The sequence below is a fragment of the Olea europaea genome, chromosome 11 (assembly GCF_002742605.1).
Source record: "Olea europaea var. sylvestris chromosome 11, O_europaea_v1, whole genome shotgun sequence".
NCBI lineage: Eukaryota > Viridiplantae > Streptophyta > Magnoliopsida > Lamiales > Oleaceae > Olea > Olea europaea.
In genome coordinates, this window is record NC_036247.1 from 16313020 (window position 1) to 16374363 (window position 61344).

At 33.1% G+C, this 61344-nt stretch overlaps 1 protein-coding gene and 1 pseudogene across 1 annotated transcript; both read right to left on the reverse strand.

The window, feature by feature from the left end:
- Nucleotides 1–33358: 33358 nt before the first annotated feature.
- On the reverse strand, nt 33359–49304 carry LOC111404524 (G-type lectin S-receptor-like serine/threonine-protein kinase LECRK1). Its single transcript, XM_023033317.1, has 4 exons — nt 49286–49304; nt 48107–49240; nt 33842–33897; nt 33359–33637 (listed from the first exon to the last, which is right to left on the reverse strand). Exons 1-4 carry the CDS (start codon nt 49302–49304, stop codon nt 33359–33361), a joined length of 1488 nt encoding a protein of 495 aa, XP_022889085.1.
- An 8147-nt stretch (nt 49305–57451) lies between these two features.
- On the reverse strand, nt 57452–59953 carry LOC111403593 (annotated as a pseudogene).
- Between the last annotated feature and the right edge of the window lie 1391 nt (nt 59954–61344).

A 61344-nucleotide genomic window follows, 5' to 3' on the forward strand; every position in this document is an offset into this window, starting at 1 on the left:
TGTGTAAGAGATGAATATAAAACGAATTATTAAAAAATAAACATTACAATTTTTCGGTGGTTGTTTTGACGCGTGTTAACGTTATTTTGAATACCGAATTATCTGTGTTTGAAGTGTTGCCTTTTTCACCTTTTTCAGGAACGTCTGAGTCATATTTCACTTTTAACCCAGAATCGTCAAATATGGTCATGTTAAATGTAGAATTTTTGGTATACTCGAATACCAGATCATAATCATCCTGTAAATTGTGATGGTCGAAAAATTGCTCCTATCCATCAGTTAAATATATTTTCCCAAAAACTCTTTCCAATCTAATGGTCACAATTATACCATCGTATACAATTACGCTTACTGTGTTGCCAAATTCATTTCTCCAGTCATTTGCAAAAGATCTAGGAATCATCTATATATATATGTAAGAAAAATATAAGTACAATATTAGTAGAACATTTATTAAAATATAAAAGAAGAAATTATTTTATGACAAACCAGACTGATGCCGTGATTTAGCGAATTAGTAATGATTATGTAAAAACGACGTGGAATGTCCATTTTGATACACTGTAATAAAACAATTTTCACAAGAATAATTTTTTTTATTTCTTTAATATCAATGAGCGAGTAAGTTTTTTAATGGAAGTTACAGTTAAACATTGTATAATTTTTTATAAAACATTGTAGCAAAAAGAATAACAAAATGTGTACAAATAGGTAAAAGTCAGTCAATCCTCGAACAAGTTCTAACTTAAAACTACAAAATTAAGTTTTGAGAGAGTAAATAGATAAACACCTGTTTGAGAGAAGCACCGGCAAGTCTCGAGTAAGATATGCAAATTTTGAAGGCGAAAAATGATTATAAGTAAATATTGAAAACACGGGAAACTACCTATAGGCAATTTATTACTGAAGCAGGTTCACGGATTGCAAAAATAGACAAATTATGACTAAAAATAACTGATCTCACTTTTCCTAAAAACAAATATTAGAGAAAAAGGAAATTATTGAAGCACATGACCACCTACTTGATATAATGTTTTTCTATAAATTATTTTGTTGTATATAAAAAAAGTTATGTCGTGAAGTGTAATTAATTTGTGACAAGTTCATTTTCTTCTACAAACCGTATAGAACTTTTTTTCTTATCTAAGAAACAATAAAATTGAAACAATGAATATGTATTATTGTATATTTATTGATAAGGAGTTGTATTTAAATCTTCATCCATCCACACACATGTCGATTCCAAGGAGAGTTGAAAGGTCAAAAGGAGAGAACTAATCAAAGGAGAAAAAACTCTCCGTGATTCTCTCCTTTCATAGAGTCTCCGTGAGACTCCATCTCATGAAGAGATCTCTCTGATGGAAGGAGATTTTTTCCTTATTTATTTATTTATTTCGTTCATATTATAGATAAATTTTTTTCTCTTTATGATTGAACTGAGTTTTTTCAATTTTAGTTAGATATTATTTATGTATTCTTTATTTAATTTTTGTAACAGTGTTTCGCTTTTCTTTTATATTTTTTGAAAATTGTTTTTAATTTTCCTTTAGAGTGGTTGGGAACAAGAACGATGTCGTGTTGTCTTCAATCATTTCACCATTTTCATAAGCAATCGTCTCTTCTACTGCAATATTTTTCTATTTTCACACACTACTTCACTTCGTCCAATCCAATATTAAATAAAGAAAAGAATCTAAAGGATTTAATGAATTAAAGAGTAAAGAAAAGAACTGCAGGGAAAAATAGAAAAAATATTATTATACAATTTTTAAATTAAATTGAAATAATTAAAATTAAAAACAAATATTTTTAATTGAAATTGAACAAATTATAGAACGAAAATAATTTTAAATCGAACAAAAAAATTTATAATATAAAAAAAAAGGAAATTTTAAAAATATTTTAAAAAATATATAATAAAAAAAATAACATAAAGTTACAAAAGTTCCCATTTTAGTAATTTTTCTATCTTTATCATTTCCCATTTTACCTAATAACTTCGGTCGAAGGATTGTGTCTTTGTCCATCTCTCTGTTTTCAATGTCCATGCTTGTAGTTGTACTTGCTTTGTTTCATAATTATTGATGAGCAAATAATATTGGACACCTATATTTGTACATCTCTACATTCTTGAATCTATATTTAACTGAGGGATTACAACTCCAAGCAAGTCAAAAATCACATAGAGAGTCTCTAAATAATCATTACACAGTCATGTTTGTGATAGAAATGTTTAGAGTTAATTTAAGAATACACATGCTCACTCAAGAAGGCTGCAATTGTCCACACAAGCACACAATTCTCAACTTATAATTCTGTCAAAATGACAAATTACAGAAGAGAATTTTAGGTATGATTTCTTGTCCAAATATGATTTCTTCTTCATTTTATGATTTTTTTACTTTTACTTACATAATTTTCACATAAATATTTGGTAATCTTGAAATATTAACAAGTTATACATAGCTACCAAAATTACATGACACTCGAATAAAGTACATTCTGAGCAGCCATTGAAATACTCCATTGCAATCAGGGGCATAACAATAATCCATTACAATCTAGAAGACGGACCTGGATGAAGAAAATATTCATTATGACAAATATCAACTGCAATTTTCTCTCTATATATAGTCATCCTGTCTGATGAAATCGATTCTATCGAATGCCCCAAAACAAAGCATTTTATATATCTAAACACGAAAACTGTACAGTTTGGGCTGTAAAAGAAATATTTTGTGTTATAGTAAATTAGTATTAACGAATAATTATATATTATAGTAAATAAAAAACTGTTTAAATGCTCATCCATTGTTTGCATAGAGTAGGTAAGGTATGATCTCTTGCTTCATTTGTTTATTTCTAAGTTTGATTATATCTTCTCTTGCGAAGAAAGCTAGGGCTAACAATAATGAATTGACCACAGTAAGCGTTGATTAGCATGTGCCTTCACTTGATTGGGTATATGATTCTGATGGCTATAGTCGTATATCTGAAATTTTCACTCAGAAATATTGACCAAAAAAGATGCCAATTATTGCCCGGATATGGGCATGGAATTAATAAATACTTGCACCCTACCCATGGACGACTACCTATAGGCAATTTTCCATTCACATATTGTTGTAAGATAGTGCCATCTGGTTGACATCTGGTAGTTCCCATTTGTGAGTCAATTTGCCACATCATCAGACGAGCACACTTCATTTCAAATTTAAAGTCCATGATTGCATATTCTTTAGACACGACGGTGCAACCATCATTAATGAGTTGCCTCAACACCTTCAACTCCTGCTCAATATTCTGGTGGAATAAATAGATATAAATTAAATATGTTAAGTATAAAAAGAAGTTGATTGTAATGGCTAAACTTTACTCACTGCAACATTTATATCTTTTGCTGAATCAAATAAAGTTCTCAGCATATCTCTTCTAAAGACGTTCCCAGTGCCATTGTCCCAATATGAATTGCATAACATAATTTAAGTTAGTGTTGAATAAATCGAAAGAAAATTTTAGTATTTAAACTAATAATGAAGAATTCTCTTTGTTACCTCAATTCATTCTTCAATATCCAATATTTAATTGTTATGTACTTTTCCATGGAGTAGTCTTCCAAAGGATAACCTGTAGACGACGAAGATTGTATTTGTTTTCCCTTCTTTTCCCTCTCTCATCTCAACGTTTCAGAACTTTTGACTTGTTGAGATGTTGATGCATCCTTTGATTGATCATCGGGAATTGGACCTCTACCTGTAGGAACATCTTGTTGCATACAACTTATAATGGCTTCCATGTTTGATTCCTAGTCAGATAATTTTTTCAGCATATTCTTATTTTATTCATCAACATAATATCGCGTGGAACCTAAACTGGTATCCACATATGATTGCATGCTCTAGTAATGATCTTTTTACCATTTTTTGTTGTTGTTGGAATAATTGTTTGTTGTTCTCAATATGTGTATTGAAGAAACTTGATAATGAATTATCCATGCACGAATGCATACCAGATTGCATGTGATCTTCCTGCAATTTTTGGTGTTGTTCGAACAGCTATCTTTGGTTGTCATAAATTTCTGTTCTCAAGTTACCACATATATTGGACACATCTTTTATTATATGTTTCCTCAGGATACCCAGTAGTTCTACCATTCGATCTTTAGTTACATAATTGGAGGTACTAGATCCAGAATTAGGCCCGACTACAGGTGAAGTTCTTGAGGTACTGGGAATGGTCGTCTCTTGCACATATATGTTATCCCTCTCTTGCTCCTAAATGTTATCTAGGATTTGTTGTTCCATATTATCTGATTCTCTATTGACAATGTCATCTAATACACTAGGTTGATTGTCAACTGCTAGTGAAAGATTTATATACCATGATGTTTCCAATTCTTCTTTTGTAGGGTGTAACACTACAATTACCTGAATTTGTAATTTTAATAAAATATCAGAATCATTTGGTTATATCTTGTTTTTAAGTAATTAAACATAAATGTAATTATACATTCATAAAAAAAATGATACCTCTCAAGTAGCCAAAAAATGCTTAACTATTTTTTTTAGTTAGTATTTTATTGGGCCTCCACTTATACATTTGTAGACTCTGCGGTGTTTTGTATCGACGACCTCCAATTTTTGGAAATGCTTCATATATCCAATACTGAAACACAATTACCATTCATAATTATTATTATTTTTTACAAATAAATTAAGTTAATAAAAGAATAAGAAAAAAAATACCTGAAATCTGAGTGGATACCCTTGTAATGCATACTTATAATATAATTGTTCATTTTGTTGTACTCTTCATGCTCTTTCCAATTATGATTCTTGCAGTGAATTTAACAAAATAAAATATGCTTTCCGGCCCCATGGATACGCAAGAAATTCTTCAAGGTGCTCGACCATGTCAAGAATTGGTTTCAAAACACATCCACCAGCATAACTAATCCCAACTTAAATTTATCTTCCTCGTCTTGACATAGATGGAAAACTTCAAAAATCATTCTCATGCTAATTCTTTGACTACCATTGAAGTAATGATTTCTAAGACAATTTTATTATAATCAATCTCCATGGCTGGTTCATGACAAGGTAATCCAGTGATAAGAGCCGTATTACAAATTCATGTACCAATCTATTACTAAATTGTTCTTCTTCTCCTCTTTAAACAACTCTATAAATAAATCCATAAAAATTAGGACACATCATAAAACATTGTTGATTTACATCTATAAATTCTATAAAATCTTTAAGGTATTCACGATTTGGATATTGAGTGATAGTAGCAGAAAATCATTGATTTAGAGAGAGTATATGTTCTAAAGACATTTGCATAATAATTCAAAAAATAATATTTGAATCTAACAATTCTAAACAAACAGAAGAACTTATATTTGTAAAAATTTGAAATAGACAAATAGATCTGAAGATGCACAATCTGTTGTCTCCGCACATGGAGATCTAAAGGTCTCCGTGGTCTCCTCCTAGATTTCTCAAGTAAATGCCTACCTTTTTCGGCTATGAGCAGTGATTGCTTTTACTTTTCTGGACTTGGCTCTTGACTTTAGGATAGAAAATGAATTGTGTAGATAAGGAATGAATTATATGTGTGGTAGTAAAAGACCTTCTAGATAAATAATTTAAATTTTCTTTTACTTCTTTTACTATCTTCTATACACGTACATATTTATATATTTACATATTATTTAAATTTACTGAATTAATTTATAGCATGTATTTTTATTTTCTACAAGTAATTACAAAATATAAATTTTTTTCCGATGTAATTTATATCGGATACTCTTAATCCAAACAATTCAAAGCCATTTATGTGCTATAACTTCCCCATATCTATCTGATCATGCTAGTGATTAAAGTATGGGTGCACTAAGATTTTACAGTGTAGATACATCTTTGTTCTACTTTCTTACGAACTTTGATGAATTTGATACGTGTTTTACTAACTCAATTATTCCATTGACACCATTCACGTACTAAATATTAACCATTTCATGTAGTCCCCATATCTTATGCATGTTCCAAACTTTCACGTTTATTACTTTTATATAATATAATAATAAGAACTAAGGAAATACTCCTCAATTCCATTAAAGCCATCTTGTACTATGAGTAAAAGTTCAAAGTAATCTCTATATCTTATCTTGGTGATTAGACAATAAGGTATGACTATTAATAAGATTTTACAATGTAAATAATTTTATTAGTTTTGATCATTTAAAAACATATTCAATTTGTATAGAGTCTTTCTTTTTTTAGTTTGGTCCAATCAATGCCATCTATGCCATCTTTTTTTTTTTATAACTGACACATTAATACATTAATACTTTAACCTCATCCTTCCAACATCACGTCCCCAAAAATTAAAATATTTATTAAACCACTATGTCGCAATTTGATATTTTATAAATAGACTAACATAAAGCTTCAACTTCACATCTGCAAAAAGAAAGAGATTATTATTACTATTTATAGCTTCCATACTATAAGAAATTCTAACTTGTATTCACACTACCTTCTTCTTCTTCCATATCAACAACTTTTTTACATTCATAGCTATACTTATCTACACTCTAACATATCCTCCATGCCATTTACAGATAAAAAAAATGGCTGCACCTCATAAATTTTTTCCACATATTTCAGCTTCAGAAACTAATTGGTCAGAAAAAGTTATCGTCACAGGAAAACAATCCCCAAAAACTACTTGAAATTCCAATATCCATTACCAAAATCTTACTCTCATGGATTTAGAGGTATATATATACTTCTCGTTCTAATAATTTTCTACCTATCACTATACCTGCGTGCTTTCTAAATATTTTCATCTTTTTTCTAATGTTCAACAGGGAAACAAAGTCACAGCAACAATGTATGATGCCAATATTACTGCACTAAACGATCTGTTCAAACTTTAAAATATATGTTATCTCAAATACAATAGTTAAAGATTTCAAAAGTAAATTCTGGAGTTCTCCTGGACAAAAAAAATTTGGAATATAACAAGAAGAACGAAGGTTAAAGAATTGAATGAGGACAACTTGAATCTCCTGCTCTCAAACTATGAACTTACTCCATTTGATCAACTGGAGAGGCATATGGACAAGAATACGGACATAAGTAAGATTTCTAACACATTAAATTTAAACCAATTATTTCATATAATGTTTCATAGTTTATTTTTTATGTTCAAATTTATTACATGAAAAATACATAAAAAAAAATAATAAATAAATTTACGTGACCTTCATTTAGGTGTGATGGGTGTCGCTATGGCTATTTGACGAAAACGACTTATTTAGACTAACTTGATACACAAGCCTATCTACAAGATGTTGTCTTGATAGACAAACAGTTCAAAATGTGATGCTAACATTATGGGACAGCTTTGTCGAATGAAAATGTACTACAATAATTGAAAACCCTGCAAATAGACCCGTTATATGGGCTAAAAATCTCAAGGTTTCTTTGTTCAACGGTAAATTCATTTTACAAATACAATTTCATTTATAGTGCTATTATTTTTTTCTTCAAAAAATTTTTATAAGTTATTACTAATTTGTTTTCTGCAGGCATCACACTTTCAACCAAAGTAAATAGCAGTTTTTTCCTTAATGTCCAACTACTGGCCGTTGCAGAGTACAAAGAATAGTACTACAACATACCCAATACACATATTGCTTTTACAGCTTCCATTTAAAAAAAAAACAAGAGTTATATTTTAAACTAAATATGCCATTATTTCTTGCAGGGTGGAAGCTTACAAAGAAACACTTTACAAGCTGACTGAAAATAAACCTTTTGTTGCTAACAACCCACCAAAATTTTCTCCTCCAACTGAGAATGAATTGATACCAATTCAGGATTTACTAAGAGTCTACCTAATGGTAATTCTAAACTAATGAACTGAATATAATTAGCATAAATACATTTTCTCTATATTTTATATTACACATTATAGTAACATCACGCATTTTCCCTCGTATTATCTCCCTATCTAATTACATAAGACATCTCTTTTAATAGAAAAAAATCTACTGGGTGAATGCAAACTGGAAAATAGTATCAAGAAGCTAGAAATTTTGGTGTATGTCCTGCAGCAACTGCAAGAAGACGTCCAACGCAAACTTTGGAGAAATTTATAAATGTCGCTTCTACAAATATAAACGTGCAAAAGCTATCCCAAGGTAATTTCTTCCATTAAACATAAGTTCGAAGCTTTAATAATAATTACTTCATGAACAAGATACATAATGCATGGTTGAAAAAAAAACATTTATAGGGTAAATGCTTTCGTGCAACTTGAAGACAAATCTGGTTCATTAGATGCAACCGTCATAGGAGATTTAGCAGAGGTGTTATTGGAAAGTAATGCCAATACCATAATGGACCATCTTGAAAAGGTAAAACGTCAGTTCCAACATCATTCAATAATGCTTTCTTTCTTTACAACAAATATGCTACTATATTGAAAATATATTTCGTCTACCACAGGAACGAAATACAGAACTCAATGACGTCGTGAAATTGGAAAGTGATACAGAGCTGCTCTTTTGCCTAAAGGCGACAAAAAGCACCTCAACCCACCTGAGTACTGCTTTGAAATCATATTTATATTCAACTCCTCCACACCAACTAAAATAAATTCCTCAATTATCACAAATGATGCAAACAGGCCAACTAAAATGAAAGAAAGTTTAGACAACAAAGATGCAAAAGGCAAAAACAAGGTGTATGGCCAAGCCAATGAAATTTCCATAGCCACTAAAGAAATCACTCCATGACATGCAAAAAGGTCTCTCTTCTAACCATCAAATGTACCTACTAAAGTAGAGTCAAAACCCAAAAAAAAAGACTCACACAAGCTACAAAATTGATGATCGAACCACTATCCTCCCTTAAAAGAAAAACATGAGTGAACAACATCTATATTACTTTTGTGACAATAGGCAATCATGCAATGTTTTATTTCGTAGTTCTGAAAAAAGTAACATGATTTGTCTATTTCTATGTACATGAACCTAATCGTATGCCTTCGAGTAAAAGACTAGGGTTAAAAGACTACCGAATAGCAATAAATTACTATTGACATTAATTGGTTGTTGTAAATATTTTAGTTTCCTTTCTATCCTTCCCAATGCAAACACAATGAACTATTTCTTAAATCTTACTTATATAATTGTATGAAACTTTGATCATTTAAAAATAATCTCAGATAACATTCTTCATCCACATCATAATTATCTTAACAACATTATCATCTATTAAACACATATTTCAAGTCATTACTATATTGAATCATTCCATTTCAAAATTAATATAACAAATATCTTACCTCAAATGATTATTTTTATAACTGATTGATTCGTTTTTTCTTTAAACACTAAACTCATATCAACATTAGAAACGCTAATATCATGTTCAAAATAATCAATGCATGAGTGACAGACTAGTACATAAATAATGTATTAGATTGGGATAGATTTGGTTAAACCGCCCAACCTTTTAATTTGTTTGTTTTCCATTTTTTTTTTTTTGCTTGACAATGTTGACTTTTTTTTTTATAACTAAATTAAGGTATTACAAAACTTACCCCCTTAAAAGAATTTCATCCTCGAAATTCAATTGACTAAGTGCGAAAAAGTCGTGAATACTGAGAACTCATCTGCTCTTCACTATTCCATGTCGTTTTTCTACAACATGATTCCTCCAAAATTTAACCAAAGGAATAGTCTTACTATGCAAGACATGTTCCTTCCTATCCAATATATGAACTAGTTCTTCCTCATAGGTAAGATTTTCTTTCAGTTCTACTGATTGTGATTCCAAAACATGAGACAGATTTGGAATATACTTACGAAGCATGGAAATATGGAATATGTCGTGAATTCTGGACAATTTCATTGGCAAAGCCAATCGATAAGCAACTGGAGTGATACGTTCAACAATCTAATATGGGTCAATATACCTCGAACTTAATTAACCCTGTTTACCAAATCTGATAACACCTTTCCATGGCGATAATCGTAGAAAAACTCTATCTCCAACATCAAATTCAAGGTTTCATCTGCATCTATTTGCATAGTTCTTCTGTCTATCTTGGGCTATCTTTAATTTTTCTTTAATTATCCTTACTTTCTCGGCAGTAATCTAAATATATTCAAGACCCAATAATTTCTTTTGCCCACTTCATCCCAACATACTGGAGTTTTGCATTTCCTACCATACAATGTTACAAAAAAAAGCCATTTCTATACTCGAATGATAACTGTTATTATAAGCAAACTCCATCAAAAGAAGATGAGTATCCCAGTTTGCTTTAAACTGTAGTACACAAACTCGTAACATGTCTTCCAAAGTCTGAATAGTTCTTTTTGATTGACCATCTATCTATGATGAAAAGCTGTATAGAAATGAAGTTTAGTGCCCATAACTTTCTGCAAACTGGGCCAAAATTTAGAAGTGAAACAGGAATCTCCATCTAAAACAATAGATACTAGTGCCCCACACAAACTGATTATCTCATCATCATATATTTTTGCAAATTTATCTAGAGAGAGAAAGTGACTTTGATAGGCAAAAATATGGCAGTCTTCATCAATGTGTCTACAATGATCCATATGCTGTCATGTCTACTCTGAGTACGCGAAAGGCTAAATAAGAAATCCATAGTGATGTGCTCCCATTTGCACTTAGAAATAGGCAACATTTGTAACAATTCTGCTTTTTCTGATGATATGGTTTCACTTGTTGTAAGTGAGGCATCTGGATACAAACTCAATTGTTACTCTCTTCATTCCATGCCACCAATATTGTACTTTGAGTGTACAGTACATTTTAGTACTACTTGGATGCATTGCCTAAGCTGAACTATGTGTCTCTTATAGAATTTCTCTCTTCAATTTTGAATCGCTTCCCATAACTAAAGTTCCATCATCTCGAATGGTATAATCTGCATGTTTTCCTTTACTAACTTCTTCTTTCAATTTGCTCAACACTAGATCTTGAGTTTGAGCTTCTCTAACTGTGTTAATCAAAGTAGGTCTCACTTGAAAGTTGGCAAACAATGCTCCTACATTGGTAACTGACAATTGGGAATGTGAAGCTCTGAACTCACCAAACAAAGAAGAACACACTGCATTAGTCTAGGTTATGGGACACAATATCTTCCTATTGAGAGCATCAACAACTACATTAGCCTTCCCTAGATGATAATCAATCTTGTAGTCGTAATCTTTTATCAACTCTAACCATCTTCTTTGCCTCAGGTTCAACTTTTTCTAATTGAAAATATAGTTTAAGCTTTTATGATCTGTATATATCTGACATCTATCGCTATATAAATAATGTCTCCAGATATTCAAGGCTAGGACAACCACGACTAGTTCTAAGACATGTGTAGGATAACTTAACTCATGTTTCTTCAGTTATCTGGAAGCATACGCTATAACTTCACCATTTTGCATCAAAATATAACCAAGACCCTGACGTGAGGTATCACTATATATCATAAACTCTCCACCGGGAGATGGAAGGATAAGAACTGGAGCTGACGCTAATCGATTCTTCAATTCGAGAATACTTTTTTCACAATCTTCATTCCAAACAAATTTAGCGTTCTTTCTAGTCAAACTGGTTAAACAAAGCGCAATTTTAGAAAATCCCTCTACAAAACGATGGTTATAACCAGCTAAGCTAAGAAAGCTTCGTATTTCTATTACATAAGTAGGCCTTTCCCATTACATCACTACCTCAATTTTCTCGAGGTCAACATAAATTCCCTGTGTTGATATGACATGTCCCAAGAATACAACTCTATCAAACCAAAATTCACATTTATTGAATTTAGCGTACAACTTCTTATCACATAGAGTTTGTGATGCAAACCCCGTAGCAACGTTGACTACGAAACCCACAATGAGATTGATGAACCCAGAAAAGTCAAATTAATTCAAAAGTTTAGGATTAATCCAAAAGAAAGTCGAACCAAAAAAATCCAACAAGAACGACGCTTGAAAGACCCCTTGATCACACAATCCAAGAATTAAATCCGGTTGTTTGAACGCCACAAGTTAACATTTGATAAGTTCGAAGTTGTTCAATGAAAAATGATGAAGAGAAGACAATACGCCTCACATTTAATTCAATATCAAAATGTCAAAAGTTTTCAACAATTGAATGAAAACTCCTACTTATACAAAACCTAAAAACTAGGTAAAAATCGTGCAAAAGTCGATCTAGAATAATTAGGAATGGAAAAGAATCAAAATCTTACAAAATATGGAAAAAATACCAAAAATAGGAAATTCGCCAAAAAAATGGCCTATGCGACTGCGAAGTGTATTTCCATGCGGTCGCATGGTTCAACTAAAAATCTCATCTTGAGTTTCGGTATGCCTCCATGAGATCGCAAGCCTCATAAGCCTATGTGGTCGCATAGGCTTATCATTTTCCTCCGTCTTTGGCCTTCGATATTAAATTGATCTAAGTTGATTCGTCCTTTGACCCGAACATGAAAGTTGATCCATTTTGAGTCCTGAACATGGTTCCATCAATGGTTTCTTGAACGAGCAGTCCCATCACTTATTTCACTTGCTTTGCCCTTGATCGCGTCATTGGTCCGCCATCGACTATCAACTGATCTCATCTCGCACTCGCCTTCGTCGGGCTCGACTCCTGGATCATATCATCCCCTTCCTCTTCAAAAGGATTCGTCCTCGAATCTGAACCTGCATCAAACAGAGAGAGATCAGATACATTAAAAGTAGCCAAAACATTGTACTCATCTGGAAGGTCCAACTTGTAAGCATTGTCGTTTATCTTTTCAATAACTTGAAATGGACCATCGCCCCTCGGTTGCAACTTGGACTTCCTTTGCTCCGGAAACAACTCCTTCCTAAGGTGCACCCAAACCCAATCTCCTGGCTCGAATGTCACGCGCTTCCTACCTTTGTTTGCCTGTGACGCAACCAACTTACTTTTGTTTTCAATTTGCGCTTTTACCTTTTCATGGAGTGACTTAACCAATTCTACCTTCTTTTTGCCATCTAAATTACCACGTTCATTCATAGGTAAAGGAATTAAATCTAAAAGAGTTAGTGGAAAACCATATACAATTTCAAATGGAGAATATGACGTAGTAGAGTGAACAGCTCGATTGTATGCAAATTCAACAAATGGTAGACACTCCTTCCAACTCTTCAAATTTTTATTGATTACTGTGTAACAATTGTGTCATAGTCCTATTCACTACCTCGATTTTCCCATCCATTTGTGGGTGATAAGTTGTGGAAAATAGTAACTTAGTGCCTAACTTACCCCACAAAACTCTCCAAAAGTGACTCAAAAATTTGATATTCCGATCCGACACTATGCTTCTAGGAACCCCATGTAAACGCACAATCTCTTTAAAGAATAAGTCAGCAATGTTCGTGGCATCGTCAGTTTTGTAACATGGTATAAAATGTGCCATTTTGCTGAACCTATCTACAACTAAAAAATAGAATCCCGACCTCTCTTAGTCCTAGGTAAACCCAAAACAAAGTCCATCGAGATATCAACCCAAGGCTCACTAGGTGTAGGTAAAGGAGTGTACAAACCTTGAGGTAAAACTTTAGACTTAACCCTTTTACAACCTATGCATCGACTGCAAATTTGCTTGAGATCACTTTTCATCTTAGGCCAGTAAAAATGCTCCTTCAATACATCTAAAGTCTTTTGAACCCCAAAATGTCCCATCAATACACCACTATGTGCCTCCCTTACTAACAACTCTCGAATAGAAAAATTAGGAATACATAACCTATTTTCCTCAAATAAATACCCCTCATGCCTAAAGAACCTATCAACCTCCCCCTTAATGCATGATAAATAAATATCCAAAAAATCAACATCTTTTTCATACAATTCTTTAATATGTTCAAACCCAAATAACTTAGAATCAAGAGTAGTTAGCAATACATACCTTCGCGACAACGCCTTCGCCACCACATTTGCCTTACCTTGCTTATATCAAATGACGTATGGAAACGTCTCAATGAATTCCATCCACCTCGCATGCCTCTTGCTCAACTTACCTTGTCCCCGTAAGAGCTTAATGACTCATGATCGGTGTGTATTACGAACTCCTTCGACCATAAATAATGTTGCCAAGTCTCCAAAGCTCGAACAAGTGCATAAAGTTCTTTATCATATGTAGGATAATTTAAAGCAGCTCCACTCTATTTCTCGCTGAAATATGCAATAGGCCTCCGATCCTACATTAAAACTACTCCAATCCCTATTCCTGATGCATCACACTCAATCTCGAATGTTTTGTTAAAATTAGGTAATGCCAAAATAGGTGCTTCACACAATCTACCTTTAATAGTATTAAATGCAAGTTCCTGTTCATCATCCCAATGAAAACCTACACTCTTTTTAACTACTTCCGTGAGTGGTGCGGTGATGGAACTAAAATCTTTCACAAAATACCTATAAAAACTAGCCAATCCATGAAAACTCCTAACTTCCGTTATGCTTTTAGGTGTCGGCCAATCTCTAATAGCGTTTATCTTTTCATCGTCTACTTCTACCCCATTAGCACTAACCACAAATCCAAGAAATATGACTCTATCCATACAAAATGTGCATTTCTTAGTATTAGCATAGAGTTGTTCTTTCCTTAAAACAATTAACACACATTTTAAATGTTCCAAATGCTCTCCTAGGTTTTTGCTATAGATTAAGATGTCGTCAAAATAAACTACAACAAAATTTCCTATAATGGCACATAAAACATGATTCATTAAGCACATAAAAGTACTAGATGCATTTGCGAGTCCAAATGGCATAACCAGCCATTCATATAAACCATATTTAGTTTTAAAAGTCGTTTTCCATTCGTCACCCTCCTGCATACGAATTTGATGATACCCACTTTTTAAATCAATTTTAGAAAATATGCAAGCACCATGTAATTCATCAAGCATGTCATCTAACCTAGGTATAGGGTGACGATCCTTTACCGTTATGTTGTTGATAGCCCTACAACTCACGCACATTTGTCATGTTCCATCCTTTTTTGGGACAAACAAAACTGGTACCGCACAAGGACTCATGCTTTCCCTCACGTATCCTTTGCTCATCAACTCCTCCACTTGTTTTTGAAGCTCCTTAGTTTCCTCGGGATTGCTTCGATAAGCTGGCCGATTTGGAATGATAGCTCCGGGTATGAAGTCAATTTGATGTTCAATGCCTCGAATAGGTGGCAATCCACTTGGTGCATCCTCCGAAAATACATCGTCGAATTCCCATAACAAAGACTTAGCCAAACTAGGGAGGAGTAGGTTAGTTTCCTCAAAATTGAGGAGTGATTCCTTATAAACGAACAAGATCATCTCTTTTCTCTCAACTATCGCCCTCCTCAAATCACTCTTTTTTGCAAAGAAATTCGCTCGTATTTTCTCTCTTCTCTCGGGGTACTCTTTTTCTTTTCTTTCTTGTGATTGCTCTCTCTTTTTCTCTCTAATGGCTATCTCAACATTTTCTCTCTTTTTCTCCAACTCACTATTTGCTCTCATTTTTTTCTAACTCTTTTGCTTTCCTCTCTTCCTCACTTCTCAATTTTAATTGGTCCTCATAGACTTGCGCCGATGTTAATGGTACAAGAGTAATGGTCCTTCCATCCTTAATGAAACTATATCAATTTTGTACCCATCATACATAGCCTTCCTATCGTATTGTCATGGTCTCCCCAATAAAATATGTCCCCCTTGCATTGGTACCACATCACACACTAACTCGTCCTTATAACTCCCAATTGACAAATTAAGTAACACCCTTCAATTCACCCTCACCTTGCCACTCTCATTCAACCATTGCAATTTATAAGGCCTCGGGTGTCTCAACAATGTTAAACCCAATTTTTCTACAAGAGATACGCTAGCTACATTAATGCAACTACCACCATCAATTATAACACTACATCCCGTATTGTTGATGTGGCATCGAGTGTGGAAAATGTTCTCCCGTTGCAACTCCAAGTCATCCGCTTTAACGTGAGTAGTGAGAGCTCGCCTGTGACTAGTAGATCCCCAACTGGCCCTTCAACTTTTTCTTCTTCACTAACATCCTCCAACGCCGGCATGTCATCAAACTCGCAATCACTATCGTTCACAATCTCTCCATTATCCCGCAACACCATCACCCATCGAGAAGCAATATGCCCCGTTCCCAAACACCTAAAACATTTGATGTCCCAGTTACGCGACGATTGTGCCTCCGATTTTGATATTGGTTTGCTAGCATTTTCATCCTTGCCCTTTTGCCAATCATTTTTACCTCTAGGTGCAGCCCCATTTTTGTTGTAGTCATCCCACTTCGATTTCCATGTTGGATTAGGAGTCGAAGTACCTAACAGTTGCCTAGACGTTCCCTTCCTCTTCAATTATCTCTCGACCTTCATTGCCACATGTAACATGTCCTTGATTTCCACATAGTGTTGTAACTCTACAACGTTTGCAATATCCCGATTTAACCCATTCAAGAACCGTGCCATGGTAGCTTCCCGATCTTCCTCCACATTAGCCCGAATCATAAGAATTTCCATCTCCTTGTGATAATCCTCTACGCTTTTCGATCCTTGGTACAAACCTTGCAATTTTTGATAGATTTCCCTATAATAGTGACTCGGAACAAACCTCCTACTCATCAACACCTTCAATTCATCTCAAGTGTTAATTGGTCTTTCCTGATCCCTACGTCGTGATGTAAGTACTTGATCCCATCAAGATATCGCGTAATCCATAAATTCAAGCACCATCAATTTTACCTTTTTCTCCTCCGAATAATTATAGCAATCAAAAATCATCTCAACCTTCCTTTCTCACTCTAAATATGCTTCCGGATCGCTTCTCCCCTTAAATTGTGGAATAGTCATTTTAATACTCCCCAAATTTCCATCTACTTCATCTTCCAAGTTATTTCTATCCTGTCTTTCCATCCTATCGCCCCTATGCCTCTCTTGACTCATATCAAAGTCATATTCATCAAAATCATCCTCATCACTACGATACTCATCTCTCCTTCTTCTCCTAGATTCACGCATACTCGGCCTCCTAGCATTAGACATCTCCAGTTGTCCCCGGCTAAGATTAGCAATTGTAGTACCTATTTACGCCATCCATTCCCCTTGCCTATCCACCTTCTCCCTAACATCACCAAGTACCCTTTCAAACCTCCTTATTATGTCCTCCGATGCATTGTTGTCATTACCGTTTCGGCTTGAATTAGAACCTTCTCTTTCCGACATCATATCACACAATTTTTTTTATGCCTCACAAAGATTTCACTATGAAAACACTCACTATGGCTTTTTCCCTCTATTAAACTCACCACTCGGCCTTTTACCACTCAAAGTCTCTCTCTAAGCACTTCAAAGAACTAAGTGAACTAAATCAATTGTTTTACCGGGAGTTCAAACAAACCGAATATTAATCGAAGACCACGAGACTCAAAGGACTTGAATAAGTGGAATAGATGAATGTTTTGACAAGAATATGTGAATAGACTCAATAGAAGATTGAAAGAATCGAACCTAGTTGAATATCCCAAAGTCAAACACGATGTAGGAATTGTTGTTGGTAGAAAAAAAAAAATCAAACAATAATAATATCAAAAAAAAATTTCGTTTGTGAACAGTATTTCGAGATGAACAGTACCTTGAATGTATAGTAACTTTTTTCTTTTTACTGCTTGATGAAAGAAGATGATTAAACTACCAACAACTCAATGAAACGACGAAAAGAACAAAAACAAGAACGAAGAAGAACTAAGAAAGAACAATTAAAATTGAAGAAGAAACTAAGAAAACAAAATTACGACTCAAACAATTAAAGAAAAGATATTACCTTCAATTAATTTGGAGTCAAAGCTCTGATACCCACAACGAGATTGACGAACCCAAGAAAGCCAAATTAATCGAAAGTTTAGGATTAATCCAAAAGAAAGTTGAACCAAAAAAATCCAACAAGAACTACGCTTGAAAGACCCCTTGATCACACAATCTAAGAATTAAATCCGGTTGTTTGAACGTCACAAGTTAACACTTGATAAGTTCAAAGTTGTTCAATGAAGAACGATGAAGAGAAGACAATACACCTCACTTTTAATTCAATATCAAAATGTCAAAAGTTTTCAACAATTTAATGAAAACTCCTATTTATACTAAACCTAAAAACTAGGTAAAAATCGTGCAAAAGTCGACCTAGAATAATTACAGATGGAAAAGAATCAAAATCTAACAAAATATGGAAAAATACCAAAAATAGGAAATTCGCCAAAAAAATGGCCTATGCGACTGTGAAGTGTATTTCCATGCGGTCACATGGTTCAACTAAAAATCCCATCTTGAGTTTCGGTATGCCTCCATGCGATCACAAGCCTCATAAGCCTATGCGGTTGCATAGGCTTATCATTTTCCTCCGTCTTCAGCCTTCGATATTAAATTGATCCAAATTGATTAGGCCTTCGACCCGAACATGAAAGTTGCTCCATTTTGAGTCCCGAACATGGTTCCATCAATGGTTTCTTGAACGAGAAATCCCATCACTTGTTTCACTTGCTTTGCCCTTGATCACGTCATTGGTCTGTCATCGACTATCAAAGAATCTCGTCTCGCACTCGCTTTCGTCGAGCTTGACTCCTAGATCATATTAGTTTGCAAAATGATTCTTAGATGCTCTGTGTGCTCCTCACGATCTTGAGAGTACACTAAATTGTCATCAATCAATACAATCACAAATCTGTCCAAATACAGGCGAAACACTCTATTCATCATATCCATAAATGTTGCTGGTGCATTGGTCAACCCAATGGCATCACAAGAAATTTATAATCACCATACCTTGTCCTGAAAGCATTTTTTGGCACATCACTACCCCTACTTTTAAGTTGATATCCAGAATACAAATCAATCTTTGAACATACTATAGCACCGCGAAGCTGATCAAACAGATCAACAATACGTGACAAGGGATATTTATTGTGAATTGCTACTTTGTTCAACTGTTTGTAATCTATACACTATCACATGGTGCCATCTTTCTTCTTCACAAACAAAACTGATGCTCTCCATGGAGATACACTAGGCCTGATGAGACCATTGTCTACCAATTTTTGCAACTAAACCTTTAGCTCTTCCAATTCTACTGGAGCCATCCTATATGGTGCGCGTAAAATAGGTGCAATTTCTGGAATTTGATCTATAGTGAACTCGATATTCTTGTCTGATGGTAAATCTGGTAGTTCTTTTCGAAATACATCTGGAAAGCCTTTGACCACCGGGATATCTTCAAGTTTCAATTTGCTAGCATCCGTATCAATCACATGAGACAAATATGCATGGCAGCCCTTGTTGAGTAATCTTATAGCATCAACAGCAAAAATCACACAAGATGGTAAAATTCTGCGTTGTCTATTGAATATAACTTCAGGTTGTCCTGATTGTCTAAACACAACCTCTTTTTGAAAGCAATCAACCAAAGTTCGATTTGAAGCCAAAAAGTCCATACCTAAGATAACATCGAAATCATATATGTCAAGAGGCATCAAATTTGCCTTCAACTTGTGCTCCTTTACTTTAATCCCACAATCTCGATCTATATTGTTTGCTAATAGTGATTCTCCAATTGGTGTACTCACCACCAAACAGCTACCTAAAGGCTCTAGCTTTTGATTCGCATATAAAGTAAATGTAAATGAAACAAAAGAATTTGTCCAGGATCAATCAAAATTTGAGCATCTTTATAAAAAATAGACAACATACCCATGATAACATTTGGTGACTCCTCTGTCGCCTCCTGAGTCATAGCAAAATTCTTTCTCTGGGTCTTCAACCATCCTACTTGACCTTTTGATTTCGTACCATTACCACTGCAACATTGGACTGGGCTGCACTGTTTACACCTGTTCTATTAGCTGAAGCATCTCTTGGGGTGTGATTCTATCTAGTACCATCAACATTCTGCTGAGGAGGCATCCTCTGTACCATGCCACTCTCCTGTAATAGAATTGGACAATTTCTTCTGATGTGTCCACCTTGGCCACAATGATAACAGACTCCGCTTCCTTTGAACTTTAAAAATGTGTCGAGATGAGGTCTTCCACATAATTGACAATAAGAAAGTCTAGTACTAGTAGAATTCTCGTCCTGTCTTGAAGTAAATAATCTTTGGGAAAAACCCTGAGTATGAGTACGGCTGGCTGAATGGCTGCCATACAGTGCTACACAGTACTATAACTGGACACACGAGGTCGAAATCCTCTATTGTCCCTTTGAGGTTGTCTATAGTTAGAGGTACCCACCATTGTCTGACTACTGCTTGCTCTAAAAATTGTCTGTTCTCTACCCTTGGCCTATCAGAAATGCTCTTTTCTACTCTCAAAGCTGATTTCACCAATTCAACAAATTCATTCCAGCCTGCAGCTATTACTGCTGGCTAGATCTCTTCTCCTAACCCATTTTCAAATCATCTACATTTATCAATTTCATTGCTTACTAGAACTTGGTTATACTTTGAAAGTTCAATAAATTTCACCTGATATTTCTGTAACGGTCATCTGTCCTTGTACTAGCTTAAAAAATTCCACATGTTTTCCATTTTTATTGGATCGAGGCTAATCGACATCATAAAAGATACATTTGAATTCAGTCCAAGTGGTGATGGAAGGGTCTCAATATGTTCTCTATACTGAATGCCACCAATCATATGCAACCTCCTCTAATAAGAAAGTGGTAAGACATAACTTTCGATAATAAGAGCAACCCATAACACGAAATACCCTGTCTATCTTAGTCATCCTCGCCTAAGCAACTATAGGATCGACCGTGCCTATAAAAGTTTTAGCCCCTAATTTTGTAGCCCTTTCAATTTTGAAATACCTACTAATATTGTACATAGCAGAGGCAACAACAGTAGCAATTCTTTCAACAACCATATGATCATTTCCAATCACATTTCCCTATCCCCATTGTTCAAGTGGTTGGTAAACTGATTCATCTACTCTATCTTGTCTTCTCAGTTCATCTCTATCAGGAGCAATGTAAGACTGGGGCAACATACTTGAAGCCTTCGAGTTCTGCCACCACGAGGTATGACCCACCTACAGTTATGCATGATATGCTAAACATCAGAATGTATGTATGTTCAATGCAACCTATGGATGCTAATGCATGCTCTGGTACCAAATCAACACGCCCCGTCCCGTGTAACGCTACTAGACCTAGAAAGTGACGTACGCTGTTGATGAATACCAACTAGAAGTCAGAACCAACGTTAAGGCTACTACAAATACAATATGCCACTTTTTATAAGTCATTTTTAATAGAATTTCGACATTATCTCCCCTGTAAACAGAACTAATCGACATGTAATTAACAATGTACAAATCCCAAATATAACACAACATAATAAGGATAAGCTGAAATCTCATCTTTTACCAAGAATATAACATGAAATGTACCTATGGAAGCAAAATACATAATAAGCTCGATAACTATTTATAAGTGATGCAAAATCATGTCTAGACATGAACATGAGTCCCAAAACACTGACTATATGCTTTATGAAGTGAGTCAAACTAACAAACTCTGTCGTGTGGCTCTGACTCCAAAATCAAAGGCTCAACTCTAAAAGATGCCTAGATACTCAACTGCTACCAGATAAAAAAAATGTGAGAAAATATATGAGTTGATAGCTCAGTGAGTGAAAAAGTTCAAAATAAATATACTTTTTTCATTTATACATTTTTATTGAAAATGAAGCTCATATAATTTAATAATTCACAAGATAATATCATATAATTATAACCAAAAAGTGAGTCATTCACATAACGTCATAAAATAAGATCTCAAATCATGATATAAACATAAGCTGGTAATCATCACATCATATCAAATTTACTGGAAAATCTACCAAAAATGTACTCTCTGACTGAAATCTATAAGCTAGTCATACACACGTAGACTGCCTCTTGGGCTAAGCACTTCTGACATGTGTCTCAAGCCCCCTCACTGAACGAAAGCCAGTCTCAAAGACCTCTCATAATCAATTCTAGAACATGACTAATGTCTACATGGTTAAGACCCATTTATCCTCTTCTCTCTATATCGTTCTCTCTTCCTGGTCTATGCTGTGTGTGTTTTTGTTTGACAAATGATTTGGATTGTGTGTGTGTGTGTGTGTGTTTAATGTATTGGAATGGGATGAATTTGGTTAAACCACCCAACCTTTTAATTTGTTTGATTTTTCTTTTCTTTTTTTTTGGGCTCGACAATGTTGACTTTAAAAAAAAAAACTAAATTAAGGTATAACAATTATTGGTGGCCTTGAAGCCAAACCTTACAATATAGCTAAGCTTGTGCCCTTCCAAACTTACAAAGGCCACCCCTCCTCCGAATCCGGTATCTCTCGAGGATCCATCAACAAAAAGGTTCCATGTAGAAGTTTCGACAAACTTCATTTCTGGAATAGGGGTGAACTCTACCACAAAATCTGTTAAGGCTTGTCCTTTAATAGTAGCCCTTATTTTGAAGACAAGATCGAACTCACTGAGCTCCATTGTCCATTTGAGTAATCTTGCCGAAGCGTCCATCTTTTGTAACACTTGCTTGAGAGGAAAATTATTTAGCACATGCACGTTATGTGCCTGAAAATATGGTGTTACTTTTTTTTTAAGTCATTACAAGGGATGGAGCCAACTTTTCCATGTCTAGATAGCGAGTCTTACTGCTAGGAGCAATTTACTCTTATAATACACAGGCAATTGATGACCACCTTCTTCTACAAGTACCTAACTGATAGCTTCGGCAGTCACCCCTAGGTATAGTTATAGAGGCTCTCCAATTTTGGGTTTGAAGAGGAGGGAAGCCTACCCCAAGTGCTTTTTCATTGCTTGTAAGGCATCTTCACATTTCTTTGTCCAGTTGAACTTGTTTTCTCCATTCAAAATTTGAAAAAAGAGAAGGCACTTATCAGTTGCCTTTGAGACGAAGCAACTCAAGGCTACAACATAGTCGGTAAGACTCTGCATCTCCTTGGGTTTTTAAAGTGACCTCATTTCGATTAAAGCTTTGATAATTTCCAAGTTTGCCTCAATGTCTCTTTGATTCACCATGTAACCTAAAAACTTTCTTGAGGCAACTTCCAAGGTACATTTAAGAAGATTCAGTCTCAACATATACCTGCAAAGTATTTGGAAGGCTTCACCAAGGTGTATGGCTTGGTTCTCCGTTTTCACAATTTTTATCAATATATCATCCACATATACTCCCATAGTCTTTCCAATGAGTCCTACAAATAATTTGTTAACCAATCTACCCTGCATTTTTCAACCCAAAAGGCATTACTCTATTGTAATAAACACCTCTGTCCATTAAAAAATGATGTATGCTCTTCGTCCATTGGATGCATTGAGATATGAGTGCAACTTGAGTAGGCGTCCATGAAGCTCAACAATTCATGTCCAATAGTGGAATCAACCAGTTAGTCTATTCGTGGAGTGGAAAGCTATTCTTGGGGTAAGCTTGATTTAAGTTGGAGAAGTCCACACACACTATCTACTTCTCGTAGTACTTTTTTATGAGGACGGGATTCGACATCTATTTTAGGTATGTTGATTCTTGAATAAGGCGATTATTAATCGACTTCTTCACCTCGTCTTTCAAGGCTTCATATCTTTTTGGATTGATGGGGGTTAGCATTCGGATCGATATTCAAAGGACGACAACTAACCTTTGGATCAATACCAACCATGTCCTCATGCTTTCATGCAAAGACATCCAAGTTGTTACACAAAAACATTTCAGCTTTCTCTTTACTATTGCTGCCAGGTTTTTTCCAACCTGTAGAGTCTTGGAAGGACCCCAAGAGTCCACCATAAAGCTCTCTAGTTCCTCAACTGGAGCTGTTTATGGTTCGTAATCAATTATGCAGAGATCCAATTCATCAATATTAGTCACTTCTTCAGTAGCTCTCATTTCTTTAGGGATTGATTATACTTCAAAAGTAGCCTCTTCTTCGCGAAGAGTCAATCATCTCGACATCATAGCCTTGTTCAGGGTTTTGCCCTTGTTCAGGGTCATCATTTTGTATCGATGTCCATTAGAATGACATTACCATCACTTTTTTTAGCTTTCCTAAGGGAGTTGGAGTAATACTCCCTAGCACTTCTTTGGTCACCCTTGACTGTAGTGATACTATGCTCTATTGGAAATTTCATGTATAGCTGTGGATAGATGTGACGATCTATAATTCATTTAAAGTGGGCCTTCCAAGCACTCCACGGTAAGAAGAGCAGCAGTCTACCACAAAAAAAATTAATAAAATGGCAAGTTGTGAATGGCGTTGTCCCTATCTCTATTGCTAGAGTGATTTTTCCTCTTGGGATGATGTTGTCGCTAGTTACAAGGGGAAATTCATTGGAGTTAACACATGATCAACTTCTATTTTATCAAATGCTGCTCCAAATATGATGTTAACTTAGCTTTCATTGTCTAATAATATTCTTTTGAGACCATTTCGGGCTACAACAACTCTCACTACCAATGCGTTAGCATCGTCCTTGGTGAACGTGATGAGTTAAATCCTTCTTTTGATGGAGTGTCGACTGTTGCTAAATATGAAGCTTACCATTGGGAGGTCTTTAGCTTTCTTGGCATAATTTTTTTGAGCAGTTCTAGATTCTTCCCCGACATAAGGGTCTCCAAAAATGATGTCAGTTTCTAGAATAGGCTCCCGATTCTCTCCCTTGCTATCTTGTTTTGTTTATATTTGTTTTTCTTGATTTTGGGTCAGTTTGTGCTGATTTATTGGACCAAGAGAGCATGATGATTGAAAATGAGAATTAGAGATTAGTTGTCCTGTGCTTATTGATTTCATGTGATTTTGTGCTAAGAATTGATTATAGATTTTGGTGCTATCTAGTTGTTCTTCTTCTTCTTTTATATGTTATTGAATTTTAGTCGTGTTAGAAAAAGAAAATGATGATTTTCATATTACCTAATGATGGGGATAAAAAAACCCGTGTAATGACATAATGAGTTTAGATTATACCCATGTATAATCTCATTTGTTTCATTTAATTTCTGTGATTATGCTAAATAATTTTGTTTAATTCATGTGATCTATACATATTAACATTTAATTTGTGACTTTAGAAGAATGTTGGATGCATTTTGTGAAATCTTTGGAAAGATATGTTATTGGTGTTTTGGATTATTGAATTGCTAATAAGTATCATTGAATGATCTTGACGAGTTGGCATTTAGCAACTCTAGAGTGAAAACTGTAAAATCCAATTATGCATCAGAACTGAAGAAATTGGCATTTCATCCCTTGTAGTAAGCTATGATGAGGTGAGAGTTAAAACGATTGAGTATGAACTTTAGGCACTGAGTAAGAACTTGTATTCTAAACCAAAAACTTTAGATGAGATCATATCTTCGAGATAAAGTTTTTGATTTTTTTTATTTTTTTTTTTTATTTTTTTTTTTAGGCTGGTAAGTTTGGAAAGATGGAAAGATATATTGTCATGTGTGTCTTGTAGTAAAAGTAGACTCGTTGTTTCTTTCCTCTCATAAAAATGTTCCCATAGCCCTACCCCTCATCGCGTCATGCTAATGATCCAATTTTTGAATTTTGCATAGAATTTCAATAATAATACCTTGGAGTTCTCTTTTCCATCCTAGTAAAGTGTCGATTAATTGCCAATGAGATGATGAGTAGGCCCTGGTTAATAGGTCCAATGAGGCTTCTGGTTCAAGTCCAGTTGATTCCTTGTCATTAGTTGTTTATTTTTATAACAAATGTTTCCTTGGTAAAATAGAATTGCTGCTGAATGCAATGTCATGTTTTAGTGCTTGTATATCCTTTTATGAAGTCTCAGTTGAACTAAAATCAAAGGTTGGTATTTGATATAATATTTTGAGTGCTCTTTTGCTCGCCTAGTTGGCCTTGGTGGAGGTGGAGGTGGAGGTGGAGGTGGAGGTGGAGGTAGAGTGGTGGTAGTCGTGGAAGAGTAGTTGAATTTGCATAAAATGATATATTTTAAGGTTTTGATTGATATTGTCACTTTTTTAATTTACGTCACTTTTTTGAATAGTATTCATCACCTTTTTGAGTGACAAGCATCACTTTTTAATAAAAGTGACTTGTTATTTAAAAAAGTGACTTGTTATTAAAAAGTGATAACTTAACTTTATATAAAAAAAAATTTACTTCGGAAAAACTTTTTATGTGATTAATGGGTTGGTTGAATTAATAGATGACGATGATGATGAATTGACTTAAAAATGCTTGGTGTTTTAATTTGTGTTTTATCATTGAATTGACTTAAAGATACTTCATGGTGAACGGAGAAGAGGAAGGACATTCATTGTGTCAATTTTATTTTATTTTTTTATAATTTCCATCACTTTATTGAACTGATTCTAATGTTTTATTAGTGCTACGTCACCTTTTGAATTTTAGTTGCTTTTTTGAATTTCTGTTACTTTCTTAAGTGTTTGTCACTTTTTTTGAATTTCCATCATTTTTCAATGTTTGTCATTTTTTTTTTCAATCACTTCCTTGAAATTCGTGTTACTTTTTTGAGTGACAAACATTGTTTTTTAGTAAAAGTGACATTGTATGTCATTTTTAATTTTAAAAAGTGATATTTAACTTTAAAAAGTGACATTGTGCTTTTTTATATTGACGCTTATTTTTACACAATATTTTTTACTTTCAAAATACTTTTCATATGATTTTTCAAAAAATCCCTAATTTTAGGGATATTTTTATAAGTTGCCCATTGCATCTTATATAAGTTAGCATGTTATTTTTGTCGTTGTTTCCCAATCTCTCTTTATGGAGACATGGAATATCCGTGGTCGACATCGGTTACATTAATTTAGATGTGAAATTGTAGTCAAACTACATTAATATGCATACATATTAATTAGCCAATGTTTGAATTTTGATAAAAATAAAATTTTTATTAAATTTTTATTAAATATTGATAAAATATGTAGTTGAAAATTTGATAAAAATTGTAAGTCTTATAAAATGTATAATTGAAAATAAATTTATGGAAAAATGAGTTTTTATAAATGGGGACAAATCAAGGGCTTAATTTATACACACGTTAATGAATGAATACAGTCTTTCCCTAATCAGCATCCATTTGAAAAGAAATTATAAAGGATTTATAAATCACTTAAAGTCAAAACATTAATTTGAGTCACATATTCTTAATTAGTATTCATTATTATTCACACATTTCATAGAATCTACTGTTATTCTTAGTAATAAACAATTTATAAATGTGGAAAATATACCAACACATTTTTAGCTTCCAACTTCAATAATAAGATTTGAAAGTTATTTTTGTACAAAAATCAGGCGATAATTTAATTTTTTAATGGTGAATAATAATATTATAATATTAAGTCAATCTACATACCCACCCAACCCACTCCACTTCAGTCCAAACTCTAATTCATTTTCTTTTCCTTCTTTCTCTCTATCTTCTCAATTCTCTCTCTACTTTTTTCTCTCTCTACCTCTCCTTCTCTCTTCGTCACGAGCACTGGTGCTCACAGCGACAAGCGGTCATTACTGTGGCATTGGTGCAACAGATGTTGTGAGTACCTCTATGCAGCGACGCATTCTGACGCGATAACAACACTTAAATTTGACACCACGGCGACCTTAGTACACCAAAAATGTTCTTTCTTTTTTAAGTTTGATTTCTCCAAAATAGATGCACGTAGTCGTAGTTAAGGTGGTTTGTGGTGGTCAACGGTTTTTTGTGTTTTTTTGTGAAGGTTTGGGTGGTGATCATATCTGCACGAAGTAGGCATCAATGATCGATAGCGCCACACAACAATGATGGAGTGGTGGTTGTAACGCCCCGAGCTCTCGGAACTCGTGACATTACAAGGACCTTAAATTTATAAAATTCTGCCCAAATAGTTCATAAAATGTAGAAATTTAACTTGTATTAAAAACATTTAGGCTTTAGAGAACTCATAAAAAAAAAATTAAAGAAATTTTCTTTCCGAGAGTTTAGATTTTCAGCTTGTATGTTTCAGAAATAAATCTCATTTGACAAATAAATGAAGTCCAAAATTTACAAAATTTAAACTGTAGACATCATACACAAAGTAGAATTATAGGTTAAAATTTCTTATATAAATTCAATCAATATATTGGTCAAAATGTTTTCTAAACAAGAGCTATTTGTTCTTGGGTACAATCTGACAGCTCACAGGAAAACGTTCATAACTTGAGTTTAATAGATCCAAAATTCATGATTCTAAATCCGAGAGATAGATAACTTATGTGGCTATCTTTTCCAACTAGAATCACTTCAAAATTCCAAGTATTTAGGTCTGGGTCAATTTTTAAACTTAGGCAGAAACTGGAAATATTTAGCTTCCAGTAGTGTGACTCAATGAACTGAATAAACCACCATAAAAGAAACAATAATTTAAAATATCCCAAATTTATCGACCATAGCACAGTGTTAAAAATAGTGGCAAAATTATGAAATCTTCAAAGAAACACACACGAAGATTAAAACCTTTTTGTCACAAAACATGAATTCAAACTACAATCTCAGAGACACCAATGATTATTAAACATAAAAGTGGCAATCTAAAACATAAGAACGAATTTCTCTAAAAATAGAACATGCCAAAATGCCGTCGGATCTCTGATTACTCTAAAAAGGATTAAATAGAAGTGAGCATCTCAAAAAAATACTCAGCAGGCTACACGTGCTGCATAAACTTGATAATTATATATTTAATCATACATTCTTACATGTTGCCTTCATAAATAAGTAAATCGATGATCAAACATTCTACTTAGGTTCTGATGAGCCTCTTGGACCATCAGTTTAACATATATACTTAAGGTTCTGATGCGGCCATCAGTTTAAATATATATAAATCTTTCTTTCATCAAAATTTAAGAGAAATCTCTAAACATACTTTATATACTTCATGCAAATATAACACATAACATGCTTATTTGAAAATTAAATTCATGTAATGACAACTTCGTCTAGGGATCCTACCTCAATTTGTGGTGATGGCGTAGTGACTATGTTGAATCAAGATTCTGTCCAAAACTTTCAAAGGTAGAGTTGAAATTGGTTTCTTCCTCTGTCCCTTTTTTTTTTTTTTTTTTTTTTAAAATTTTCAGTTGAGGAGTCATGTATCCAGAATGTTGGAATTTCAGGTGAGGAGTCATGTATCCAGAATGTTGGAAGAAAATTGAATTCCAATAGCAGAATTTGAATAGAGGTAGGTTTCTTTTTAAAGGATAAGGATAGGGCTTAGCTAATTCTCATCTTTAACTAAATCTGACTTAATCCAAATTCAAGTCTAATTCAAATTGCATAATTTAGAAAGTAAACAACTTCCAATTAACTTTCATCCTAAAATTAAACTATTAAAATACCCAATTCCATTTCACACGTGGCTGCCAAAATCTATTAGATCCTTAATTGACCTTAATTAAACATGTGGATTCTTTGGACATCAATCTCATGGGCCTAACTTATCCGAAATAACGTTTTCTCGAGTACAAAATTCGCCATTTAATATGAGCTTTGAAACAAGCCCAATATTGATATGAAATTTTTCACTAGATGAATACTTGATTATTTGAATGAAAGCTAAAAAATTTTACACGAGATTTATTTTTAAATTAGTCCATCGGTACCTCAAATTAACAAAACATGTCAAGATGAAATAGATGAAATTTTTTTCGGTTGCTACAGTGGTGATACGTTGTGCGATACACTGGTGGTGTTTACAATTGATGGTGGTGGTGGTGGTGCTGGAATGGGGTTAGGGTGAGATGAATAGTATTTGTAATCAATTATTTGGGTGATTGTGACTAAGAGAATGGTTAATTTATGACCAATAAATAATATGTGACTTAAAAATATGAAATTAAGAGTAAATTTGTGATCGTGGCTTGTAATTTGTTAAGTTGTGACCAATTATTTTCATAATTTGTGAGCGTGAAATAAGTTGTGATCTATAAAATTGTGATTTGTGATCAAGAATAATTTGCAACCTATTAATTTGATAATTTGTGGTCGATAAATAAATTGCGAACTACAAAATTTATTATTTGAGACCGAAAAGTAATGCATGACCAATTAATTTGATAATTTGTGATCCATAAATAAGTTGTGACTTATAAAATTTGTGATTTGTAACTATGACACTTTCTAATTGCGACTAGTAAGTAATTGGGGCCATAAATTGTATATTATTGTGACTTTAATATATTTCATCAATAAAATATTTTTTATTATCAATTTTAATAAATTTTAATTATGACTGATTTTTTAAGTTTTAAAATATGTTTGTTAATTTTGAAACTGTGTCTTCTAACGGCTTTAAACATCTATTGTGTCCTTTATAAATTTATAAAAAAAAAAGAATTATTCAAACATTTCATAGAATCCACTATTTATCTCAGTAAACCATTTATAAATTTGCCAATGGAGACCTTAGTGGTTAATTCACATCTCCAATCTTCAGATTCCTCATCTTTTTTTCTCGAGTAGTGACTCAGAAGCTTCTATGCCATGGCATGTCAAGTTGCCCCATGTCATAAAAGAAATAAAAATGTGTTACATATTAGTTTATGAAAACATCTACAGCATCTTATTCTCTTCGTGAGAACTTTCATATACTAAAAGACTAATAGGCTAGTCAGCTCGGCTAGGACTCCTGCTGAGCGGCAATGGGGAATCTTTGTAAGGTGAGGAGAACATTATAAAGAAAAAAAAAATGTCGTCACCATATGATTTGACTGGGTAATGTAGAGGTGATAGAAGGAGTACAACACGTGTGAGCATGATTCGTTTTGTTTAAAAGTTATTTTTGTAGAAAGTATGTTGAAATCTAGCGTTGTTATTATGCTCTTGTTTGATTTTACTAAAAAGTTGATAAAAAAATTATGTTAACGGCAATATTTACTTTAACCACACATTTTATGAAATTTACCAATTTTATTAACTTTTCAATCACAAATTTCATCATCGTCTATCAAAATTTACTAAAAATTTGATATTTAGTGAAACTAAAGAGGGGCTTAATAAAACGACTTTAAAATCAGGTTTAAACGTAAGTTTGATTTATAGAACAGCCAACTAGATCTAAGGGAAGATTAATGTAGCATTTAACTTGTAGAAATATGTAAGAAAAAGAAGGGAAGTAAAAAAAGCATTGGCATGCTAAACCGAATAAAACTAGACATGAATTAAAATGAGTCACATGGATACCTGATGCTAATTATGAAGATAATGCGAATTATTATACACTAATGAAATATCTGATGCGAGTGAAAGAAAATTTGAATTTTAAATTGAAGAGATGAAGGAAGCTGGATCTGGAGGAATGAGGACTTCAACAGATCCTTCCATAAGTTGCACTACTCTCTTCAGGGGCGAATCCAAAGTTTGAGTTCAATTAGGGCAAACCGCGAGTATTGAAAGTTTACTATAAATGGTCAACGTTCATCATAGTGGTGTTGCTTATCAATATTTAATTAAATAATATTCAAAAAATCATATGAACTAGAACTAGATACACCACTAGAACTAGAATTAGGTACAAACTTTCATTTAAAATGAAAAAAATCTTTCCATAATCTGCAAATTGCCCTCGTTTATTTTTCAATTAAATAGGAAATATATATTAATAAAATAAGTTAATTAAACAAGCATTATTAAATTATTTATGTCTTTACATCAATTTTATGTGCTTGTATGACTCAACTTTTTTTGCAATCGATTTTTTGTGAACGAAAAATGGAACATTTTATTAATTAAATAAGTTTTATTGAAAGACTCCTTATGAAACTAAGGCCAATTTTCCTACAAATGCATTCACCACTAATTGGCTAAACTCTCAAATCAATTGATTAGAGAAGAAAAAAAAAAAGAAAATGAAGAAGAGGGACAAAGCACCGGTTAGAAAAAAAAGTTACATTAAAACCGGTAAAACTATATATATATATATATGTGTGTGTGTGTGTGTGTGTGTGTGTGTGTGTAATGTGGCATGTTTGAATCACCTTGCATTTATTTTGATAAAAAATTGTTGAAATACAGAAATTATAAAACGTATTACTATTGAAGAGTTTCGAATCCAGGACTTCTAGTTCAGTAGTAGAAGCACTAACAAATTGTACTACCAGAGATGTTTTTATTAAGATGAATTATCAAATATATAATAAATATTTTATCAATTGTCAACAAAAAAAATCCTCCCAACGAATCCAGCACGCGTGGCCGCAGGGGCTTGCCAAGTGCTGGATTCGCCCTTGACTCTTTTCATTGTAAGCCTTAACATTCGATCCTCCTGAACGCACCTATTGCAAAATTGATCGAAAGATTGTGATAATAATGAAGTAAACTGGAACGAAGATTTACATAGAAACCCATGACGAGAAAAAAATCACAGGTAGAGAGAAAAATTCACTATAATCAATAGCAATTGTAAATGAATAGGGGTGTAAGATGAGTTAAAACGCGAAAACTAGGAAAACACTGTCCATTGAGCGGCAGAGAGCGCTAGGCGAGTGAGAACTTTCCGTTGAAAATTTTATGGTATCGCTCAAGCGTCCAACTAGAGATGAGTTAGCGAAAATGCGGCAAAATTTTTTCATTCCATAAGTTTGATCTCTCCAAAACTACTTTAAATATGACTCCAATATCCAATAGAATTTGGATCACATTACAACAGCACAAAATTGCTATCATGACAAACTTCTCAAATCGCTTGTTGTTGAATGCCTCCTCATCATTTACTACTAAGAAATGTATTGTTCCTTCCTTGTAACAATCATAAGCAAAATCAGCAAGTATCATTTCTATCTCAACCTATACATTGGGTCCATAATTTCCTCTGCAATAGATAAGCTCCAGAAACAAGACTTTGAAGCTATAAACATCACCTTGGGTATAATTGGCATGTTTCTGAGCCATTCTAGAGTGACATACCCTTTGGTTTCCCTTATTCAGATGGTGGTTCTTGATTGATCTAGCTTCAAAAGCTTGGCTAATACAAAGTCCAATATTTTTGCTATGAAGGATTTGTCTAAGAGCACATATTGATGGTTAACGTCACAATGTTTGATTTGATTGTTACATTCTTCGTGCAAATAACAAATACCTTTAGTGGTGGCAAATGCAGTCTACATTCTTTTGTACCAGTTGGTCCTTGAATTTTCAAATGGAAAGTTTGCTAAATAACCATCGCTCATGTATTCATATACCTAAAGCTAGTTCTGGCCCTCATCAGAATATCCCAGCAATTGAACTAGATTCTTGAATGTAGATTTGCTAATTGAGCATACTTCCACTTTAAATTCTTGCTCCCCTTTTGTAGCCATCTTTTCAACTTTTTTCACAGCAACAACTGTTTCAATATTGTCATTCTTAAGAATATCCTTGTATACTATTGAACAAGAGCCCCTGCCCAATTCCTCTTTGAATCCATCTGTTACTACTTGTAGCTCTTTGAAATTTAATCTTCTTATGTTCAGGCCTAAAAGATCTTTCTATGGATAAAGCGTCTTTGTATTATTACTGTCTATTGAAAACAAAAGCATACAACAAAAGTACAAATAAGTTAAGAAATACGAAACTACCTAAGAAAACTGATCCAATGATGACGAGAGTGGATCGGTTAGACTTCTTAGAACCAAAGGACTACACGGTTCAGTTGGTATTCCTTATTTTTTTCAAAGCTTTTCCTCCTATACTAGAATCAACCCTCTCATTGGAGAGAGGATATCTCCTCTTCCAACAATTACCATCTCTATAAATCACAACAGCACAAAAACAATCAATGAGACAAATCTGTCAACTGTAAGTGTTATGACATGTGTCCAATCAACTTTGGACATAAGTACTTTTAGAAAATAATTAATGAAATTTATGGCATATCTATTATTTAATTAAAAGTCAATTAAATTAGACAATAGAGTCGGTAGATTCAAATCATAGTACTTTGTTAATCAAAAGAAGTTGTAATTGTGATATACAAATTATATAAATTGAATTTTAGATCATCTGTGATCGTAATTAAAAATGAGATACGAATATCTTTATTATGGATAGACTATCATACGTGATATTTCTTAATTGTAAAGCAAGTAGCTGATCTCACAACTTGAAATGTGGTAACACTTAAATGAACACGTAGATGTTTTGTTATAAAACAAAATATTGGAGACCCCCTATGAGATTTCACATGAATAACTATTCGAGTGTCGGTGGTTAATCTCTAATGTTTGGTAGTGAAATTGGTCCTTCAACTTGAGGTCATCATTGTGCCTTATATGAAAACAGTCATACCTTGGTGATATTGGATGTACTCTACCAAGGGTCGCTAATATGGAATCGTATGAAGGTTGTTAATGATCACAAGAGGATTCGTCATTTTTAAATAGTAAGAGATTATGATCTATATTTCGTTCATTTAAGTTGATAATAAAATCCTTGGCCAAGGTGTACTTAGAAGTAAAAAAATGAGTTTTTGACTTATGTTGACTTAATAGTGAAATGAAAGATATGATTGATAATCGAGATTAATACACTTCCATAGCTTGTAATTGATCTGATCATATTGACAAATAGGTTATAGTTTCACGATAAATGAGCAAATTTGATTTTATCATGCCACGTGACAATTTTCGTCACATGTATTGCCCTGACACGTTGCTAGATGTCAATCTAGGACGACGAATATGAATTGCTAATAAATTAAAATGGGTATTTTGAATTATTGATTTTGATTAGATCAAAATTATAATTCATGTCATTAGGCATCATGATTGAGAACCCAATGGGTTACACACAAAAGGTGGACTAGAAGAATAAGAATTGCCAATTAATTAATTGACGAAAAAGTGTTGGATAATTAATTAATTAGGTTACTTATTAATTGGCCGGAATTAATTAATTAGATTAATTAATTCATGAACTAGATTTAATTAATTAGATTAATTAAATATTAGACCAGATTGAGTTATGAGACGGGCTAAGCCCATTTGGGCTCATATAAATAACTTGCTAGAGCAAAAGAAAAGTAAAAACCTTAGTTCTCTAAATCTCGTTCACTATATGAAGTTAAGTTAGAGGTTGGACAATTAAACAGCTGTGGATTGCAGATTATAAATTTTCGAATTCAAGAAAATCAAAGAAGTTTGCAGAATTCAATAAAGGTATAATTTCAATCACAGTTTCTATATAAACATATAGCATATCCTTGGTGGAAATTGAAATTTTGTATAAATTTGGGTGTACATTATTAAGTAAATTCCAAAAGTGGCATCAAAGCATACTTTGTGCTTGTTAGAAACTATTTTGCATTATGGAGCAATCAAAAGTTGATTGCTCATATTTATTTTCTAGTTTTTAGCTATTTAGAAAATTAATTTTCATCTTCAAAAATCTTTCTTTGAAAAGAAAATTACTTTTTGGCTGAAAAATGGATCTAAGGTCGAAGCAAGTGGCGATCGGCAATCGTCAGCAGGCCTTCGACTATGGATGGCAAGGCCAGTGCACAAGCAGCGTGCTCAATGTGCCATTGTAGGAAGCAGCATGCAACAAGGCACTACTGGAGAACAAGATAGTGCGATGGAGCAATGCCATTAGCAAAGGAAATTACGATAATCGTTGTTGTGATTTGAAATGGCGATTGTCGCCTCTGCAAATTGAAAAATAGCAACTTCCACCTGCGGTCACGCAACAGCGTGCACGCTTCTATGCCACAATAAGTTGAACAAATGAAAGTTGGCACCACCAGTTAAAAGGTGTTTCAGTTAGGGTTTTCAAGTTGGGATGGGGGCCTGTCATGAAAATTATGAAATTGCATGCCCTTGGCTGTAATTATTAAAAAAAAGTCATGTTGCAATTATTTAATTAAAATCAAATTTTAATTAAATACCAAATTAGAGTACATCTCTAATTTTGAGGAAAATGTTAGGGAAAGAAAATTTAATTAAAATAAATTTCTAATTAAATATCAAATTAGAGTCAAACTCTAATTTCAATTGGGTTGAATAATTAAATAAAATCAAATTTTAATTAAACAATAAATTAAAGTCCAACTCTAATTTAAATTGAATTAACATTTTAATTTAGGATAATACCCCTAATAAAATAAGGGTAATTAGCATAAAATGTCCTAACCTTTCAATATTATTGGAAAAAACGTCCATACTTTTCATTTTTTGACACTTTTACCCTTTACTTCACATTTTATTGCGAAAATCATCCTTTCCATCAAATTTCTCGTATAAAATGACAAATATATCTCATATTTAAATAAAACAATAAAAAAGAAAAGACAAGTATAAGAATAAGAATAAGAATAAATTGCAATTATACTCCCAAACTTTTTTAAAAAATGCAAATGAGTCCAAATAAATTATTAAAAGGTTAATTAGCACAAAAGGTCTTTACTTTTCATTATTATTGTACAAAACATCCCTACCTTTCATTTTTTGACATTTTCACCCTTATTTCATATTTCATTACGAAAATCGTTATTTTCATCCATTTTCTCAATTAAAAGTTGTAAAATGACAAATATACACTCGTCTTTAAAAAAAACAATAAAGAAATACCAAAAAATAATGAACAAATTGCAATTGTACTCCCAAAATTTTCAAAAATAAGTAATTAAAAAATCACTTTATTTGTTAATTATTTATTTGGAATTTATTTGTACGTTTTTGAAAATTTTGGAAATATAATATAATTGACCCACCCCTAAACCCTTTAACCTAATAAATCCACAGCCCAAATAACACAATACACCACCCCCACAAATACCCAGTGGAAGATCCAAAGCCCAAGCAAGCTACTACAAACTTCATATTTTATTTTTTAAATTAAAATTTGACCAGCCAGAACACCTAAATAATAAATAGATAAATAAGCATAAAAAAAATTGATGCTTGACGAGACTCAAAAGAGTCAAATAGTGTGTCGATCAGCATTTTCAAGTTGGCATGACTACGGTGAAGAGCTACAATTAATTCATCCGAGCGATTGATGTAATTACAAGAACCAAAATTGATCACTGTAAATAGTGCAGTTTTTTCCTCCCTTTGCATAGAAGATGAGAGTTTTGAATAGTGTATTGTGTCCCTATCATATCACGCATGTAGTTGATACACTTAACATTGACATAGCTGAGGAATTACATATAGCATTACAACCAAAGTCAAATATTTCGTGTCTATTTGACCTAGTGCCAAGATTGATATCCCCTGCTATTTTGCGTGACTTTTATGTTGTATTTGTTTTGATGTTACCTCGAATAGATGATACTCTATGGGTTTCCACATTGTTTTCCAAGGTCATCATTCAATTACATACCTTTTCTATTGATATTAGGCAGTTACCTCACATTCTTTTGTTGTCAATATTCCTAATTTTCATGCCAAAATATAACGACAAACTTATTTCAATCATGAAATCTTTGAACTTATTTTTGATGCTCAATATAGACTAGGAGAGTCTAACGATAATTATTATTCTTCGTTGCTTCTCTTTGACTCAGTTTCCTAAACTCGTTAAGAAAAGAGTTTTTGATCACTCACATAAAATACTATTTGATTGGCAATGACACTTGAATGAAGGTTATATTTTAATGTAGAAGAATTGTTTCCTTATTGGGCCCTATTCAAGCCTTCCATTTTGAATCATTTTTCCTGCAAGTCAGTCTATAGCATTAGTTCCTTGTGCTCATTATCCACAATCAGATGTAAATTTTGAGGATGAATTGTACAAGTTTGTAATCTTTTAGAGTTTCACGTCGATACTTGATTAAAAAGAGAGATTATCCTCCTTGGTTAAATCATATTATTGGGGATGATTTGCAGCTTCACTGTTGTCACATTATCAGTTTCAATATTTGGTTCAAAAGAAAGATTACCCTACTTTGAATGAATTCGGCCACATGTAGTTGTCAAGGGTACAATAATGACACTTAGTCAATATAAAAGATAGTCCTCCTTGGAATATAAAGTTCTAGCTTACCTCATTGGAGTCGTTCTCTCAATCGATGGAAAATGATGGAGATCAAAATAAAATAAAGATATAAGCTAGATAGAATTTTAATACAAAGTTTAATTTGATTTATAAGTGTTTTAATTAGATTATATTAGTTTGTTTATTTTGATAAAGTTTAAATTTGTTTAATTTGATTTGTAAGTGTTTTAATTAGATTATATTAGTTTGTTTATTTTGATAAAGTTTAAATTTTAGTAGAAGTTCGTTTATTTTTAACTTCTTTTAGACTATTTGATTTATAAATAAAGTGCTTAATCATTGTAATTCATCATAAAAATTGATTTCTCTTTGCTCTCAATTCTCCTCTTCTTTGCACTCCTTTCTCTATTTTTAATTATTCGTTAACAAATTATATGCTCAATTTCATTCCAGATATTACATTAAACTAGCCAAAATGATTGTTTGAGCAACATCAATCATGCCCATCTAGTAATGAAATCAGCAGCAACTTAAGGGAATGCCATTGAGGAAATTAACTTCAATGAAATGAATATAAGGAATTGTAGTTCATGCAATACTAGGAATTCAACGGCAATATATAAAATTATACGAACAGCCATGTATTGATAAATCAAAATTAATTAATTATTGTTAACTCAAGAGGTAATTAGAAAGTAATTCCGGCCTGATCAAATTCCCGATGTCTTATAAACACAATTTATTTCACTTCATGCTCGAGGTCTGTCTACTAGAATGGATTTCCGTTCTCATGAAAGCAGCAACTCAATCACATAGGGAATATATGAACAAAACTTGCACATTTATCACATATCATTAACATAATCATATGTTAATCACTTTAAATTTAGGAACGGACCGACACATTTATAAAACATCCTTTTCTTGAAAAAATTGTTCAAGGACTTTATATTGTTTTGTGCTTCATAGGAACTTATTTTTGTGACTTTTCATTGTGTATTCTATTGAAAATCTGATTTTATAGTAAAAAAACATATTCCTACAAATCCTTGGGTAGATACGAACATAAAATTTAATTTGCAAAGAACAATGCTATGCCTACAAATTTTCAATTATCGTCAAATTAACCTAAATGAGGAGTTATTGAACAATACTTTCAAACTCTATTTGATAGTAGTAAATGAGGAGAGTGTGACAATTTTATAGAATAGAAACCCAATAACTTACCCCATGAATTCGAGATGCAAGTCATTTTGATAGATACTTTGTATATTCAATTCAATGCATAAAGAACAATAAAATTGGAGAAGCTCAAATTTGTTTAGTTAAGATGTAACATGTTTATGTATGTGTAAGCAAAATTTACTTTAATTTTGTAAAATCGGGCTCAGTAAAACCAACAAACGAACACCAACCAAGGAGGCTAGCTCGATCCACAACTTTGCCTTCACTTTGGTTGCCTCAAGTTTTAACCCAAAAGGACAATGGCGGACCCAAAGGGAGTCCCCTAGGATCACTTGACCCTCCAGTTTTTTCAATTTTTTTGTTTTTTTTTTTTGTCTTAGTTTTCGAGCTCACTATAGAATATCAAACGAAGTTGAAATATTACATTCTTAATATCATTTTGAAGTACTCACGACCTAATATTTCACATCATTAATGTTGTGAGAAATGGCCAATCATAGTAAATGTTACGACGCGTCAAAATAGATTGCTTCAAACTAATATTTCGAGAATTTCGATAACAAGCTAACTTTAAAAAATTTTCGACGATTATACACTAGCCATATCCATAAATCTTCTATATCCTCTTGAAATTCATTTTGCTAACTATATCATAAATACATCGAATGATTTAAATGAATATCAAAAATAGTTAAACGCACATCAAACGTATATGTTAAAAAGAGACGTATATCTCGTCTTTTTTGAAAAAAAAAATCAATTGTTTTATTAATGTTTATTATTTTTGCGCGACAAATTGCTCAATATAATTTACATCATTTTATCAGGGAATTTTATATGTGATATGACATCAAATTTAAATTTTTTTGAGACGTAAAAATTCTTAATAACATTTTTATTACTTCATTGGCTATAAATTGTTATACTACTTTTTCATCTTGATTATTTTTATATCCGAAAAAAATTTATATATAAAAAAATTCAATAATTTTTAGGATTTTTTTTTTTTAATTTTACCTTGTCCTCTCAATCAATTAATTTTTCTTCAAATGACGTCAAAAATTTTATTAGGAAACTTATTAGATTATTTTTTAAAAAAATTAATTGATAGAGAGGAAAAAGTAACAATAATAAAAAAATTCTAAAAAATGATCGAATTTTTCTTTTCTATATAAAAATTTTTTATATGTAAAAATAATTAAGATGTAAAAGTAGTATAACAGTTTATGACCCATATAAAGTAATAAAAAAATTTCGTCGCTTTTTTTAAAAATTTGATTGTGACCCCCTAATGTAAAATGTCTATGTTCGCGCCTGCAAAAGGATCAAGGTGGTGATTACAATATTTCAAATGGAGGAAGACTGAAAGGAAGCAATGGTTGTATATCTTAAACCCCCAAGACGGCTCCCAAAGTTTTCTCTCCTATATTGCAATCACCCACAGTCCACGACTAATTTTAGGTCATCCAAATTAGGCCAAATCATTTCACTTAAACAGGTCCAACAAACTAAGTAAATGGTCTATCACAATAACACCATCCAAACTAAGCACAAGGCAAAGCAACAGTTGGGCCGAACCTCACATGGGGCATCCAAAAGTGTTGGATAATGAGAAACTTAATTAAGTTGTTTTCAAGTTGTTTCCAAATCAAGCCAATCACTGTGGTGTCGATATAATTATTTCACTTACCGGCCATGGCCTAAGAAATTTACTTCGAACTGTTTAACATCATAGCCCGAGAATTATTGGGTATCAAAATTCAATAGTATGAAATGTAATAACTAATTTGCAGTATTACATGAAGTTGGTGGATGATNCTTATTCCATCCTAGCTGTTGGATAGAGCTAAGGCTAATCACAAACATCCAACTCATCATATGATAGTTGAATTCGAAGAGGCACCCAACGGTTGTTCAAATTCAAAACTCAAATAGTATCATGCCTACTATGCGCACATGGAGCACATCGTCTCAAAAATAATGTAATCCTAACATCTAATCATTATGATTAGCTGCACCAGTTATACCACCTAAAAGACGCAAGGTTAGCATCATGTGTACACATTTCCTTACCCTATACCCCGTGTATTCTCTGTTGAATCTGCTTAACACTTTGCAGGACCTTTGTTTTGGTTTGTACAAGCCCAATGATGAAACCATTCACAAGTTATGGCAGCCCAATTTATAAGTTGAAGTCCAAACCGTCTATTTCCCACATTAGTGCATTCCCTCGTTTGGAAAGCTCAACTTTAATTCAGATTCTACTAACAGCTGAGATGATGCCATGTGATTGATTGGTGGCCCTTGGATGGAAACTTGGTGATGAATGGTTATATTCTGGATGGTTCGATTAATTTCATTGATTCATTATTCTGGCATTTTCTTTTTTACTCTCTTTGTCTTCTTCTCTCTGAATACCTTTGGGTTTTCGTCTGTAATGGTCATTCTCTTATATTTATTTGGGGAGATATTTTGTGGAATGTTGGTAATGGCTACTTGTCCGTACTTGGTTGAGCGATAACCACTGGTTACTTGGTATAAAATCGATTTGAGAGAAAACATGAGAGAAAAATAAGTTGTCTGAGGACAATCTGTTGGATCTCTTGGTTTGGATTCGTGTACTAGTATTCTACGTGATTTCTAGTGGATTTAGAGGGATAGCCACTTTTGTGGATTTTCAACGTGGTAAGTAGATCATTTGGCTGAACATTCGAGACTTAGAGCGAAAAATCTGTGTTCTTTTAAATTTTTGTCGATTTACTTTGCCTTCTTGAGACAAATTTATCAACAGAGCATTTCGATTTGTTTTTCTTCTTGTTCTTGGAGATGAAAATCCTAGTTCTTCATAATTCTGCACTCCTAAAGGTTTGATTTTGGTTCGTTGTAGAAATAAAATGATTCCCTGGTACATACTATTTTACACTATATGGTCTTTGATCTTCTGGTAATGATGCTTACCCTAAACTATATATAATCCTTCGATTTGGTAAGTATTCTAGGATCTCTTGAAAAAACCTTCTTGGATTTTCCTTTATCTAGGATTTCATGCACGAACCCTAGAATCTAAGGGGACCGAGAACAGGTTTCTTCAAGACTACTTAATTCTATATAGCTCTAATCATCGATTGTGATATATACAATATGTGTTGTAGTGGTAGCCCTGAGTATAGGCAAAGTAGGCAATCGCCTAAGGCCCGCTTTGGTTAGGACCCAAATTATATAAAGTTAATTAGTTGGTTGAAGAAAAATGAAGATTATATTTTTGAAATTCTATCAAATAGAATTATATTATGTAACCATAAGAAATTAATAAAAATGGAAAATACAAAAATCTTTGATAGCAAGAAATTTATCACTTATATTTATTTATCACAAACATTACTTTCCCTCTTTATCATTAAGTTGATATTTTATCTTCTAAACATTCATTTTTTTCTTAACCAAACAAAAGGTCTCTTTGTCTGTTCAATTTTCATGTTCAACAATCACCCACCATTATTTTTTCAACCCAACAAGATACGAATTATCTCCCTTTGAATTAAAATTTTAAAGATTCAATTCAAATTGGTTTGATCTCACTTCCATTGTTATAACATTATAGGTTTCTTTCTTTCTCCCTTATCTTCAAAACATATACTATATAGTACCTAGGTTGTTATTATATTATTTTGTTTTAATCTCATGGTAATAATATTTTTAAATATTTGCTAAATGTACTTTGAATATAATAATTCTTTGTCGTTATTCAAACATATACTTTTTATTTTTAAGTTAATTTCTTATAAATTAATATAAAATGATCATCACTTTCATTGTTTTGTTACATTATCTTTTGCAATCAACATTCTCCAATCTTATACATAAATCATTCAAATGTATGTTCAATTAATCAATATTATTTGAAATAGTTACTGTGAGAAAATAGTCTTACAAACAACCATACCCCTTTGTCATAGCATTATAATTCTGTTTGTCAAACTCTACTTGTAATTTGTATTGCAGGTTAAAATTAAACATTTTGTTAATTTTCTCTTCAAAATTTGGGGCTTAGTTGTCGGTGTTAGATTTTTTAATTTTTATAATTATATTAAACCTCTATTTGGTATCGATCAAAATCTAAATTTTAATTTAAGTCAAAATCAACAATGAATTTTAACCACATATTTTTTGGACTTCACAACTTTAAATTCACATATTTCATCCACTTAAAATTTATTTTATGGGTTATTTGAGCCCCATTTTTCTCAAAAATGCATTTGAAATAGTATTGCAATAAAGAATATGTAGTTAAAAAATAAGAAATTTTTTTGGATTTGCATGTAATGTTATTTTATTGAAAAATATGTGTTTAGAAATAATGTCAAATCACTATTAATGAATGTATTTTGATGAAAAAATGGAGCTCGAACAAGGACTTAATCTCCATCAAACAAGGACTAAAACTCTATACAAAGAGATTCAAAATATAGGGCCCCAATTTGAAATTGGCATAAGGTCATATCAGGGGCGGCCCATTGTGTTGGAAAATATTTAATCATGTGCAGTGGAAACAAAAACAAATTTCAATTCCCATGAAGGATCTCTTTGTGTTTAAATAGAAAATATACCTTTGAAGAGAACTGCAATTTTTTTTTGCTTTTCATTTTGTTCTAGCAACATCGATCTACTACGCACAGCTGTTCAATTATCCAACATCCAATGATAATCCACACAGAGAAAACAAATTGTGACAACTAGGATTTTTTCGTGTGCTAACAAGAATAATAAATTTTCTCTACAGATCCAAAACTCTAGCTACCTATTTATACAAGCCCAAACGGGCTTGGCCCATCTCCTAACCCGTCCAAGATTTAATTAACTCATTTAATTAAATCAAGTCTATGAATTAATACATCCAATTAATTAATTCGGGCCAGTAAATAAGTAACCCAATTAATTAATTTATCCAACGCTTGTTAAATTAATTAATTGGTAAAACACAGTTTTCCAGTTCTCCTTTTGAGTGTGACCCATCAGGTTACCAATCACGATACCTAGCGACGTGAATTACTATTTTGATATAATCAAAATCGATAAATTAAAACACAATTTCAATTTATCACCTACTCACGTTCGCCATCCTACATTGACATCTAGCAACGTGTCGGGACAATACATGTGACAGGAAATTTTATGTGGTATAACAAAATCAAACTCGTTCATTTACTGTAAAACTATAATTCTTTCATCAATATGATCCAATCAATTACGAGATATGAAAGTGTGTCAATCTCGATTATTAACCATATCTTTAATTCCACTATTAAGTCAATATAAGTCGAAAACTCATTTTCGACTTATGAGCATACCTTGACCGAAGATTTCATTATCGACTTAATTGAATGAAATGCAAATAATAATCTCTTATTATCTAAGAGTGACAAATCCTCTGTTGATCATTTACAATATTCATACCATTCTGGACATACCTGAAGGATATGTATTATAGGTCATTGTCAAAGTAACATCCAACACTGCCAAAGCATGACTATTCTTATATAAAGGCACTATGACGACCTCAAGTCAAAGGACCAATCCCACTCCTGAACATTAGAGATTAAACACTCAAATAGTTATTGATGTGAAATCTCTCGGCAGGCCTCCAATGACTTGCTCTATAACAAAATATCCATGTATTCATTCAAGTATCACCAAATTTTAGCTTGTGAGATCAACTACTTACTTCACAAGTAAGAAATACCACACGTGATGGTCTATCCGTAATAACGATATTCGTATCTCGTTATTACTTACGACTACGGATGATTTAAGGTTTAATCATATGTAATTTGTATTTCACAATCACAACTCCTTATGATTAGCAAATTACTAAGATTTGAATCTACGAACACCATTATTTAATTCAATTGATTATTTATTAATTAAATAATAGATCTTCCATAAATCGTATCAACTATGTATTAAAACTGTTTATATCCAAATATCTTAACTAATCATGCTCTATGGCAATTGTACATTTGTGGAAACTATCATCACATTAACACTTCGGGGGTGTACAAAAAGACTTTGGAAAAACTCTACAGTGTTCGTTGAAAACTAGGAAAACTCTATTCTAGAATTCCCTTCTTAAAACTATTGAAAGAAAATTTTGATATGTTTTTTCCAAGTTTTTAAATGGGAAGTGCTAATGTTGACATTTAAATTTGGAATAACAAATGAGATTTTAGTCTCTGGAGTTAAAAAAAATGAAAGGCATTCTTTTGAACAAAGATGTGCAAAAGCTCTTGATGAAACCGTAGGTGAAGAAATTGTTGATTCTAAAAAAACTGAACAAACTCAAAGTGCTTGGAGCACTATATTTCTACATTTATTCGAGTATCATTAGAGAAGTACGAAAGATTGAGGCTACTACTGAACTGTGGGTTAAACTAGAATCCCTTTACAAAACTAAATCTCTTCCAAATGTTACTTGTGGAAACAATTTTTCAACTTTAAATTTGATAACAACTCTGATCTTGAGATAAATTTGGACATATTTAATAAATTGTCTCAAGATCTCACTAATAGTGGTTAGACTCTCTCAGATAATCAACAATATGTGGTCTTATTATCATCCTTACTAAAAAGTATAAAAATTTGAAAAATCTTCTCGGATATGGAAGAACTTCCATTTCTGTTGATGTTATTGTTTCCTTTTTAAGAAATAAAGATCTTGAATTTAAAAGTGAGTTTTTAGAAGAAATCATGTTGTGGAGTTACCTTGACAATAATTGGAAATAATTTTCAAAAAGGAAACAATAATAGCTTTTGAAATAAAAGTTTAGGAAAAGGAAAATAATTTTCAAATAAATATGAAAAGGGTAAATACAAATCATATAAGGATAATAATAATGCCAAAGGAAAGAAATGTTATTTTCTGTTGAAATATGGGACATTTCATAAAAGATTGTTTTTAAAAAAATTGAAGAGTTGAAAAATGCTGATAAAATTAAAAGTAGAGCTGCAATAGCTTATGAAGAAGATGTAGCCTCAAATAGACAAGTTTATATGACTTGCAAATCTTTAGTTAAAGATGAATGGATTCTTGACTCTTGGTGTAACTTCATATGATACCCCGTAAAGAACACTCTACTGAATTTTGAAAATTAATGGATGACAAGTAACCATGGGAAATGATTTCTCTTACAAAATTAAAGGGATTTAAAGAACTGTTTTAAAACTCATAAATGGAAATGTACTTATTTTAGAAAAAGTAAAATACGTTCCTGACTTAAAGAGAAACTTAATCTCTTTAGGTACTCTCGATGATGAAGGTTATGGGACCTTCATCAATAAGGGGACATTGACCGGTCAAAGAAATTTTGAAAAAAATAATTAGGTCCATAAAAGTAATGGGATTTATGTTTTAAAATATTTATCCTTGGTGGATAAATGACTAGCTACAATAGTCTCGCAACCTAATAAATCTTAAATATGACACAAAAGTCTGGGACATATAAGCGATAAGAATTTGCATGTTTTAAAAAAACAACATTTTTTGTGTGCTGAAGAATTGAAAAGTCATCTTTTTGTGAACACTACAGTTATTAGAAGCAAAAGAAATTACCTTTTGATGTAGGCATTCATATATCCAAGGTAATACTTGATTACTTGCATGCTAATCTTTAGGGACCACACTCTATGTGTACTCAAGAGCGGACACAAAAATTTTTAGTTAGAGGGGCACAATTAAACTCTGTACAATCGAATACTTTGTTATTGATTTTTGAATGATTCATACTTGATCCGAGAAAATGTAGATTTATATTTAAAAACATTTATTCATTAATATTTTGCTCATAATTTTCATCCATTTGATTTCAAACAATTATTTTATTAATATTTTGCTTATCACAAGAAAGTTCATATTTATGCTTAAAAAATTTATAGTGTATTTAATACTTTAATCAATTCAAGTGACCAAAAGAAAAAATATATAACCAATATTCAATCAAATAAATAAAATTCGTTAAATAGTGCAGCTTATGTTTCTTCTTTACGTATTCGATTTTAGTAAGTTGAAGCTCTAGTTAATCAAGTAATTTGGAGTTCGGCAAAAAGACCAATTCCCCCCAATTTTTTTATTACGCTCCTAAGGCTCATTTTTATTAGGAAATTTATAGTGTAATCACATCAAAACGAATAATTCACGATCAAGTCCTCAAATTTGTGAGCTTAGATTATATTGCTTACAAGAAAACCATTCAATGTGACAAGCATCCCAAAAAATGAGTAATAGATTTCATATTACAAAATATATTACTTAATTATATATGTCTTTTCAATTTCTAGATAAGATATTAATCATATGAATTCGATATAACTCATTGGCACCTCAAGAATTCAAACTAGCAATCAAAGTTTCATTACTCGCTCAAGACTAAGGTCACTCTTTCTATGCAAGTGATATTTTATTTTACATGTTCATAATTAAGATTTCAAATAGTCCCAATTCAATTAGTTTTAGACAAACTCAAGTTTGAACAATACAATTTTTTTCAAAATAAAATGTTCAACCTCATTTACTAATACCCAAACAAAACTATCACGTTATAAATTATGTCTTTTCATACTTAACAACTTTAGAGTACAACTTACAATAACATATTCTTACAAAGTATTACTAATTAAAACATCATGAGCTACGAAAAAACATTCTCAAGATACATACCCATTCTCAAGATACATACCCTAATATGCAGTTCCGTTGTTATACCTTATTTTTATCATAGCTTTTCCTCCTACGCTAGAATCGACTCTCCCATTGGAGAGAGGATATTTCTTCTTCCAGCACTTACCGTCTCTATAAATTGCAACAGCACAAAAACAATCATCAAGGCAATTCTGTCGACACCAATCTTCTGTTACTACCCGAAAGTATGCATAATCGGAGAGAGGCCAATCTGTGTTGGGCATATCAGTGAATCTAAAATGGTTCATTCCACGTGCCTCTCCATCACATTTTTGTGTAGCGAAATTCGGTTTGCATCCACTCATCCTATCATTTGGATCTATGATAGAGTAACCAAAAGGGCAGTCACACTTTGGAATTTGATCAGTTCCAAAAGAGCAGATACTGTTAAAACCACAGGCACCACTGCCAGTATCTTGTGTTATGCGCAAGCATATATTCGTAGGTATGAAATTTATAGTAGACCACGCCATTGCTCTTGAGCCTGATGATTTGGAAGACTTAGGGTAGACATAATGCCTGAAAACCCCGTCATAATCCAATATTGCTCTCTGGTAAAATTCACTAGTCAAGGCCTTGTTTGAAGACAAATAATTGAGTATAGTTCCATTTTCAGCTACCAGAAAGATGTAACCAACCCGGTTGAAGATCAGCTTGAAGCCACTACCAACAGTTTGTGTTGACCAATAAGCAAAAATCACGTCGTCCAAGGGGAAATTTCTGGTGTAAGAGACAAGATTTCCATCATTTTGTAATGTGAAGAGGAATCTCCCTCTTGAATAATTTGTTTTAGAAAAGCTGGAAACAAGTTTCCCATCTTTATTCAGTGTCTGTGTTGGTAATAATGTATCAGTTGGCTCATCGAAACTCTGCCACAAAACAACTGAATTCTTGTTAGCTAACACAAAATTACCGGTGTCAAGCATGGCTCCATAGGCCACTCGATCATGAGACATCGTAGTGGCCCATATCCGATGGCCACTAGGATCAGTCAGTTCAAACTTTCCATCTGCATATAGTTGAACTTTTGATCCTTCTTGGACGAGATTATCACGATTGGCAGACCAAACAACGGTTCTTTCAGGTATTTTGTTGAACCAGATGCCCAGTAAGTAGCCCCCTGGAATGATCTGCTGGAAGCCAAAAGCAAATTCTCCAGAATGTGACACCCAACTGGAATTTGCTTTGTTTGCAGTTATTGATGAACCCAGAGTAACATTCCCGTAACGCTGGGCTGTGGCTGCAAGTAGAAACAAAAACAAGAGCAGGAAAAAAATAATTTTACTTGAAACTGCAAAGGCCATGTGAAAAGTGGATTTTGCTCGAAAGAATCAAAACTCTATTTCTGAAGAAATTGTTTTTATCATTCGAAGTAAGTTGCCTGTATCAACAACGAACTAAACAAAGATCACTCTAATCAATAATGTGAGAAAAAACTATAATATATGTTTCTCCTCCAATGATGTTTCGGAATGAGGCTTCTTTGGGCCTTTTATACTATTATTATCACACTTCATCAATGAAGGAAAAAGACAACGATTTGGGAGAGTAATCCCACCCTCATGGGCAAAGTAAATAAATGTCGGTTGAACCAGTAAATTCTTTCTCTATCAAGGCTTTTAAAAGAAGTTCCATCATTGCAGTTGGAGGTCATTAATAAAAAGAACAACCATGCTATATATACACTCTCGTTCACACCTTGGTTGAGACTCTTCCACATGGATTAATCAAAGTGATTGATTTTGAATTCATCTATCACATCATTGCACAGATTTCTTCCACATAAGGGACAATGTCAAACAAGATGTAAAACACAATGTACATCTAGCTTAATTCATTATTATTCTACTTTGCCACAGGTTTCTTGACATTCTTCTTGACAAATGTGTAGATGGATGAAAATGATTGGATAGATATGATGACTATGTTTAAAATAGTCCAATTATGAAATATCACGTAGCATTATTTCAACCTATTTATCAAGAAGCTGGTCAATCTAGCTCGAAAATAATAAGATTGAAATGGCTTTTCTTGGACTTTTCAAATGGAACCTTCCTTGGTCAATTACTTCTATTCTCTGACTAAATAAATTTATGGAAAGGATAATGCTTTTCAAAGGGGAAGGTTAACTACGTGTTTTACCTTCTTTGTAGCAATAGTCAATTTAGACGTAGAATACAACTTATCTTTCGTAATAGTATTAAAAAATCAATTCTCCCATCTCCCACCGCACCGTCATTGACGGATATTAAAGAAATTATTTGATTTATCTGGTGCACACGGCACAGGCCGCAACATTTGACACTGCACCTGATTTTTTAGTTTCTCAAGTTGACAAAAAGTTTTAAAGACCCCGAGAAGGCTGTGTTGGTATAAAAATCGTTGCATAAATAATATATCGAAAACTAAGGTCGTGGTTGGTTTGTAGTTTTTGGCCCATTTCTCATTTTCCGTTTTGGAAAACGAGTTTGATCCGTCGTTTTCGAAAACGCATTTTCGAAGACAAGTTAAAATTTATAACTGAAGACGTAAAACGATTTTTTATCGTTTTTAGCGTTTTCAGTTATAAATGTCGAAAACGCTTAAAACGCGGAAAACGGGCCATTTTCGGGGAAAACTAAAAATCGTTTGGAAAATGAAAATGGAAACCAACCGCACCCTAATATTTTACATGCTAGTAAAATCGAACAGAATTTTCACTAAATTAAATCATGAAATGTAGAAAGAATCGATGCAGATGCAAGGGTTCGGCTCTTTATTCTTAAGAATATAATGCACCGCTTATATTGCATACGTGCTAACAGTTTTTTTGGCGCTCATCTTCCAAATATAATGATCATGTCTCACAATAGGAGCTCTTCAAATTATATAGACCAATTAAAGTACTAATGTTTAGAACTCTCTTTGCATGAAATCTGATTCAAAATAAATTCAGAAATATTTTGAAATGAATATGCTATAATATGATAGTGCATCAATGAAGTGAATTGTATAAATTCTGCAAATTTTTATTTTTATTTTTATTTTTTTGGGCTATACGTAGATGTCGACATAGCTCTTGGAAATGAAACAACTACATGGAATACCTTTCTAGATGAATTTTGTCCATAAAACATGATTTTTCATTTTAAAATAAACAACTTTTTTTAATTAGACATGTTATACAATATTCCGTTATACATCAACAGTCATTATAAAACATGCTATCACGCTAAGCTAATACAATTTCCTACACTTATTTCTCGTGTTAAGCATTTCACTTTCGAACTTAATTTCTTATTCTCCAAAAATTGGTTCAAGAAACTATAATAATCTACTTGAGGAGTATAACACATTCAATCTTCGAGCTCCCGTAATTGACAAATGGGCCTCACTTAACCAGTTGGTCAAAACAAACATTTTGAACCAATTTCTAACAATCAAAAATTAATGCAAAAGACGTTGTTGCATACACCAAAAAGATCCAAACGATAAACTATTGCATCAAGATATGTAGCTTTTGGCTTTGAACATGCCTTGGTAGAATACTAATGGATTAACTTGGTTAATCATTAATCGCAACATCTTGAATGTTGAGTCGTTCCTGCAAACTTAGAAAATATTACCCCGCACGATACCTATCTAACACTTTCGATTCTCACAATCGTGTTCATTTTGTTGCAAACAACTCTAAGGGTTTAAAAGGATTCAAGTCTAAAAACATTTTAATAGAAGTGGCATCATTTTACAAGTGATCTCCTACTGTACATGCCCTAACCCACTCTATTCACTATTTTTTTCTCTCTACTATATTTAGCAGATAACTCACTACTTTAAATTCTTCTCTACAAATTGTACGCATTTTTCGTCAGTTTCATCTTCTATTTAAATTGATATTACACACTAAAATTTCAACAAAAACTGCAAATTACGCAACAAAATTTCAACAAAAACAGAGAAGGATTGGCTGTATCTTCTGTGTACTTGGCGGCCAATGAAAAAATTCACGAAATTTTTTAATATTTAGCTATTTAATGCAAAAAAAATAAAAAAAATAATCCCCAAAGTCAATAAAAGTGACTTTCATTGTCAACACTATTGCAATCATACAAATTGGTATTTCTTAAAACTGAAGACACCTATATGGGCATAACTGGACCATCCGTGAAGAGAACAAAAATAGGAGAGTATGTCAACTTTAGTAACACAATAATTGCTGCCACTATCCCTAAATCTATTCTAAATTTAACAACGAACTGATTGTGGCACAAATAAATCCTTTAAAGCCACCGGAACACAGATTTTAGTTTTATCCAGAAACTATGCAAGTGCTCCCAATATGCATAATGGTTGGGAATGATAGTTGAAAATATATTCAAGACACGAGCACTAAACTTCAAATGCAAAAGTGTTTACAGTATGTGAACTTATTTTTTAAAGCATTCTGTATTTGGGAGATAATTTATGGAGCTCCGTTATACGGATAGGGCCAACCTATCCATCCAGGTGGCGCACATGGCCAACGTGGTCCTGTCCATCCATCTTTTTCCTAATTTATGTTAAGTAATAGCACGCAATGCAAAATGATTTATTGCATACAACTTAACATGTGCAAGCAGTTATTCCATCAAAGCATAACATGCGGAGACTTTATACAACTATGCAATTGGCAAGAGTGGAATGCAATTATTAATTATGCTTGACTTACAATGCAACTCTAATGATGATTTGTTTGTGTAACTTTTTTAACATGAACCACATACTTGCGCTGCTAACGTAATAAAAGACGTACCAAAGCAGAAATACACTCTCAACATAATGCACCAATGAATGAAAATATAGAGAACAGCATAAATATTTGAAAAATGGATGCATATATTATATTCCGACAACCTTTTATATGCTAAAAAAATGACTGAAATTTTGATTTACTAAAACCATGAAATGTAGAAACAAGAATTGCAGAAAACGAGATTTTAGTCGAAGCAAGATTTCCAATCTTTTTTTAATTTTTCGACACTTGTCTATCAAGAAAAGGACCACTTCCTTCAATTGGAGACTTCAAATTACGTAGACCAACGAATCTAGTAATGTTTAGAACTCTCTTTGTATAAAATTGGTCAAAATAAATGCAAAATTCGAAGTACATATGCAGTAATATCATAGTGCACGAATGAAGCAAATTGCATGAATTCTGAAAATGGGAGCCTATATATAGATGTCGAAACATTATGTTAAAGAGACAACTCTTGGAAAAGACACATCTAATGGAAGAAGATATGTCCTTTTTGGACAAATTTTGTCCAAAAGACATGATTTTTTATATGAAAAGAAACATATTTTCATTCAAACATATTCTAGAATATTCCATCACATGATAAAAATCACGCCAATACAATCCACAACAATTTCCATGTGGTAAATTTCTCAATTTCGACCACAATTTCTCATTCACATGAAATTGATTCGGCAAACTATAGTAATTTACTCAAGGAGTAAAACACACTTGGCTTTCAAAATCCCATGACCATCTACATGTCTAGCTTACTAATTGGTCGAAGTTGATCAAAATCAACATTTTGAAACAACTTTTAACATATACTTCTTCACTAAATTAATATTCTCAATTCTTAAAATACAGAATGGCTGATATAGACATCTATATCCCAAAACCTGATTGATGTAGAATCAATCAAGAAGAAGAAGCGGAATACAGAAGCAAAAGGAGAGAAGTGGAAGAGGGAGCACGTAGGGAGAGAATGGGGGAAAATAAGGGAGGAAAGTGGGCAACAAGAAGCCAACGTGAATAATCTCATTCATTAACTAATTTTGAATCCCATTACAACCATATAAATAACAAAATAATAAACCTAATTGAGGGATTGCACCAAACCCATATAAAACATTTTCATGACTTGCGTATTAAGATCAATAGACAAGTGGAAACAAGTAATGCATCATATAAATTTCAAACTGATTTGCACAAATACCATGTTGAAATTAATGTTGGGATTACGTTATAATTTGAATTAGACAAAAACGGCTTCCATTTGGACCAGCTTCCAAGTTGCAAGCTTGTAGTGTTAGTCCTTTTAAAATTTTAAAACGTGTTGATCCAAATGCATATATCATTGATTTACCATCACATTTTGGCTACCACTTTATCTTCAATCATGAGGACTTAATTGCTAACAAAGGCCAATTTCACCCCCAACTGATGATACTTTCACACCTCCATCTGTGGACCCTCATCCAGAACATGTTATCCCTACTCCGACTCCACCTGTCGCACCATACAAAGATAAAATTGATGTTATTTTAGATTAACGGACCATATTAACCAAGATCACCATCCTTACGTGTCTACAGACGTCGAAAGAAGTTTGTTCAACTGCTTAGTTTGTGGTTGGGAGATTGACAACATCCTTTTGTTATTTAACCACTCACGGGGTCGAGTTTTTCTCCCACCCCGAGAAAGTTGATGCAGACATCCTTCATCAAGCCATTTGTTTGGGCCATTTTATTTTTCATTTATTTATATTTCATGTCCACTTACTTAGGCCTTATATTTTATTGGCTTGTATATGGGTTTGCCCTAATCCCTCAATAAGGTTTATTATTTTGTTATTTATATGGTTGTAATGGGATTCAAAATTAGTTAATGAATGAGTTTATTCACGTTGGCTTCTTGTTGCCCACTTTCCTCACCTATTTTTCCCATTATCTCCCTATGTGCTACCTCTCTACACTACATTTATAGATCTACCATACCCAAAGAAAAAGTTTTAGTACTCACGGAGAGAGAGAATCCCAAGATGGACGTGAAGATACTTTTTCACTAAATTAATATTCTCAATTCTTAATATAGAATGGATGATGTAGACTTCTATTTCCCAAAACATGAGTAATGTAGAATCAATCAAGAAGAAAAAACAGAATACAGAAGCAGAAGGAGAGAAGAGGAAGAGAGGGAGCACGTAGGGAGAGTGGGGGGAAAACAGGGGAGGAAAGTGGGCAACAAGAAGCCAACGTGAATAATCGTATTGATTAACTGATTTTGAATCCCATTACAACCATATAAATAGCAAAATAATAAACATAATTAAGGGCTTGGGCCAAAGCCATATATAAGCCCAATAAAACATAAGACCTAAATAACTGGACGTGAAATATAAATAAATAGAAAATAAATGACCCAAAAAAATGACCTGATGAAGGATGTCCGCATCAATGAGCATGTCCACCTGCCTACAGACTACTATTGCTCATGTGCATTATATGGGTGCATCGCCTAACAAGTCAGAATAAGAAGGTTATTCTATACAACTAATTACATAGCAATTAAAGAAAGAACAAAAATTATTTATTCTAGCCTAATAATTATCCACTTGCTTCTATACTCCTCCACAAACCAACAGAGGCTGAAGCAGCCACTTTGAATTTGATTTTTAATCTTTCAAAGTTCACAGGTGGGAGAGACTTTGTTAAGATATTTGCATATTCATCATATCCAGGGACATGTTAGACCACCAGCTGCTTGGCTTCAATTTTCTCCCTTTTGATATATAAATCTAGCTCAGTTCGGTGCTCAAGTTATCATACCACAATGCCGGAGGTTTTGGTATTGGAATGTTCAACTCGTTCAAAAGATGTTGTAACCATATAAATTCAGCAGAAGCAGTAGCTGAACTTCTGAACTCTGCTGCAATAATAGATCTTAAACTAGTTTTCTGCTTTTTGGAACTCAAGCTGACTAGATTATCTTCCAAATGGACATAATTAAACCAGAAATTGAATTTATATCATCAGGATCATTTGTGCAGTCAGCGTCTGAGAATCCTCTAAGGAGAAAATGTGTTTTTAAGTCAACCCAAAATCAATAGTGCCTTTTAGGTACTTCAGAATTCTATTAACAGCCTTGCAATGAATATCACGATGAGATTACATAAACTGACATACCTTATTGACTGAAAAGGCAATTTCTGGTCTTGATGATGTAATATGATGCAGAGCTCCTATAATGCTTTTGTTCATTTTAGGATCTCCCTCTCATGCTGACAGTTTAGTACTGGTTACCATTTCAGTTTCTTTTGCCTTTTCGAGCAAATCCATGTCATAGTTCCTTTACATCAATACCTAAAAAATATCTTTGATGTCCAAGATGTTTGAGTGAGAATTCCTTGTTCCGGAATACAATTAACTCATGAATCTCCAAGTTACAGCTTCCAGTGAAAATTATGTTATCAATAAACACTAGGACGAACATCATTGAGGATTTAGTGTCCATTATGAATAGAGATTGATCAGGCCTTGGGTTTCTAGAGCCCTATCATTGAAATGAGGATTTCAGATTTTCAAGTTCTCAAATCAAGCCCTGGAGGCTTGTTTTTGGCAGTAAATAGCCTTGTTTTATTTGTAAACTAGTTGTCGTTGCCCCTTAGTTTTGAATCCTGGAGGATGCAAATGCAACTATAAAAACTCTATGTTGTGGGTTTAACTGTTGGACTAAAATCATTATAGTCAACTCCGGCCAATGGATCTCAACTCAACCCCTGAGGCCAGTAATGTCTTTTAACCTAGGTAAGGTTCCTTCAGAAATCATTTTCGCTATAAAAAAAAAACCCATTTACACCCACTATAGGTCTGTTGGCAGGCAGAGACCAAATTCCAAGTATTTTTTTTTTTCAGTAACAAACTCTCAGGTTACTTATCTAGCTGCAAAGAAACGCTAAAAGATTGTATCACCTTAGGATTACGAATTCCAGTCTTACTACTTGTCACACCATAAAATGCTAGTAAAAGGTTTCTTCTATATTTTCTATAGATTCATTTGATAAGTCATTCACTGCACGAGCGTTAGGAGATAAAGCAGGTACTTATGTTGTTTCAGGTTTGATGTTTGACAAACTAGACGGACTCTTTGACATGCAAGAAGCCTGAGATGCGGCTATGGTTTTATTTTGTGGCATAGCTAGCATATTCAAGATGTAATGTGAATGTGTTGAATCCTTGAATGATGAACAGTCAGGTAGCCACCTGGTTAACGTAGTACAGGAGAATTAATGTTCATTGAACTTGACAGGCCTAAAATGTAAGTTCCCTTTTGAGGATAGGCATTTGCATCTTCTGTGCTTTAGGTTATAATTAAGGATTTGACATGTTGCTAACCATTTACTTATCATCATTTTGTGCATTGTTACCATCATCGAGAATTGAGAATTCCTAGATGGAAGGGAATAAACTTTTTTCTCTGTAACACAGAATATTATCGACTTTCATATCGCAATATGTGTACACATTTGCCCCTGCCTACAGACTGCTATTGTAAATGTGCACCCATCTGTGTGCACTGCCAAAATTTGACTTGCATATTTATTCAGTAAATTAAATTAGTAGAGATGATTTTTCGAACAACATCATTTATGCCTATCTAGGAATGAAGTTAGCAGCAACTTTATAAAGTAATACAGCGTAATTTAACTTCAATGATATGCAACAAGGGAATTCAATATCTGTGAACATAAATGTACAAGTAGAGGAGCCAATAGTAGATAACAGATTCTCATTCAGAGATACTACTATATTGTGGATGACCGATTTCTCCAGAAGCAGGTCTCCTTGTCAACAATAGAAAGTGTATCATCTTGCAGGCAACAAAAAACATAAATATTTAAAAAATCATAGCCAAATTAAAGGCTGGTGACTTCGAGATGAAAATTACTCACCATAAATTTTAATTACGAAAAAGCACTGAAATGGACAAGCTTTTAATATCTTAACCAGTTCAAGCGAAAGGAGATGGGCAAGGGGGAATATTAACTTCAAGAATTCCCTCGAGCATCTGGATGACTTTTCTCATGGTTGGCCTCAGAGATGAATCTTCTTGAATACACCAAATGCCAACCATCACAAACCTTTCTAGTCTTTTCTTGTCATTTAAAGCTTCAGCATCATTTTTAACCAAAGTATCTAGCGTTCCATCCTGAAAGCAGTCCCAAACCCAATCTGTAAGAATTGGATTTTCTCCCTCTCCAAATTCCAAATCTATCAGGCTTTGTCTGCATGTAATGATCTCTAGTAGTAAAACACCAAAGCTATAAACATCAACTTTCGCGGTGACTTGAGTGTTTCTAAACCATTCGGGAGCAACATAGCCTTTTGTACCTCTGATATTAGTGAGGGTACGACTCTGATTTATCATCAGAAGTTTTGCTAATCCGAAGTCTGAAATCCGAGCATTAAAATATTCATCAAGAAGTATATTCTGAGGCTTGATGTCACAGTGGATGATTTGAGTGCTGCATTCTTCGTGTAAATACGCAAGTCCCCTGGCTATTCCCAGTGCAATTTGAATCCTTTGATTCCAATCCGGTTTCAGATCACCGAAAAGGAAACTTGCTAGAGTCCCATTGTTCATGTACTCATACACCAACATCCGATGAGGACCCTCCTTACAAAATCCAAGCAGGCGGACCAAATTCTTATGATGAGTTTGACCTATGACATTCACTTCTGTTTTGAATTCTTTCTCAGCATCTTCAGCCACTCTATCCAGCTTTTTCACTGCAATGGTTCTATTGGACCCCGTTGGCATTACCCCTTTGTAGACAATTCCAAAAGCACCTCTCCCCAGTTCTTCCTTGAACCCATCTGTAGCTTGTGCGAGCTCTTTATAAGTAAAACACCACGAATTCACTCCTGCTGTATCATGAACTGGATTGAAATTTGTGATTTTTTTGTTGTAAATAAGGAAAAACCCCAGACAAGCTGCACCTACAAACATGAAGTTGACGAACAGAGAGCTGCCCAAGANTGATTATCTACACCACAGATTGGAATAAAGTTGGGATTGCAATTACTAAACGGGTTGTTTGGTTCAGAGAAAAAATAACCTCGAGGGCATTCGCAAATTGGTCTTCCATTTTCGAGTCTGCAGACACCGTTATACCCACAAGCCCCGCTGCCTTTTTCTCCGTTCATCATACATATGTTTCCTGGCCAAAATTCAGCTACAGTCCACCCTGGATCGCCGCTGAAACTCTTTGGATAATAATACGTTCTGAAAACTCCATCAAAATCAAGAGTTGCCCTATAATAATGGTCCGAAGTTGTCGGAATTGAGCGCTTCACCGTTAGGGCTTTTCGTTGTCCGTTTCTCCTCAATACATAAAGCGAACCCCTTTCATTGAAGACCAGTTGATAACCAGAATTCGATGCATTTGCAGGATCAGAAGTTTCACTGTTGTAATACTCATCATCAAAATCCAAATTTGTCGGTATACTTCGAGTATTAAGCACTAAATTCCCACCGCTAAGCATGCGAAGATAAAATCTGCCTCGACTGAAATTCGTTTCAGCCTTTCGCGAAACAAGCGTACCATTAATCGCAATTATTTGCGTAGGCAGCACTGTATCACTTGGATATTTGAAACTTTCCCATATCGAAACAGAATCACTGCGCACTAAAACAAAATTTCCAGTATCATTCAAAAAACCATGGGAAACACCATCAACAATAATATCATCAGTACTCCATATAAGGCGGCCTTGAGGATCACGAAGCACCAGCCCACTTTGTGCATCAATCTCCACCCTCGAATCCCGTGGAATAGGATTTGTAACGTTTGGATACCATACTACGGTTTTCTCTGGTATTTTATTAAACCATATAGCAAGTTGAAACATATCATTGTTTGGAAGTTTCTGAAACCCAAATGCGAAATCTTCAGAACGTGAAAGCCATGGAGTGGACTCCTCTGTTGCAAACAGAGGGTTACCCACCGTTATGTTACCATTGTTTTGAGAAAAGGTGCAGAGTGGGAGGATAAATACTATCAACAAGATGAAGATGAAGTTAAAGGGAGCATAAGCCATTGTCCTTTGTTAGAGCAAATTTGGCACATAAAAACATCAAAAAAAAATTCCACGTATATAAGATAGGAGATTACTGTTTTGGTTCAAGACTTTCGAGTGAACTCATACTTTTCAAGGTATGCTTTGAATTTTATCATTACGCGGAAAACTTTTGTATACCTACCATAATAATTACGTCTAAATTATTAATCAAAAAAATATTACTTGATCAAAAATCTTGCCACACGCACAATAAGATTTACACAATGAATTATAAAATATTTCTTAATACTTTATCATTTATCAGTATAAAATATAATCAACTTTTTTCATCCAATATTTGTACATTAAGGGACCATTATGGTGATTTTGATTAGAATATTGCTATTCAACATAATTGGTATTTAACAACGATTTAAGTGAAGGTAATTATGTCGTTAAATTATAAACTCAATAAAATAAAATAATTTATGACCCTTTTGTTAGGATTTAGAACTTGTTCGGGAGTAATTTTGAGAATTGATTTTTTGACTGTTAAGAGAAAAATAGTGTCCACATATGAGAGAAAAACTCAAATATAACAACTGAAATAATAAAATAACGATCGAAATATCAATATTTTGAGTGAAAAAATTGCTCCCAAATATGCTCTTAATATATGTTTACACTTAAAGTTATATTCTTGGTCAAAATAGAAAGGCGGTCATCATGGGAAAATGTGAGTTGACAAGTCCAAATGATTAGGTTGAGTACAATAATAGGTGGACCAATGTAATTTCAACAACACAAAATACTTCCTCGACTATTAAACAAATATATAATTTCCACAACACAAAATATTTTCTAGTCAGCACTAACTTAACCGATGCTACATGGCAATGCTTGAGATTAAGATGATATTCCAAAGGATCCAAATTGGTATGACATATTTCATGTGTTCACGGACGCACGGTATAAAGATTTTATCTAAAATTTTAAATATCTAAAGCGAAAAATATTCATCTTTAATTTTTTTTATTTATTTTTCCGTACGAAATGTCATTTTTTGTGACTAGATATACGTGTAACTTTATTTTTGAAAAGAAAAGTGCTACATATATATAATTGTCTACATAATGGTGTTCATAATTACACGTGACGTTAGATCCAACCTTTAATTCAAATCTCACACTTGCACATCAACAATCGGATGATTGCCACATCACATTATAGACACCATTATATGCAATAATTATGTACAAATAGAATTTTCCTTTTGAAAATGACTCTCTCCATTTTGGACGCAATCTTCCATTTCCTTGTCATTTTGTCACAATTCCATTCTTTTCAATTTTACGACTTCAACATTCATTCCTCTTTTTCCTTTCATCATTTCTGCGCAACCTCTTGTAATCCCTTCGTTGAATTTATGACTTTTTCATTCTTACTATTCCGGTTTTCCCTTCACCATTTCCGTGCAGTATAATAATTTCTCACATATTGTGTTTGGACTAGAAACGATATCATCTTCAA

Coding starts and splice junctions, on each gene's coding strand:
- LOC111404524 (XM_023033317.1), bottom strand. Junction 33,898..48,106: donor TGTTGCAATTTATAGAGACG/GTAAGTGCTGGA, acceptor TGTGATTTATAG/AGATGGTAATTGTTGGAAGA. Junction 33,638..33,841: donor CAATGAGAGGGTTGATTCTA/GTATAGGAGGAA, acceptor CTTTATCCATAG/AAAGATCTTTTAGGCCTGAA.